The 72,089-nt window shown below is 40.6% G+C and overlaps 1 protein-coding gene across 5 annotated transcripts; it reads right to left on the bottom strand.

Annotated features, from left to right (window-relative positions):
- Positions 1-23,792: 23,792 nt before the first annotated feature.
- nt5c1aa (5'-nucleotidase, cytosolic IAa) lies at positions 23,793-67,339 on the bottom strand. 5 transcript variants are annotated; one of them, XM_047382976.1, is made up of 8 exons: positions 67,017-67,339; positions 66,719-66,915; positions 60,458-60,502; positions 52,645-52,812; positions 52,435-52,564; positions 32,907-33,029; positions 27,101-27,285; positions 23,793-26,409 (listed from the first exon to the last, which is right to left on the bottom strand). In XM_047382976.1, exons 2-8 carry the CDS (start codon positions 66,872-66,874, stop codon positions 26,053-26,055), a joined length of 1,164 nt encoding a protein of 387 aa, XP_047238932.1. In that variant the 5' UTR covers positions 66,875-66,915; positions 67,017-67,339; the 3' UTR covers positions 23,793-26,052. The 5 variants fall into 5 exon arrangements, with proteins under 5 accessions (XP_047238932.1, XP_047238933.1, XP_047238934.1 ...); XM_047382977.1 differs by having other exon boundaries at positions 66,719-66,918; positions 67,130-67,339; XM_047382978.1 differs by having other exon boundaries at positions 67,130-67,339.
- Between the last annotated feature and the right edge of the window lie 4,750 nt (positions 67,340-72,089).

The raw sequence follows: 72,089 nt of genomic DNA, 5'->3' as shown, positions 1-72,089 counted from the left end.
TTCTACAGCACGGTGATCCGTGAGCTCAGGATCAGAGACGTGTACGAGGCTGATTGCTAAACATAACTGATTACCGGTATTGTTTATAATATACAAATGACGCATTTTCTTATTAAACAGTTCACAGTCTAACGTTCCTGCAGCTTTACGCTTAGAACCTCCTGCTGGGTCATTAACAACCTGAAGAACAAATTCCATGTTATTATCTACAGGTATATTTGCATTCAATTGTACTAAATCGTCGAGGAAGTTTTCGAAAGCAGGCAGGATCATATTTCCATCATCTATAACAGTAAATGTGATGTGACGATTGAGATTTTCACCCACTAATTCCAGCTGCACAACGTCGTTACGTCTGGTTAACGATCTCGCAGCGTCGGCTAATTCAATTATAATACGCATGATGTCTGTATAGAATGCTGCTAAATCTGGAACGTTACTTGGACAGGGCGGCGGTATGGTAAAAGGTCTCCTTATTTCATGGTTATTAAAATGTTCACGTTCAACCACAGCTGGAGGATCTCGCTCTATTTGATCAGAACTAACTGCTACGTCCGTATTGAAATGACCCCCGTGCTGATCTGCGGCGTGTGACGTAGAAGGATTCTGATGACTGTCAGGTGGATAATTTTGCTCAATGCTGTGTGGAGATGGTGCGCTATTTAAATCGGAAAGAGCCTGATTGATTACGTTTAAAACGTCACCGTGCTGATGTTCATTTATTACATTTTCACTGTTAGCAGGAGATGCATTTAAAACGATGTTATCTGCTACTTCTGCATTAACGGGAATTTCGTTAAGTTCATTAACTAAATTTCTTATTTCATCCAGGGCAAGTCTGATTCGGTTATCCATTTCTATGAACATAAGAAACAAAATAAAATAAAACTAACCTACAGAAAAAAAAAAAAAAAAAACACAGTGATCAGTTCAGTTTAAAATCACCTTGATGTCACCAAAATGCTTCTTTAACAGAATCTGACATGCTGCCAAAAGCGTTAACGATGAGGCCTTATTACGAAGATTCCGTGAGGCTGTAGAGACTGTCTTCCTGCGCTGTCCGTTTCTGTGGCCAATCTGTCCTACCATCAACGTTACCTCTGTAAGGAGAATGAACAAAAAATAAATAAACAGATAATAAATATATATATATATATTGAAATAATCACATTAAAGCTGGAAAAAAAACAAAGGAATTCAAATTAATTCAGTATGTATGTATGAATTAAAACGTACCGTTCATTAATCCACTCACTAGCGTTGCTCTGCTTTGTAGCGCAGAGAGTCACTGTCTTTTGGCCGGGGTTAAATATTCTGTAAAAACAGAAGACAATAAAAGTTATCTTACGCTGCGCAGCACAGCGTTCATAAATAAAACGAAAAATAGTTTTTAAAATACACAAGTTTTTTTTTTTTTTTATCTTACTCCGATTCTTTGCGGTAAAACCTCCAGATTTCACTTCTTGTTGAACTGAAACGGTGCCTCTCTGCTGAAAGCTGTCTTGATCTTTGAAAAGCGACCTTCTGGTGGGCGGATTCAATGTGGCATCTTTGGATGTATCTGTAAACAGGTTTATATGACATTTTATTGAACTATGCTTAAAATACATATATATTGTTTTTATTTAATTTTTATTTATTTTTTCTACCCTGCTGCTGCTCGACAACTGTGTCTTCCACAGAGCTCTCAGTCGAATCTGTAAACAGTTTTTTATCTAAGGTTTAAAATACATTCACTCTCAAAGAAAAATAGATAGTTCTTAGGACTTACTTACTTTCTGGTGGTGCTGGTAACTTATCCGGTGTGTCTTCAGGGGAAATGATGATAATTGACGGGGGGGGTATTCAAAGAATCAGTTTTAATTTCTGTGTTAAAAGAAAGTTCAGTTGTTGTTGCAGGTTTCTCTTGTTTGGAAATAATTCGCCTTCTCAATTTTGACTGTCGATTCCAGCCACTGAACCCTCCAACTTGATCATTCGGGTTTACCTCTCTCATCAAATCTATAAATTGAAACATTGTCAAGGGTTAACTATAATATATATATATATATATATATTATTGCATTTAACATTTACTTACCATAATCTGATTGTGTCAAGATGAAATCATCAAGGTCATCGGCGGTGGGTTCTATGACAAAGAAACAAATATATATATATATATAAACAATATATATAAACAAAATTTGAGAACATTCACATGCATTTAATGATTTCTTAAAAATGAATACTTACTTACTTACTTACGTTTAAAGATGTCATTGTGCTTTTGTGAATTATCAGAAGTAGAAGCCACAATTTCCGGGTTTCCTGAAATATTTACCGACATTTTTTCTTGTCAGTACTGGTATTTTCAATGTAACAAGTGTTATGGTTCAAAGACATTCAGCATTTGAAGACCCTGACACTGAGGTTAGCCAATGAAACAGAGCCCCCGCAACAACAACATTTTACTCACAGTATTTATACCAGAACATGACAGTGTTATCTCAACTGCAAAGACTATGTTTTTAAGACCAAAACCCTTCTTGAGTTCAAAGGTGATATGGTTATCTAAAAAACAGACGTAACTGCCCTTCCTGACATCGCCCCTAACAGTCCTGACATCGCCCCCCCACCCCCCACCCCCAACAGTTGGATATGGTATAACTGTAACTCCCCTGAATAACCTTTTACTCTAAGATGAAAAAGTAAATGTTTTAGAAAAGCTACAGGTAACTAAAATTATCATTCCTTTTTCCTAAAATGGAGTCTCTCATGATTCAAAAACAAACACATCATTGCTAGAGTCAATTTGTAACTTGGAAACAGTATACTGAAGTTCTTTTTTTTTTTCTGTTAATCTCATATTCGTCTTACCTATTTTAGCTGCTTTTCCAGTATGTTGACGCAGAAGCTGAAGGTTTTTCTCGTTCCATCGATGTAGTGAAGCACAATTTTTTTATTTACTTTTTTAGGTCTTTTCTATTTTGAACAGATTTAGACTGGCTCATATATTCAACAAATAGGTCCTGCTGTAAAGCAAAATTAACTTACAATTCTGTCAGGTTACACAGTTCCTTTATTAGGATTTCATGTGATAGGTCAACATTAAGTTGATTATACCTTTAAAATATAAAAGGATGCATGTCTTTTTTTTTTGTTTTTTAGATGTATTAACGCCTGAAAAAACATACAGATTATTAATAACACCTTTAAACACACCCCTGTGTGTTTTAATTGGCTCATTTAAGGCCTTCCCCGTAACACCCTTAAACACACCCCTGTGTTTTAATTGACTCATTTAAGGTATCGCCCCTAATGACGACAACCAATCAGCATCCACTGTTACGCCCCCTTGGACACACCCCCCTGCTTGACCACGTGACCTCCTGCCCACATGGCAACCACATGGCGCCCACATGGCCCCCACCGGAAGTCCCGCCCTCACCGGAAGTCCCGCACACCTGTCAAAATGTTTGATGAAAGGGTGCACTCAAATTCTCTAGTGTGCAATGAATCTAAAATTTTCATTGCTAGGTTGACTGCATCATCTAAAATCTTAAATTTTCATCATGACATTATGGAAAATAATGAACTTTATCACAATATGCTAATATTTTGAGAAGGACCTGTATTAATATTATATAACATATGGATTTAATTCTTAATTCTTATTAAAAAAATATTTTTGTAAAACATGTTTAACATGTGCAAAACATAATCCACAAGGAAATCTAAAACCACGAAGGGGACAATTTCCAAAACCAAAATTCCCTTTTCAAACAATTCATATGGATTTTATTGAGCTAAACCACAGTAAAGGGAAAAAGTTCTGTTTAGTCATTATAGATGCATTTTCTAAACGGATAGAACTATTTCCAACTAAACATTACAAGTACTTCAGGGCTAATACCCTATGAAACGTTATTTGGAAGACCATACAGATTACCACAGTTAAAAATAAGGGGGAGTTAGATGAAGAAGCTAACCTAGCTGATTATATGAGGAGTATGTTAGAAAAGCAACAGAAACAAATTCAAACTAATGAGGAATGTTCTATTTACCAACAGGATAACCAACTAGTGGAACCAGGAGACTGGGTGTTAATAAGGAGTGTAAAAAAGAAACATTGGTATTTCACCTAAGTGAGAGGGCCCATATCAGGTATTACTAACCACTCCTACAGCAGTAAAAATAGCTGAGAGATCAACCTGGATACACCTTACATATTGTAAAAAGGTAATTTCGGTTGAAAGCTCCGCCAGGGGAAGTGATTTACAGACTGATAATAGGGTGGAACCAGACATTTAGAGGCTGGAGAGACCCGAAAGTCAGTGAAGAAAATTAAGACACTGGAACCACTTAGAGGAGTCAAACTTTCAGCCAAAATGACTTTTAGATGGATGAACAATGCTTTTCATTGCTGGGTATTTGTATATATTTTTTCTCATATTTATTTTATTTTTCTGGTACTTCTGGGAACCAGTCAAGATGAATTAGAATGTAACAACACCTGCTATGAGTCATATGAAACAAGTAGCGCTAAATCAAGGAAGGCAAGATAACCTAACTATGTGCACTAAACAAACTTCTTATACTTATGGCATTCAAGTGTGCGTGAAATCTAAAACCATAGCTGTGGTGCTGATCCCACTCATTAGCTTGACCAAATGAGTAAGGAAAGGGCAGGATTATAGAAGTTATAAATGGCACTTAACTAATGACAGAAGAGACACCTCATGGTCCATGATGGTAGCTGATGAAGGAAACAATAGGACACCAGAGTGGGGCACCACTGCTTATGCTAGTCATCAAAAGAAGTTGTTTAAGTTCCATAAAGCTGATAATGCAATCCAGGTAACAAAGCGAAGAGAGTAAAAATTATGTTAGGAAAGTTAACCACAAATGATTAAGTTCCAGGTTATTACTGGAGTATCAGGAACAAATAATAATTGGTTATTGATGGTAGAGCAAGCGGCTAACATGACTAAAAGAGATTGTGTTGTGTGTATGGGTCCCAGGGTTTTTGTTACAAATAATTCCAGCTTTGATACCACAACCCTGTGTGATGGAAGTAATGAATCAAACTAATTTTAATGAAATGTGTCAGCACTGGGATTCTGTTTTTCCTGTAACCACAGCAGATAAGGATAAATCAGTATTCCATAAACGGGTCACCACTGGAAACTACACATGTATAAATATGACAGAGAGAGGCAATAAATTGGGAAATCTCATTGCAGTATGGTCTACTACAATTGTAATAGTAAATTAGTATTTTAAACCAGTCTCTAGAGGAGACATTTGGTGGTGGTGTGATGACGACAGGTTGTTTGATCAATTCCCTTCAAAAAGTAGCAGGACTCTGTGCTCTAATTACTTTATTGTTACCAGTTTCAGTATATCCTATGTTAGTAGATGAAGTAACAGATATACTATCTAGTGTAACTCCACATGACTGGCGTGATAGAAAGTGCAGAGCAGTAGCTTGGCAGACTGAGGGAGACTCTACATACATAGATGTTATAGATGAAGATAAATTAACTGATCAAGTAGCTGCAGGATTTGAATCAAGTATCTGTTAGTGGTGTACAACGAACAAAAACGTAGACAGGATCAATTATATCCACTACAATGGACAAAAACTAGGAAATTGGACACAAAGCGGGTTTGAAGCTGTCCATGACTAATTGGCTTCAACTTCCCTGATGGCATTCCAGAATAGAATTGCTTTGGACATCTTGTTAGCTGAAAAACGAGGAGTTTGTGCTAATTTTGGATAAAAATGTTGCACATTCATACCTAACAACACTGGTGCTGACTGATGGTTGCCCCACTAAAGCCATAGAAGGTTTGAGATCTCTAAATGGCAAAATGAAGGAGCATTCTGGAGTAGACACCTCGATGTGGGACTTCTGGCTGGATGTGTTTGGGAAGTATAACATTTTAGTATCATCAGTAATAATTTCCTTTGCAGTGTTTGCTGCAATTTTGACATTGTGTGTATGTTGTTGTATTCCCTGCCTTCGTTCTCTGCTTAACCATTTCATCACCACAGCTCTTTCTCCTATGGAAGACAGAGTTACCCAACTCTATCCGTTACTTAAACATCAGGACGATGAAGATGATGAGGATGCGACTGACCACTTTTCTGACCTATACCCAGATCCATCTCTATGTGAATCTGTGATTTGAATGTCAGTAAGTGCCTCTGGGTGTAATTATATTTGTGCTCATGAAAAATGATCTTGCAGTTAAAAATCTAAAAGAAGTGGCTGTTTAAGTAATATGAGAATATGAGCAAATATAAGACAAACAGTGGGAAAATGTTGGAATAATTCTTTAACTTGACTATTTGATTTTATAACTTTTCATGATTCATGATGTTTGTGTGAGTAAAGGATGTGATGAGTTTGTCTGCAGGCAAAGATCAGAGGTGGAGCTGAGCTTGCCGAGGAGGAAGCAGTCCACAGTTGAGGAGGTCATAAAAGATGAAGGCTGATTGTGTTGAACGGACAACACACTGATCTTAGGATTGGAGGAGACTGTGGAAGTGTGTTGTTAAAAGATAATGGTGTTTATGACCTGTTTACAATGCAACTGTTTTTCCCATCCTTAGAGAATAACGTTCTTTGTAACTAAGACCCCCGAAAGATAATAAAAAGAGAGGGTCGGACAGATGGTTTTCAGAGCGGTAGGAGATTTGTAACTGAAAACACATCTCTGTCCGTTCTCCTCGCTGCGAGTGAAATAACTAATTCTTTGTCTTTCTCTTCTTTTTGTGATGTTATATGTATTGTAGGTTGTTTAAACCTGACACAGTTAACCTTGAAGTCATGTTTTGGACTGTGGGAGACAGCCGGAATACCCAGAGAGAACCTATGGGGAGAACATTCAAACTCCATGCAGAAAGACCAAGGGCCCGGATTCAAACCCAGGACCCTCTTATAGGTGGTAGCATTGTTGTAGGCAACAGTGTTCCCAGCTGCTCGCAGCCCAGCTGTACACAATGCTATGGATTTTTTTGTTGTTGTTGTATCTTCTCCTGATACCTTTAAATGAATTCATTGTGAACCTCTGTGACCCACTGACTTCGAATTTTTCACAATACAAATACCTGGCATTTCAACGGGGGGTGCCTGTATGTTGCATTTGTTCACTGATATACATGGAAGGTAAAGGCATCAAAATCTCCATTTTTGATGTGTTTTGAGTCAGAAATAATGCATGTTTTTGTAGCTTCAAAAAAAACATAGCCAGTTGTTTTCTTCAAGCTTCTGACAACTCTTTGTGGTTTACTTAACAAGAAAAATTCAGTTTTTGAACTCATTGAAATTTTTTGTCCATTACCATCACCTAGCCAATACATTGGTCATCAGAATAAAGGGTTCCTTTCACAACAGATGAATGAATTTCCGTCGTGTCCAGATTTTTGACTTCTATCTATCTCCCACTCCACATGTTTTGTTAATATTAGTATTGTTAGGTTTGCGATGATTGAAACATTGGGAATTAGCTGTAATTTTGGGCTGATTCTGAGGTAACACCAAAGTGAAACTTCCCATTTGGAATGCAAAGAAATTTATAGATTGGAATAAATGGATTGTAGATACTGAAATTTGAGAATGTAGCTGTAAATCTGTTTTAATTCTTGACCCAATAAAAGTAAACATCCTTTCCAGTCATACATCAAACAGGCCCATTAATGGATTTCAGTTATAGTGAAACCCATTTGTATCTCTAAAACTGTAAGATGACACACACACACACACACACACACACACACAGGCAGACACACACACAGACAGACACACACACAGACAGACACACACACAGACAGACACACACACAGACACACATACACCCACAGTGGAATGTGTCTCTGAGCATCTGGTGAGCACACAGATGGTATACAGTCTAAAACAAGGTAAATGACTGCCTGCGGGGCATTTCCAGTAAATTCTGCAGAAAGAAAACCAGGTTTTATGAATTTCTACATATATCCAGTGCTCCACACCCTTAAATAATAATTTCTAAAATGTTTTCGTCATAATTGAAGTGACTTTAATTGAAGTGAAAAACAAAAAAATCACTTGAGAAAAGATTGAAAACCACCACAACCTGCCTTTTTTTCTTATCTTTCTGTAAAAGAAATAAAAATGGTTGTATATACTCATACATGTACATACTGTTCCTTTTATTCTTTATGTTTCCTCTAAAGTTTATATATCTGTATTCTATGTCTATAAAACTGAAGTCAAATTCCTTATTTGTGCACACTAATAAAGCTAATTCTGATTCTACCATAAAGTTCAGCTGTCCTAGTTGGAGTTTAATAATATTTGTTTATTTTGTCATCTTTAGCTAAAGCCATAATTTCCAGAGATATTATAAAGGATAAAAAAATCTTATTGTAGAAAGATATGATTAAAGAAAAGGTACCAAAAGAGAAATACACAGTATTAAAAAAAATACCATGTCTCCACCAAGAATTGGAAAATGTTGAGGAAACCATGACATTAAAAAACTGGATGTTTCTCCAAAACTGATGAAAAGACAACATTTACTCTGGTCAGGGAAGCTGCAAGAAGCCCAACAGCAACAGTGATGGAGCTGCAGGAACTTTCAACAAGGACTGAGAGGTGAACTAATGAGTGGGGTTGCAAAAATTGTTTTCTTCCATAGGAAACATCTAAGCCTGGCATAAATCATGCTGTGGTCACATTTTAACTGAGTTTTTTTGTCAAGGTTGAGAAGGTGTTGAATTCTTCCAAATATTGTTCAGTTTTGACTCACAACCTTCAGGTGTCGGCTGGAAAGCTGAAGAGGAGGGGTGGTTTTCCATTCATCCATCCATTTTCTATACCTGCCTGATTGTACACGGTCACGAGGGATCTGGTGCCTACCGCCAGCGGTCTACAGGCGAGAGGCGGAATACACCAGTTCGCCAGTCCATCGCAAGGTAACACAGAGACACCAGACACATAACCATGCCCACACTCATTCACACCTAAGGGCAATTTAGAGAGACAAATTAACTTAACAGTCATGTTTTTGGACTCTGGAAAGAAGCCAGAGTACCCAGAGAGAACCCACGCATGAACGGGGAGAACATGCAAACTCCATGCAGAGTTTGCATGTTCTCAGCAGAGATAGAGTCAAACTCAGGACCTTCTTGCTACAAGGCAACAGTGCTACCAACTGTGCCAGCATGCAGCCCAGGGGTGTTTTCATTTCCGAATATTACTGTGATTCCAGTTAGGCCAAATCTACCAAAGAATGGCTTCACGAGCAGAAAATTTAAGTGTTAGAATGACCTTATCAGAGTTTAGAACTAATTCTGACAGAAAATCATGTGAAGGGGGCTGGGGACAAGAGATGTCCTCACAATCTGAGAAATTTGGAGAACTTGAGCAAATAGATATATGTCAGGATGTGGCTTTTGAAGCCGGAAAAAAAGTTGAATGCTTAAATTGAATCAAAAGGTGCTTAAACATTAGCACAGAGTCTCCAAAAGGCTGCTCTGGGTTATTTTCTTGTTTCTTGAAATGTATAGGAAACATTTTTAGACGATTTATCATATTCTGGATTTTTTTAAATCACAGAAACTTGAAGTCATGTTTTGGACTCTGGGAGTTTTAACCAGGGACTTTGAGAACTACTGTAAGATGAAAATAAGGCATATATTTTTTCCTTTTATCCTAACTGATCAGATGTTGCAGCCAGCTGTCACTACAACAATGACCACTTCAATGAACATTCTTTTATTTCTCGTACACACACACACGCACACACACACACACACACACACACACACACACACACACACGCACATCATTAAGCACCCCTCGCTCCATCACTGCCATGCTCCTTCCCAGGGGGTCACCTGGAAATGAAGACGTACACCCTCAACAGACCAGGGATCCAATCATAACTGATGGTTATGATTGCACGCAGCATGCATAACAGTTCCTATATCACCAGCAGAGGTGATAAATAGCAGCTGAAGCTAACGCTAGTTGTCTGCCCAACCAGTGTCCTACCGGTAACTATGCCAGGAGGCAATCTTTGGAGAAGCAGAAGCTCAGGACAAAAATCTAGCGCTGTTGGCACTGTCGCCCCATTACCGTCACCATTATTAATTCCTGTTAGCCCAATGATCACAACCACAGAGTGTATCTCTGATATCTATTCGGAAGAAATTATCTTTGGTTAGAACTTATTACTTATGAATAATTTTTAATTATAAAGTATGTATAATTAATAATCATAAATCCTTATATTCATGGTGTCCCTGGGTGTAAGCATCACCAGCTACACCCAAGACCAGTTGTGCATCGTCAGCTGGGTGCAGCTGGACATCACAGGTCAAGACTCCATCTACATTAGCACATTAGACATAGATCCCCTCCTTGTTGGTCAGGATTGCTGGACAGGCTGGACCCGCTCATTGACTGCTACCAGGACCAACTCTGGATTCAAGTTGATGTACCAAAATCCCTGGGTGCAAGTAATAAACCATCTTTTGTGACAAATCAGGTTGCTCATGCCCTCGTCAGAGGCAGTCTTGGGCACCTCTGGTGCACAACTGCGCCCAGAAAACTCCTCTTTCTTTGCTCTTTAAAGAACACAGATTTAAAACCTTACAACCACAATGGGATGGAAGGTGTGCACCTGGAAACCACTTTCATGTCAGAACTACTCCTAGCACTCTGGATGGAAGTTATTAAGAATAATTTAACGGACACACATGTTGTCAGAGATTTAATGCAAAATCTTATTAGAGGGGTTGGTTTATCTGTAGCAGCCTCACCAAGGGATGAATTCATTACTTACCTAGTTTCCCTACATTCAGTAGAGAAAATTCTAAATTCAACTACATCACACACCTTGCAACCTCCACAAATGGACCTGGCTTATAGCCTAAGTAGTGCAATTCCAATTTTTTTTTCTCAATCGAGATAATTTAGAGACAGGATTAATGCTAAATCCCACCATCATTAAAAGAGCTAATGTGTATAAACTTAAACCCATGTTAAATGTCTGTTTTTGGAAAGATAACATACTGCATACAGTCATTTCAGTCAGTTACTGTCCAGGATTGACTCCATCACATTTATTTTCCCATGGTTCGTAGCGCCACCTATACCAATGATACAGGCTGGTTCCAGTGCCTGACTGGAATTGGATAGCTAAGCTATGACCCCATTATCTTGTTATCCTATTTTTTTTTAATTTTTGTTTTCTTTTTTGTCTCAGGGTTACCGAAGCTGATGACAATGTGATGATGATGTGGATTGTTTTTTTGTCCTTCTTTATTGAACTATGTAGAAAGTTATGAGATAGTCAAAGTTTAGTCCTGCTCGGGCTAACCTTTCACCCTGTCAAGTCATAGGCCCTTTACAGAGTGAACTTAACTTTGAATTTCCATTTCTGCCAAACAGGAATACAGAGACAGTATTGTTCTTGTTTTGTTTCCCTTCTTCACTTATCAGTGTTTTTCAGTTCTTATGACAAATGGACCGGTAGTTTCAAAGACTGTGATCATTATTCTACTCTTCGAACCTAGGGCGGGATGTTGAGCCATCGTCCATTTCGTCAGGTAAATGGGGTGTAAGTATTTATAATCAATAATCATAAATGCTTACACTTCATTCAGACCTTCAACAAGTCTTTAAAGCTGCGTGATGTTCCCTCATACTTCAAACACCCCACCATCATCCCGGTTCCCAAGAAATACACAGTCACAGGAATAAATGACTATAGGCCTGTCGCCTTGACATTTCTGGTTATAAAATTCTTTGAACTGATGTTGAAGTATCTGAAGGCCATCACAGGCACTTCTAGTAGTCATTAGTACGTCTTGCTTGTTTTGTAGAAAATTATCTCAATGCTAAATTAGATTAGTTATTTGCACTGTTCAGGTAAGAAACTACAGTGCAATGATCATAAGCAGAGATTACCTAAAACCTGCTGTTCCTGAAAGGGGAGAGACGTGGCCTGTTCAACGGTAGCTTTCAGCTCACAGAGCACTGGATTAGACCTGAACTGAAGTCAGCTGAACGCTGAAGTACAGCATAGTGCAGCAGCAATGTTACACTTCAAAGCTGCATTAACCTGGAGAAAACTGTATTTTTCTGAAAGAAACTTAATTTACACAAGGCGTGGTGGTGAGTGTCTTAGAAGCAAGATGTGATGCTTTATTTGACAAAATAATCTTTCTGGGAAAACAATATCTTTCTGGATGAAAACAAGCTAGCCTAATGCTAAAGTTAGCCCAAAATTAAAATGATAATTCTGTCGGTTTCAGCATTAACACGTGTGTTAGCCTGTATTGAGGCAATTAGATAATGTCTGCTCAATATAGTAATTTACAGATTCAAAACGGTTCTTTTTAATTTTGCATGGGTGACTAGCTACACTTACGGCACTATCTCAGCAAACATTTCAAAGGATATTATTGGTTAGCAGGTTCTACATCTTTCTGTGCACATTCAGCTTCATCAATGTAGTTAAGGTCCACTCATCTAAGATTCACCACAAATCTTATGATTCGCAATTATGCAAAGTGATCTTTAATTGCCAGTCTAACATTTTTCTGACTACAGAGCCAACTAATATTCTGACCCTGGTGCTCAGAGGGCTTTCTGTTATCTTTGGTGAAAACGCCAGACCTCTAGAAAGCAAGCTTTGTTTGTAACCTGTTATTTCTCAATTTGTTGATGTTTTCACAATGATATCAAATAGATGTTGAGGAAGGACATATGACCTATTTAACTGTATAACATGAGCTCCAAGTATTTTATAATACATGATTAAACACTGAAAAAACAGCTTGCAATATAAAGAACTTCCATTTCAAGTGTATTGTGCAAGTGTATTTTTAGATTTTTAGAGATGAATGCCGATCTGAATATATGCAATGGTTTATAATTAGGCCTCACACACTCGTACACTACTAATGTCTTAGGGACTGCCATATAAAAATCTTTGAGCTGTATCTCTGTGACGACTGATCCTTTGAGTATATCAGCATGTGAGCTATACATATTGTTAAAACATAAATGCACACACAGACACTTCTAACTCCTGTTCAGTTGCTACACGTTGCTACACCCTCAACTGGTGTTTTCATTGCCATGATGAACTCTCACCATCCCCATCAGTGAGGCAGGGAAGATTTTACTGGGGCACTATTAACTGTTTAAAAAAGGTTGCCATTAAAATACATGTTTAAAGCCTGTTTTTACTTGTCTTTTTATTAATGCAAAAAATATGAAACATTTCATGTGTACTTTGCAATATGTTTTAAATAAAGTACAATGGAATTTTCAAATGTATTGTTTAAATTTTTTTCATTATATTTTTTAACAATATATATATAACAATACATCATATTAAAATTATAAAATCCAACATTGTAATTATTAATTGAATTAGAAAGCATTACGTACATTAACAAATTATTATAAGTAGTAATAAATGTTATTTTTGTTATTTGCTATATACGTTTGTATTCTTCTGTAAAGTCAATTGTGTATACATATATGTACATTTTAAAAAGGATAGTCTTTATTTCCACTCTTATATATACCAAAAATATCCTCACTGAGAGCAAAGTGGACCGCAGTCAAATTCCTTGTTTGGATGCTGGATCCTTGTTTGGAGCTGATTCTGATTCTGAACACGTAGCAGAAAATCATCATTTCTGTAAACTAATACCTATAAGTTAAGTCTACTGATGTAGACTTATCTGTGTCTACTGCATCATGTTAACATTATTAGTTATTATAACTTAAACTGTTTTATCTTTTGTAAAAACTAGAATGGTTTAAGGCAGTCCTCAAATAGTCGGGCAATGCCAGGTGGGGGGCGTGTCTGACCCCGGGGACCATACTTCTTTTGCCATACTAGAAAAAAGTGTAATTGCACATCCACGACGCTGGATATGCAATTACGTAGGTGGCAGTGGTGCTCTCATTGTCAGAGTGTGCGAGGGAGTATTAGCGCTATGGTGCAGGTTTTTTTTTTTGGGTACACACAGCATAGAGCAGGAGATATGAAGTGCAGTGAACAAACCCTCAAGAGATGCCATGGAAAATATTTAACAGAGATGGAAAAAGAAGCCAGAGAGAGGGCGATAATGAGACAAACAACAGTCTCCCGAAAGCTAAGACAAAGCTTATGTAGCACTTGGGTTCACTGTGACTATGGTGGGAAACGAGGAAAGACCACTGTGTTTACTGTGACTAAAAATATTGGCAGCAGACAGCATGAAGCCAAATAAATTAATGCGTCACCTAAAGACATTACACCCAGTCACGCAGATGAACCATTTGAGTTTTTTCAGCGAAAACATGCGGAATATTGCCAACAATCATCTTACTTTGTGAATGCTACTTCAGAAAACCACCAAGCACTGTTAGCATCATATAAGGTGGCGTACCAAATTGCTCGGGGCCAAGAAACCCACACCACACCAGAGCAGAGGAGCTGATACTAGCTGCAGCCATAGACATGGTTTCTGTTATGCTGGATGAACCAAGTGTTGCAAAATTAAACCCTATCTCTCTGTGCAATGACACTGTCGCCAGATGTATAAATGACATTGATCTTCAAGAACAGCTGGTAGATAAACTCAAAGAAAAATGTTTGCCTTACAATTCGATGAAGCCACTGACAACAACAAAGACTATGTTTACAGGCTGAAGACCTTTTCAAAAGGCTGGACTGCTTCCAGAGAGAATGAGCTATAGTGCATTGGTGCTCTACACCATTGGTACAATTGCATTGGTGTTTGCAGTGATGGTGCACAGACATTGGCAGGGATGAGAAAAGGACTTTGGGCACTCATCAAGAAGGCCTCACCTAATGCTGAGTGGACACACTGTGTTATACACAGAGAAGCACTGGCATCAAGGCACCTTTCCTTTGAATTAAGTGAGGTCATGACTGACATTTTAGGTGTAGTCAATGTTAGAAAGACCTGGGGCCTCATGTACGGAGGGTACTTACGCGCAGAAATCTTGTGGCGCAATGTTTTACGCACAACTTGGCATGTACAAAAATTAACTTTGTGTGAAAGTGTGCGTAAATCCACGCAAACTTTTGACCTGCTATGAAAATTTGCGTTTTTTGTTTTTTTTTCGACGATGATAAACTAAAGAAAACTAAAAATCACCTAAATCAACTGAAATATGACTCCATTCAGCTTTATTTAATTCATGGAGCATCAAACTTGATGCCTTTTTAATGAGTTTAACCTTTTATGGTTTAAACCCGAGCAATCAAACGGAATTACATTTAGCCTCATACAAAACACACCTCGGAAAATTAAACATGTTCATAAATAGCTGCGGAAAGTTGCACGTAACTGTGGAATGATGCTATGGCATAGCTGGAGGATGGAAGACGTTGGAGGGAGTGTTTTATTCAGAGATAGTACTGATCTGCTGGCACATGATGATGCATGGCTTATCAGTCGGTTTAAATTGCCCAGGGGAATTATTTTGGAGCTCTGCATGGGATACCGGGAGGAACCGTGCCTCTCAAGTACCAGTTCCAGTTCTCACTATGCTGCAGTCCTTTCAACTAGAGCTTTCCAGAGGGAGCTGACTGACAGGTCGGGTATTTAACAGTCATCCCTGAGCCGGGCCATGCCAGCCAAATGGGACGGTCTCATCCGTATGTTGCTCATTTATAAAAAGCTCCTCTAATTTGCTCTCATTTGCAGCGTGAAGCCGATTTCTGAATGTAATCAGAGCTATGGACTGCACCCATACTGCTATAAGGGCACCAGCTATAAGTGAATATGAATTGATGAATAGGAGGCATTTTCATTCAATGTATGTGCAACCTATTTATAACACGCAAATGTGACTAACTAATGCAATGGCATCATGGCCTGAACTGATGATTCCTTTATACAATAATAATTATTAGTGTTGGGAGAAAAACTTCAGCATACTTTGCGCGATGACTGGCTTCTAGGTGATTTTCTATTTTTTCATGTGGCGACAGAATGGTTGTAAAGATTTAAACCACTTCTTCACATAGTGTGTGTGGTGACAGTCTTCCTAATAGAAATATGTAAGAAATATTCACGTCATTATAATGATCAGCATTGAACTTAGTGCAGCATTGATGCAGACGTTGAACGGGTTCAAGCCAACAACCTTAATACTTCAGGTCAGGTTCGAGTTGCTGATGTCATTCAAGTAGTTGTTGGTTGGCTGTCAGTTACTACAAACATCCCTCATGATGTCCAGACACAGTCTCTCTTAGCAATTTTCTGCCGACAGGAACCGTTTTTGTTTTTACTGTCACAGCACCGTTGCCATGATTATTTGAACACGTAATGGGTGACTTCTGGCTACTTATACTACTTTGCATATTGATTAAGGGGTAGGGACCTGGCAGTCCTAACACCACATCCAGCTGCACCAAGTTCACTGCAATTTGGGATGTGTAAGTCTACGTGTGTGGTGACATGTTTACATACAGTTTCGTATATCTGAATTTTTTGTGCGCCACATGAGGCCCCAGACCACTAAGATAAGAATGTTTTTGGAGCAGAAGCACAAGTATGAAGTCGCAGAAAAATTTGGTAATGAGAACTTCCTGGTTAGACTGGCCTGCTCAGAGGCTAACGTGTCTGGGAGGCCACCCTGCATGGTGTTGCGGCCTGACTGGGGGTGGAGGGGTGCGTTCTCGGAAGCTGTGTTAGTGGGGGTGAGGGCGAGCTATCAGATGCTGTGGGCTGCTGCATGGAAAGCTGAATTGCTCAATATGTTATGGCCTATGTTAGTGGTTTTGGTTGGCAGCTTTCGCAGTCTTTGGATGGCCCTATTAATTGAAAGAGGGTTTTATTACGTATAACATATACATTTTTCTTCTCATTGAGAATTCAGTGTCATTTGGCTGTTAGTGTAAAGATAACAGAACACATGCTACTGACTAAGATAAATTATGCCCATTAAACACACAATGAGTTTATGCCATAAAAAGTGTAATTATCTAAGGGACTTTTAAGCTTTTTGTAAGGTTTTTTGCAAGTTTTTAACTTTTGCAGCTCTAATTGCATTGTTTTCCTTTTCAGAAGGCAGCTGATTTCCACACACTGCCTACCCACCATCTAACCGCACACAGACAACAGAGATCAGCTGGTGCAGAAAGTGGAAACATAATTTAGCATTTAGCAGTTAATTGGCTGTTAATTACTGCCAGGAGATTGTTGTTGTGCTTCGTTTCAGTGAGAATCTGGCCAACAAACCAGAAACCACAAGCTGGACTTCAATGCAAAGGTAGTCCAAATGGACTCAACTAATAAAACTAGTGGTTGCTGTCAAGACTGTTACAACTCCTGTGCAACCTGATTAACAACATGTTAACTACTGGAATTAGAGATTGGAGATCAGCTCCAATCTACACCAATCTATTGTGGAAGGAAACAAGCAGACACACTTTAAAATGGGATAAATTTCAGTTTAGAAGGTGCACAAAAGCAGCAATTTAACAGTGACTTCTCTAACCTTGCCTTTAGAGACATCAAACAAGAGAGAACTGAGCATCATTATTTAAGTGTAGTGTGCCCTGAGACTTTACTATCAAACTCCTCCTATGGCAAGAAAGGAATTCATGTTTATGTTTGAACTCTCTATCCAATTGGCTGAACACTTCAGTAATCACTGCTACACGCTCAGGGCAAATACAGTAAACACACTGATCTGCAAGGGTTTTCTCTAGTTGGTCACTTCTGAAAAGTGACCATGCTTGAAGAGTCCGACGTGAACACATGACACAGTTTGCCTCTAATAAACAAGACTTTAAGTGAGCGGTCCTTATTTTATTTGAAACCTTGACACCTGTACATGATGTGGCAGAGTATACTGTCATTGCTCAGCCATGAGCTCCTCGTCAAGTGGATTTTGGCAAAAGAAGTCTCATGGGTGTTGGTAAAACTGATAAAAGTGTATTTTAAGCAGTGTGATCAGACTAAGGTGCAGTGTTAGATTTTTAGTGCTTTAGCACATAGGCCCAAATGTTACATTTTCTCATCTGACCACAGCATCTTTTTTTGCATGTTTATTACTCTCCTAAATGGATTGTGGCGCACTGGAAATCGGGCTTCTTGTGACTTTCTTTAGGCCACTGTTCCCTTAAGGCCAGATTTGTTAGATGAATGATCAGTCGTTGTCCTGCCAACAAATTCTTCTAACCAAGCTGTGGATCTTTGCAGCTCCTCCAGAGTTTCCTAATCCCCTGGCTGCTTCTCTGATTACTGCTCTCCTTTCTCTGCCTCTCAGTTTAGGTGGATTGCCATGTCATTGATTGTTTGAAAGTATGTGATACTCTGTGAGATGTTCAAAACTTGAGATATTGTTTCATACGTCTTTAGAACTTTATACCAGACTTGTCTCCTTTGTTCCTTGATCTTCATGATGTTCTTTGTTCCTTAATGTTCTCTAACAAACCTCTTGAGGCCTTAACAGAACAGCCAGCATTGTTCTGAGACTCACTTACACGTGTGGGTTCTTTGTACTAATTAGCTGACTTTTGGATGAGTTTGGATAAGTTGGTCCATCATATAAAATTCAAATAAAATATATTTTGGTCTGAGGTGGTAACTTGACAAATTGCTGAAAATTAAAAAGCGTGAATAAATTCATAATGCACTGGGTGTGCTTAGTACTGTGCGTCATGGCTTCATGAAAAGTGCTTGTTATCATTATTTCTCTTTCACAGTGCGTAGGAGGGGACCCAAATACAGACACCCTTTATGGATAGGCAGGTCAGAAAAGAAATCTTAAATTAACTGAAAAACAGAATTACAAAACAATCCAAATGTGCTCTAGGCAGGACCTGGCAGGCAGTCCTAGAAATACGCGAGTCCTATTGGCTGGCAACATGACAATCTGGAATGAGACAATAATCTGGCAAGGTAGACAGACAACAAGGCGGTAGTCAAACACATGGAGACAATGACTAACAGAGAACAGCTGAAAGGCAACAAGAAAAGGAATAAGATAAGACTGTTCTGGAAGAACAAATAAAAACTGCAACAAAAGCTACCATCAGGACGAAAGATCAAGACAATATCAGTTTAAGAGTGGAAAAAACATGTGATGGAAATCAGTATTGAGACTATATACTGTTAAATAATTCAGTTATGCAAATATACAAAGTAACTAAACAGCAGAGATTCTGCAGGGCATTTTTTGACCTGCTTCATTTATTTAATTTTATTTTGAGAAATACCTCTGTCACATTCATTCATTCATGGGGAATCATTGTACTTTAATAAAACTACAAAGCCCATGATCCAGGGCAGTAGGCAGCCCTGTTGGAAGCAATTAAAAGTCAGACAATAAATCTTGAAAAAGTCCTCCTCCTAAAACTGACTCACTGTACATTATTTAAAGCAGTTAAAATCTGTGATGCTGTTTTAATCTTCTATGTTATTCACTGCTCATTTATTATGATACATGTAGATATGAGTTGGCTAAAATGTATGGGCAATAACCCTTATAAAGCTTGTGTATGAACCCCACAAATCTGGCCTTTATGGAAGAATGGCAAGGAGGGGCCCTGAACAGTTCCTGATTCCTTAAACCTAATTACTGTAGTTCTCAAAACTTATGATTTGTTTTGAGATTTATAAAGAATTATTCTAATTTTAAATTCTATCTGAAAGTTTCTAAGTATCCCATATAAATTGTTACGATCTATAGGTGTTTTGGGGATTCTTTTGTGTCTCTGATGTTAGAATTTTCTCTAAGTGTTGCTCTATTATGTGCATTGTTTTGTGTTTAGTTTCTTACTTTATTCGTCTATTCTGTCCTTTGTACATTTGGAATTATTTCTGTTAGATCTCTTTTGTGAGCTTTCAACCCTGCCTCAGTATTTTAACAACAGACATCTCATTGTTCCTTGCCGGATTCTTCCGCTCACAACTGCCATGTTCTCCGTTTCTCCAATCAACGTTTCTCCGATCAACTCTGCCTTGTTTCTGTGGCCATTTGTAAGTTGTAATCAAAGAACTCTTTGCTAGTCTATATCTGCACTTGGGTCCTTCTGAAAACCAACAGCCACAACAAAAATGTATTGTGTTTTGAATGTTTTGAATACAAATTTATTTAGGATTCCAAAAATAGATAAACATGTTATTCTCCTAGGAAATGGGCCTAACTGGAAGTGGGCCCCATGCACTCTTGCTCCAGCTCTGGGTATTTGCCAGCTTCCAGCCTGTAAATACGTAACACTGCTGATAGTCATATATTTGATAGCAGTGCTATGAATACCTACAAATGTTGGAAGAAAAACTTCAGACCTGCTGTGAGCTCTACTGCCTTCCGACTCTGCTTCACTGTCTGGGGTCTATATGTTGAGAACTTTAAGGACAAAATAGTGTACTGGAACATATCAGTCTTGCTGTCTGTTGTGGGCTGGTCTCTAACCGCTCAGTCCTTGTCAGACTGACCATCCGCTGCTAGGCTAGTGTGAGTCACCCATCTTTTCCCTCCATGGGTGTCACTCTGCTTAGTTAGCGAGCAGAAGGAAAACAACACTCTTTGTATCTGCTTTTCCATCCAACTGTCTCTCTTCTCTCTGATATTTTTTTTGTCTCTCTCACATTTGTTGTTTATTGTGTTGTTTTTAGCCCTGATAAAGGCTCCCCACCAAAGGTCACATCTGGCTGCAAGACAGCTTACATTTGGGCTTATGGTCCATAATGTATCACATCTCACAACCCAGTACACTCAGTGGAACATCATAAAAAAAATACAACAGCCTTATTTATTTTGATAATTTCTCTCTCCAACATAGTCTTGCACAGGCATTAACATTATTCCTTTCGTGACTTGAAGCTCTCCAATTTCAGTACTGCTGAGCAGCTGAGATTGAAATGTACTCCCAGCAATTTCTTCTCTGTCTTCACATAGAAACTGTTCAGCAGTTATGAACTAACTGGGGTTTGGATGGCAGGTTGTAATTTCTGTCCCCAGCCATGATCAAACTGACACAGCATAGCAATAAGCTTTCCATTTCCCCACTTTTTCCATTCATAATGATAGTTATTGCCTGTTTATGGGCGATTCTGGCTGAACATACAGTATGTGCCACTCTGAACTGTGCATAGGCTCTGCAGCAAGTCATATCTTATCTGTCTGCTGCTGTTCTCTGCGGTAGGTTAGCAGCAACGTCATGAGGCTGCTATTTCAGTCCATGAAAACATCCACATCAGTGTCAGTCCATTATCCCCCGGTGACGGTTGCTGGGGCACAGTTGGTAAAAGAAGCCCGGTACACCAACACTGGATGTTGGGTTTAAATATTAGGTATTTATCATATACATGTGAGTTTAAGCAGTGACATATCTAAGGAAGGGTATATAGAAAAAGATTCAAACTAGGACTGAGGGTGTATATTGATAAAAAACAGATAAAAACATCAAAAATCCATCTCCAGTTTAAAACATATACATTTTCTCAATGTGAAGTGTGAATTTATCTCCACCCATTTTTTTTATTATCCAGCGTGTTTTAGTTGGTGTAGCGTTTAGTTCTTTGTTGTTCCAATGCTGCCACTCCATGGTGAACTTAAGAAATACAAACAGACCTCTAAAAACATCTTTTGCACATCTCTCATATTTCCTAATGGAAACTGTTAGGCCTTTTCAGTAACATTGGTTTTAAACTTTTTACGGTGCCCTGCATTCACGTCACTTGAATAAGTTTCACATTTCAAATGTTACAACCACAAACATGTACAATGTATTTTATCAGGGTTTTATGTGAAAGATAAAAACAAAAGAATTATACATAAAAAGTAAATAAATATCTGAAAGGTGTGGTGTGCATACAGTTGAGAACAGATTTTTAAACATACTGAATAAGAACTTTTCTCTCTCACTATGTGACATTCTATCAGACAAAAGCTTTCCTGTTGCAGGTCAGTCAAGATTATCTAATTTATTTTTATTTGCTACATATCAGCATAATGAGAGGATTTTTCATATGGAGCAGGCACTCATCTAAAGCCTGAGCTTCTAAGGCAGGGGGGCAAGTCCAGTCCCCGGGAGCTACTATCCTGCAACCTTTAGGTGCGCCCCTACTCCACAACACCTGCATCAAATGACCAGGCCATTGCAGAGCTGGACGACTGAATGCTGATGAGGGAATACAACCATTTGATTCAAGAGTCTTGGAAAAGGGAAGAGGCTAAACATTGCAGGATAGCAGCTCTCGAGGACTGTACTTGGGCACCTCTAAGGGGTGCACACACACTAGTTTCACATCTGACCATGTAAAGGGTATTAATGAAAGACGGAACATTGCTTCTATCATGGCAATAAAATATTGTATCGTCAGTATTTATTGAAATGCAACAAAACACATTAAGATTTTTTGCACATTTGAAAAACAACATTTAAGTGCTTTTTTTGTCTTCCTTGTATAATGCTCCAGGAAGTTTTATAACTTCAGCTTTTACACTGACCTACAGGGGCTGGACAATGAAACTGAAACACCTGGTTTTAGACCACAATAATTTATTAGTATGGTGTAGGGCCTCCTTTTGCAGCCAATACAGCATCACTTGGTCTTGGGAATTACATATACAAGACCTGCACAGTGGTCAGAGGGATTTTAAGCCTTTCTTCTTGCAGGATAGTGGCCAGGTCACTACGTGATACTGGTGGAGGAAAACGTTTCCTGACTCGCTCCTCCAAAACATCCCAAAGTGGCTCAATAATATTTAGATCTGGTGACTGTGCAGGCCATGGGAGATGTTCAACTTCACTTTCATGTACATCAAACCAATCTTTCACCAGTCTTGCTGTGTGTATTGGTGCATTGTCATCCTGATACATGGCACCGGCTTCAGGATACAATGTTTGAACCATTGGATCCATTGGGGCTTCTCCACACAGTAACTCTCCCGGATGTGGGGAAAACATTAAAGGTGGACTCATCAAAGAACAATACATGTTTCACATTGTCCACAGCCCAAGATTTGCGTTCCTTGCACCACTGAAACCAACATTTGGCATTGGCATGAGTGACCAAAGGTTTGGCTATAGCAGCCCGGCCGTGTATATTGACCCTGTGGAGCTCCCGACGGACAGTTCTGGTGGAAACAGGAGAGATGAGGTGCACATTTAATTCTGCCGTGATTTGGGCAGCCGTGGTTTTATGTTTTTTGGATACAATCCGGGTTAGCACCCGAACATCCCTTTCAGACGGCTTCCTCTTGCATCCACAGTTAATCCTGTTGGATGTGATTCGTCCTTCTTGGTGGTATGCTGACATTATCCTGGATACCGTGGCTCTTGATACATCACAAAGACTTGGTGTCTTGGTCACAGATGCACCAGCCAGACGTGCACCAACAATTTGTCCTCTTTTGAACTCTGGTATGTCACCCATAATGTTGTGTGCTTTTCAATATTTTGAGCAAAACTGTGCTCTTACCCTGCTAATTGAACCTTCACACTCTGCTCTTACTGGTGCAATGTGCAATCAATGAAGACTGGCTACCAGGCTGGTCCAATTTAGGCATGAAACCTCCCACACTAAAATGACAGGTGTTTCAGTTTCATTGTCCAACAACTGTATGTTCAGGAGCAAAACTAGCATGGTAGGTTCTATTTACCATGGAAATCAGAGCTCAGATCTCGGAATGCCACCACACGCACTTTACATGTATTCTAGTTGGAAGTTGGAAAGCCAGTGAGAAATGCAAGTTGTGTTGCTCCTGTTTTGACAGTAATCATCAGACCTACAAATAAGTGGTAAAACTTTATGAAAAACATCAGACAAACAGATTTGTTTATTGAAAAACTTTCACCTTTCTACCTCCTAGTTTTAAATTCAGGAAGGATTCAAGTTGATTTTCTGATTATGGAGCTACAATTCTGACTTCCAGGAGCAAATGAAACAAGCCTGTCTGTTCTGTGCCAGTAGCAGTTACTCACAAAATTCTATCTGGGCCCCAGTTTGGCTTTTAAAAAATATGAAAACGGATGCTACCACGGTAAGCATTAGCATGTTAATGATTGGAGTGTCTTTACTTTCTTAGAAATGATACATAAGGAATTTAATTCTGGGTGGAAAACCAGATGCATTGATTGAAGTTAACGGCACTCAGAAAGGAAAGTTTTAAATAGAAAACTCTTTTAGGAAATCTTGACATTCTTAAAGGTGTTACATTTCTGTAGCTGAAGCTAAAGCTATTCAAACAATTTTTGCAAAAGGACCTTTGAAAAACCAGGAACATCACTGCAGTACATGTCAGAGCAGTGCATCATACCACAGTGTCTTCCAACAGTAATCACAGTCTTCGAACATCTTCACATTTTGTGACATTACAACCAACAGAGGAAGAAAAAGGATCTAAGGGATTTGATGTATTTTACAAAACAAATGTAGCAGAAATATGTACCCCTGCGAGTCAATACTTTTAGACCAATCTTTCATTTTAATTACAGCTGCAGGTCTATCAGGGTATGTCTTTACCAGCTTTGCACACCTACAAAGTTTTTGCCTGCTTAACAAAGCTAAATAATAAAACCTATGTGAGATTGGATGGAGAGCTTGTTTAACAACAGTTCTTGCCAAATACTCTCAGTTGTTTCTAATTCTGGTCTTTGACTAGGCCATTCCAACACATAAATATTTGCTAATGTAATCTATTCTATTGTAGCCCTGGCTGAATGTTTAGGGCAGTTGTTCTGTTGGTAGGCCAACCTCCACCCCAGTCTTCTACAGCCTGTAAGTGATTGTCTACAATGATTGACACAGCACCATCTTCTCTTTAACACTGACCAGCATCCCTGTGCCTGCTAAAAAGTATTCCTACTGCAGAATTATGTGCAATGTTAGTTTTCCTTAACACATTTCCTGTCAGCCAAAAGGTTCACATTTGGTTCATCTGAGCAGAGCACATTCTTTCACAGTTATTGTATCTACATTGCTTTTGGGAAATTTTAAAACAGGCTTTTTTAATGGATTTCTTTCATCAATGTCTGTCTTCTTGTCACTCATCTGTAAATCCCAGATGTGTGGAGCATATGACTTGTACTTGTCAGCCTCTCCAAATTGAACAGTGAATCTTTGCTGCTCCTCCAGAGTTCCTATGGGCCTCATGGCTGCTTCCCTGATTAATTCTCTCCTTGCCTCTCCCATTAGATTAAGTGGATATCATGACTTTGCATGACCACAATTATACCATACTCTTTCCACTTTGGGATTAAAGGTTGAGCATTGCTACATGAGATATCCAAAGCATGGAATATTGTTTTATTACCCCATTCTGCTTCAAAGTTCTTAGACTTTGTGTTGGTTTATAACATAAACTTCCATTAAAATACATTGTAGATTTTGGCTGTAATGTGACAAAATGTGAAAAGGCTTAAGGGTTAAGAATAGTTTTACAAGAAACTGTATTGTTTGGTAATATAATGAAATAATACTGAATGAAAAAACACTGTACGTTTCATCAGAAACACTCTTAAGGCAACATCTGGAACAAATAGCTTTCTATGATTGTTTCAGACTTACACAAGAAAAGTTGCATTCGGTTTAGAGCTTTTTTTGTTACATTTTTTCTAAAATCAAAATTATAAATTGATTTACAGAATTCTTTTATTATAACTTTTGCCACAATATTTCCGAATATATGATTACCCTGTACATAATATCTCTGCTTTGTGCTTATAGCTCAACAACATTCAATGTAGGGTTTTTCTTGAACAGAAATAAGTGAAGCATTGCATCTCTGTAGAGTAGAGTAGCGTTTTTTTTAGGAAGATGATAAGGAGTGTGAAAAATAGTGCATTTATAGTGGTAATGAAACACTCGCTGTCATATGCAGGGTAACACTTCCTAAAGCTCACCAGCAAACTAATAAGGCTTTTAATATTATAGGGGACAGTCATGTTGGCGTTCAGGTTACCTCAGGTTCCAGACCTCTCCTTGACCTTAGTGCTTTTGCGAACATTTAAGAGAACAAGTTAAGCTTTTCTTCCACTCGAAGATGTTTTATCTGAAGTCCTGTTGTTTTTTTTGTTTTTTTACTTCCCTGTGCTCATCTTGTGCTGGCTATTATATTTTTGTGCAATCCCATAAGGAACATGGGCAGCGATGGTGCCCATCTCTGCTGCTCCCTCCACGTGAAACATCTGATCGTCGAAGTAGATGTGTGGCCGAATCTTCTCCAGCATGGGGCCCTTTGGGGCGCCTGCGAGGAACAGGGCCTCATCAATCTCCAACCCCCAGGCCCTGAGCGTCTTCAGTGCTCGAATCCCCGAGCTCGCCGCGCTCCGAGCTGTGACCAAGTATGTGCGGATGGGACAATCCAGGCGTTGGCCTTTGGCATAAAATTTCTTCTGGAGCTTCCCAAGAGCCTCCAGGAAACCCTTCAGGGGACCCTGCAGAGTAGTAGAGGAGATGATAACTTGTTGTTATGCATTTTTTATGCATTCATTTATGTACATGGAGCTCAAACACAGCATGCTATCTGAATAATGAATAGCTAATTTCTATAATAACTGCCTGTCTTTTAAACTGGCAGAACTGATGGCCTGAATCTCATTATGTCCTGAAACTATGTATTATATTGTTCTATTTAAATAAAGCATTAATAGATTATTGTGTTGATCTAATGGATTTTAGATGGAAGGTCATGTACAGCTAATCAGACATGTTCTAGATAGATAGATAGATAGATAGATAGATAGATAGATAGATAGATAGATAGATAGATAGATAGATAGATAGATAGATAGATAGATAGATAGATAGATAGATAGATAGATAGATAGATAGATAGATAGATAGATAGATAGATAGATAGATAGATAGATAGATAGATAGATAGATAGATAGATAGATAGATAGATAGATAGATAGATAGATAGATAGATAGATAGATAGATAGATAGATAGATAGATAGATAGATAGATAGATAGCCTGCGTTGAGGACTAAGGCCTCTGAACATGGGTTGTGTGTCTTCCCCTAACACCACCGCCCCAGTAAATGAATCTTTTTTTTTTTTTAAGATTAACAGAAGGCTTACTTGCAATGTCATGGATAGAAATGTAGACAAAGTTATACAAACGTGATCCAGGAGTCTGTCCTCATTTTCCTTCTCATGCTCGAAGAATTTGTCCAGCCCATGGGTTTTGAAAATGCGTTCTGACTCATCAGAAAAGAGGACCGCATCCCCATCAAATGCTACTCTCAGCTGAGACTCTGACACCTCTGTCATCTTCTCCAGCATGAACATTGTTGCTGCTGCAATTCCTGAGCAGAGATACAGAAAGAGACATTAGACATAACAGGCCTGGCTCTCCCTTGGTTCATGGAAACATAAAAATAATCTGCAGCTCTGCCAAATAGGAATATTTGTTTGCCCTCTTTTTATTCCACAATACACCATTATATGGAATCAGATCCTTTATGAATTGACAAATAAAGTAATTCTAATAAACAGTTAAAGAGGCTATTTTACAATGTTACTGAACCTGTATTTTTCCTAGTTAGAACAGGTCTTGAAATAAAAATAAACCAGAGGAATGGGGTAACAATGAAGCACAGGAATGATCATGTAGTCCTGCAAAGAAGGAAGTACAACAGATGTTTGGCTATTGTACTTTTCTGATCAGGCCACTAGCTTACTTCACGTTGTCTGTCTATGTCTGTCACACCCCCAGCAAGCCATTAGGTTGCAACTTTAACAGGTAATGTTTTACTGTTTTTTTGTGTTTATGGCCTGTAAACTGTATTTGGTTGATCTACCAAATCTGGGTTTTCCCTAACAAAATGTAACTGAAACTGTATTGGCTACTGCAGCTTCCTGACTATCTATGCCATGTGGCCTTGTCTGCGAGCTGCGCTTGACAGCTGTATGTAAAGAAGAGGACTGCTAAGAGAGCAGCTGAAACACTAGTCTATAAATTTTATGATGTTAAAAGCAAAGAGCTAAATCCACGACAGAGGGCAACATTTTCTCTATGTTTTGTTTGCACAGAGTTAACTGTAACTAAAGGGAAATGTGTTAGGAGCTGTATTATCAACAGCTTGTATTAAAACCAAGAGGAGACATGCTTGCTTTAACCAGGCATTGAGCAAACTTCTGCAGATGCAAAATTGATTGTATACAGAACGTTTGCATTGTCGATGCGTGCCACCGTGCTGGATATGTTGAGTCAAATGTATCTTTAGAATCAAAAACCTGTTCTGCAAAACTGTTGGTATAAAGTATGTGTCACTGTAAACAAAATTAGATATTGCCATATCTGGATGATCACTGGTGAGGTAAATAACACACAGTAGTAATGTAGACCATAATACTGCCGAATAATGACATTGATCTTAATGAAGAGCCAGACTTAGGAAGTGCTTAGGAAGAAAAGCAAAGAGTCAAGAACTGTTTTATTTGTCTGGAGTGTGCTAGCATTCTCTTTTGCTCAGTATTTACAGTTCAGTATATCCTGTACATGTACAGTTAAACCAAAACATTTTCATATTCCTGGTGGATTTAGATCTGCTTTTATTTCCATTGAACCAAAACTTTGTTTCTTTTAGGAAATGAGACAGGCATCTCCCTAAAGATAATAAAGCCACGTAAGAAGAGTATCAATTTAAAAAAAATCAGTTTTTTTATTTTCAATTTATGAAAAAAGATGCTGGTGAAAAATTATTTAAAGCTTTCAAAACAATCAATGGAAAAATCTTCATTGGTTTTACAGAAATCAAACCCTTCTTACAATTGCTGAGCAGCTTTATGCACCTTTTCACTTGTATGTTTACAAATTATCTTTGGTGATGAGCTTCAAGTCTTTCAGGTTGGAAGGCCTCCTTGCCGTCACCCTAATCTTTAGCTCGAATCACAGACTGTCCATCAGATTCAAGTCAGGACTTTGCCCACTCCAAAACGTTAATAATACTTCCAGTCAGAAGAAAGATGTTGGTATTTTTTTGGAATGATTACTTTAAACCTAAATCTGCCAGCGTTATGAATAATTAAAGTTTTAACTGTATGTAATAACAAGCATTAAAGATTACTGTAATAATTTGGGTCCAAATTTAGGTTTGGCTTCTAGTTCAAAATTTTATTTTTAAAGGAGCCACCTCCCACAGAAGAAATGGGTGAAGTAGCATGTTTCTCTCCACCTCTGAAAACTTACTGGTATGAGCAGAGTTCTAGAGAAACGGTTAAAAGCAGTATGGTTGCTGTGTTTTAACCATAAGTCTTGTGAGTTTGTGAATAACCAGCAATAGTCCATTATGTACAGGGGTTGGACAATGAAACTGAAACACCTGGTTTTAGACCACAATAATTTATTAGTATGGTGTAGGACCTCCTTTTGCAGCCAATACAGCGTCAATTCATCTTGGGAATGACATACAATTTCAGCTATGAGGTACAAAGTGGCTGTGCCTCCCAGCAGTCAGCCTAAGTGCAATTTGGAGGTGTGTGCACTATCTTCCTACCTGGTAGCCATACTGCTCAAGCATTGCCGAGCCCTTTGTGTACAGGGCCTGATCACAGAGGGCACTGTATTTATTGATGTGGAGATACAGGGGTTGGACAATGAAACTGAAACACCTGGTTTTAGACCACAATAATTTATTAGTAGGGCCTCCTTTTGCGGCAAATACAGCATGAATTCATCTTGGGAATGATATATACAAGTCCTGCACAGTGGTCAGAGGGATTTTAAGCCACTCTTCTTGCAGGACAGTGGCCAGGTCACTACGTGATACTGGTGGAGGAAAACGTTTCCTGACTCGCTCCTCCAAAACACCCCAAAGTGGCTCAATAATATTTAGATCTGGTGACTGTGCAGGCCATGGGAGATGTTCAACTTCACTTTCATGTTCATCAAACCAATCTTTCACCAGTCTTGCTGTGTGTATTGGTATATTGTCATCCTGATACACGGCACCACCTTCAGGATACAATGTTTGAACCATTGGATGCACATGGTCCTCAAGAATGGTTCGGTAGTCCTTGGCAGTGACGCGCCCATCTAGTACAAGTATTGGGCCAAGGGAATGCCATGATATGGCAGCCCAAATCATCACTGATCCATGCCCATGCTTCACTCTGGGCATGCAACAGTCTGGTTGGTACGCTTCTTTGGGGCTTCTCCACACTCCACACTCTCCCGGATGTGGGGAAAACAGTAAAGGTGGGTTCATCAGAGAACAATACATGTTTCACATTGTCCACAGCCCAAGATTTGCGCTCCTTGCACCTTTGAAACCGACGTTTGGCATTGGCATGAGTGACCAAAGGTTTGGCTATATCAGCCCAGCTGTGTACAGGTCCTTCTCAAAATATTAGCATATTGTGATAAAGTTTATTATTTTCCATAATGTCATGATGAAAATTTAACATTCATATATTTTAGATTCATTGCACACTAACTGAAATATTTCAGGTCTTTTATTATCTTAATATGGATGATTTTGGCATACAGCTCATGAAAACCCAAAATTCCTATCTCACAAAATTAGCATATTTCATCCGACCAATAAAAGAAAAGTGTTTTTAATACAAAAAACGTCAACCTTCAAATAATCATGTACAGTTATGCACTCAATACTTGGTCGGGAATCCTTTTGCAGAAATGACTGCTTCAATGCGGCGTGGCATGGAGGCAATCAGCCTGTGGCACTGCTGAGGTCTTATGGAGGCCCAGGATGCTTCGATAGCGGCCTTTAGCTCATCCAGAGTGTTGGGTCTTGAGTCTCTCAACGTTCTCTTCACAATATCCCACAGATTCTCTATGGGGTTCAGGTCAGGAGAGTTGGCAGGCCAATTGAGCACAGTGATACCATGGTCAGTAAACCATTTACCAGTGGTTTTGGCACTGTGAGCAGGTGCCAGGTCGTGCTGAAAAATGAAATATTCATCTCCATAAAGCTTTTCAGCAGATGGAAGCATGAAGTGCTCCAAAATCTCCTGATAGCTAGCTGCATTGACCCTGCCCTTGATAAAACACAGTGGACCAACACCAGCAGCTGACACGGCACCCCAGACCATCACTGACTGTGGGTACTTGACACTGGACTTCTGGCATTTTGGCATTTCCTTCTCCCCAGTCTTCCTCCAGACTCTGGCACCTTGATTTCCAAATGACATGCAGAATTTTCTTTCATCCAAAAAAAGTACTTTGGACCACTGAGCAACAGTCCAGTGCTGCTTCTCTGTAGCCCAGGTCAGGCGCTTCTGCCGCTGTTTCTGGTTCAAAAGTGGCTTGACCTGGGGAATGCGGCACCTGTAGCCCATTTCCTGCACACGCCTGTGCACGGTGGCTCTGGATGTTTCTACTCCAGACTCAGTCCACTGCTTCCGCAGGTCCCCCAAGGTCTGGAATCGGCCCTTCTCCACAATCTTCCTCAGGGTCCGGTCACCTCTTCTCGTTGTGCAGCGTTTTCTGCCACACTTTTTCCTTCCCACAGACTTCCCACTGAGGTGCCTTGATACAGCACTCTGGGAACAGCCTATTCGTTCAGAAATTTCTTTCTGTGTCTTACCTTCTTGCTTGAGGGTGTCAATAGTGGCCTTCTGGACAGCAGTCAGGTCGGCAGTCTTACCCATGATTGGGGTTTTTAGTGATGAACCAGGCTGGGAGTTTTAAAGGCCTCAGGAATCTTTTGCAGGTGTTTAGAGTTAACTCGTTGATTCAGATGATTAGGTTCATAGCTCGTTTAGAGACCCTTTTAATGATATGCTAATTTTGTGAGATAGGAATTTTGGGTTTTCATGAGCTGTATGCCAAAATCATCCGTATTAAGACAATAAAAGACTTGAAATATTTCAGTTAGTGTGCAATGAATCTAAAATATATGAATGTTAAATTTTCATCATGACTTTATGGAAAATAATGAACTTTATCACAATATGCTAATATTTTGAGAAGGACCTGTATATTGACCCCGTGGAGCTCCCGACGGACAGTTCTGGTGGAAACAGGAGAGTTGAGGTGCACATTTAATTCTGCCGTGATTTGGGCAGCCGTAGTTTTATGTTTTTTGGATACAATCCAGGTTGACACCCGAACATCCCTTTCAGACAGCTTTCTCTTGCATCCACAGTTAATCCTGTTGGATGTGATTTGTCCTTCTTGGTGGTATGCTGACATTACCCTGGATACCGTGGCTCTTGATACAAGACTTGCTGTCTTGGTCACAGATGCGCCAGCAAGACGTGCACCAACAATTTGTCCTCTTTTGAACTCTGGTATGTCACCCATAATGTTGTGTGCATTTCAATATTTTGAGCAAAACTGTGCTCTTACCCTGCTAATTGAACCTTCACACTCTGCTCTTACTGGTGCAATGTGCAATTAATGAAGACTGGCTACCAGGCTGGTCCAATTTAGCCATGAAACCTCCCACACTAAAATGACAGGTGTTTCAGTTTCATTGTCCAACCCCTGTAAGTTGCCCATTGACCACAACACACAATCCTCAGCAAACCACAGATTCGAAGTTAAGTTAAGATGTGGGGACTTTGCTGACCACTGGTTTCTATCACTTTGGCCCTGTGACCCAGCACTCTCACATGCTGGGAAATACTCAGATCATCACCAAATTATGCCTGGATTGTTGAAAGAAGTTGTTCTTGATGTAAATATCCCAACAGAATAGCTTGACGTTTGTGGCTGTAACATGACAAAATGTGAAAAGTATTAAGAGGTATGAAACCATTTCAAAGGCATTGAATTACATATGAAACACAAAGATTTCCTATAATCTCCTACTTAGAAAACATTGATAATTATTCTCCTCTGTCATGTTTTGTTATGGAATAAAATGTTCCACATGTTCCTTATAAACATCATACCATTAACTTATTAGACTAAACAGGCACTTATAACATTCCTGTATGTGCAGTGGTGCATGCTCACCTTCACCCAGCGCCTCCCTGACCTTCTCAGCATCTGCAGACAGGTAGAGGTTCGTATGCCAGGCCTTCAGGTAGCCAATCGGACTGCTTCCTCCGGTCATACAAAACCTCTCAATAAATAAGTCTGCAAACAAAACCAAGACACAACAAGGGCTTTAATTTCACTGCATCACATGGTGTTATATGTCAGCATTGCTTAAATTAGCAGCTTACCAACCTAAATACATTATGATTGCAATTCCATGGTTATCTTTTGTTAATATCTCTTGATGCGCAACTGAAAAACAAGACTGTAAAGCCTGAATAACAATCAGTGTTTGGGGTAGGAGCTGAGGCTTTGACTCTGTCATGGAAATAATCATAAATCATTTCAGGAGTCATTGAAGTTGAACAGATAAACTTACAAGTGCTTAAAGGATGGACAGGGTCCAAAAAGGGAATTAAGACAGGAGGGAAAGTGTCTGTTTACACTTTTTCTGTGGGGGCACTTAACTCACTTCTGTAGAGTGATCGAAGTAGCAGAGCAGATACGGCATGTGGAGAATGACTGACCACTGATAGGTAATTAAATCCATGATTACTGATCCTATGTGCTCTCCCAGGTGGAATGGGCTGATATTTATGAGAGAGCAGAGCATAAGGGAAGGCTAGAAAGGTCAGGAGTAATTTTTTAGAATAATGTTGAGTGAAATTAGGTAGAGCTGAAGGTTAACAAAGAATTATAGTGAACCTGAAATTCAAGAAATACCATGCAATGTAAAAGAAGGTTAATAGTTGTAAGAGATTACGTTAATAATCACTGTGCATTGCAAGTATATCTTTTGACCTAAAGCTCAAGCTCAGTCAGACCAGATGGAGAGCGTCAGTGAGCAGCAATTGCTGTTTGAATTGGGTTTAGGTCTGGACTTTGACTGGGCCAAACAAACATGAATATGCCTTTATCTAAACTAGTGGTGTCCAAACAACAACCCTTGGTAGGATTTTGTGCTGCCCCTGGACTACAATTCAAGAATAGCACTGGCTTTACCAGATGAAGATGGACTTAAAAGAATTAGGATTAAATTTCACTGAGGCCAGGTCCTTAAAAAACAGATGCAGACAAATCGAAACCTTTATAAAATGGAAAGCACAAACTGAAAAAACATTTCTGGTGTCAACTTAGTTTGATAGTAAATAGGACCACAAACATCCAGTGACCTTTACTGAAAAGCAGACACCCAATTATTAAACCAGGCTAAACAGAGCAAAAGAATGAAGACAAAGTGACCCATATCATTTTCTTGTTACCTCCACGCACAGCGTGGGGTCTGGAACCCATCTCCTTGAGAGGGGCTGGGCTCTCTTCTACTCTAGAGTGGCCCACGGGGAGAGGCGGCGGGCTGGGGCGGGCTTACTTGTTACCCCCCTGCTCAGCCGTCTTGGGTTGGGGTTTACCCCAGTTGATGAGAGGGTCGCATCACTGTGCCTTCGAGTTGGGGACAGGTCTCTGACTGTCGTTTCGGCCTACGGGCCGAGCGGCAGTGTGGAGTACCTGGGCTTCTTTGCCTCTGCCACTGCCCCCCTGTCAGGGGTGCTGGATAGTGTCCCTCCCGGGAACTCCATTATTCTGCTGGGGTACTTCAACGCCCACGTGGGAAACGACAGTGACACCTGGAGAGGCGTGATCAGGAGGAATGACCTCCCCGAGCTGAATCCGAGTGGTGTTTTGTTATTGGACTTCTATGCTAGTCACGGATTGTCCATAATAAACCCCATGTTCAAACATAAGGGTGTCCATCAGTGCACTTGGCACCAGGACAGCCTGGCAGGAGGTCAATGATCGCCTTTGTTGTCGTATCACCAGACCTTCGGCCGCAAGTTTTGGACACTCGGGTGAAGAGAGGGGCTGAGCTGTCGACTGATCACCACCTGGTGGTGAGTTGGATCCGCTGGAGGAGGAGAAAGCCAGACAGACTTGGCAGGCCCAAGCGCATAGTGAGGGTCTGCTGGGAACGTCTGGCGGAGCCCTTGGCCAGGGATTTATTCAACTCCCACCTCCGGGAGAGCTTTGACCAGATTCCGGGGGATGTTGGAGACATAAAGTCCAAGTGGACCATGTTCTCTGCATCTATTGTCGTTGCTGCTGCCCGTAGCTGCGGCCTCAAGGTCTGCGGTGCCTGTCGTGGTGGCAATCCCCGAACCCAGTGGTGGACACCGGCAGTAAGCTAAAGAAGGAGTCCTATCGGCTGTGGTTGGCTTGTGGGACTCCTGAGGTGGCTGACAGGTACTGTGAGGCCAAGCGTGTCGTGGCCCGGGCAGTGGCAGAAGCAAAAACTCGGGCCTGGGAGGAGTTCGGTGAGGGCATGGAGAAGGACTACTGGTAGGCCTCGAAGCGGTTCTGGCAAACCGTCCGGCGCCTCAGGAGGGGGAAGCAGTGATTTGCCAACACTGTTTTGTTATGATTTGGGGTTGTTTGGTTTTTGGTTTCGGGTTTTTTCTTATGTTTTTCACAGTTAAGGTTTTGAATCGTTCTTTTGTTTGTTATTATTATTTATTATTATTCTTCTTAGATTTTGAATCATGCTTCTGTTTATTATTTTTCTGGGCATGCTTTAGTCTTGTTCATGTTTTGTCAAGTTTGGTTTTGTTTGTATATTAGAGTCTCTGTTTTTGCTGCAGCCACGTTTTGTTCTGTCTGTCAATTAAGTTTATTCGGTTCACCTGCTCCAAGTTAATCTGTCTCCTTGCTCCACCTGGTTTTCACTCCATATATACACACCTGTTCAGTTAGTCATCGCGGAAACATTTCTCAGATCATGTCTTGTTGTTCAGTTCATGTCACCTGTTCATCATGCCAAGCCAGTCTTGCCAACCTGCCCATGCCTGTTTTTGCCGTCACCTCCTGTGAGTGAGTTTTTTGTTATTAAATATCTTTTGCACTTCGGAGGTGGATGAGATCCGCCCTGAGTACCTCAAGTCTCTGGATGTCGTGGGGCTGTCAAGGTTGACACGCCTCTTCAACATTGCGTGGCGGTCGGGGACAGTGCCTCTGGACTGGCACACTGAGGTAGTGGTCCCCCTTCATAAGAAGGGTGACCGGAGGATGTGTTCCAACTACAGGGGGATCACACTCCTCAGCCTCCCTGGTAAGGCCTACACCAGGGTATTGGAGAGGAGAGTATGGAATCGGGAGCCCTTTCCTAGGGGCCATCCGGTCTCTGCACAAGCGGAGCAGAAGTTTGGTTCGCATTGCCGGCACTAAGTCGGACCTGTTCCCGGTACATGTTGGACTCTGGCAGGGCTGCCCTTTGTCACCGGTCCTGTTCATAACTTTTATGGACAGGATTTCTAGGCGCAGCCAAGAGCCGGAGGCGCAGCCAAGAGCCGGAGGGGTCTGGTTTGGAGGCCAGAGGATTTTGTCTCTTTTTTTTGCAGATGACGTGGTCCTGCTGGCCCCCTCTAGCCAAGACCTACAACATGCGCTGGGGTGGTTCGCAGCCGAGTTTGAAACGGCTGGGATGAGGATCAGCTCCTCCAAGTCCGAGGCCATGGTTCTCGACCGGAAAAGGGTGGCTTGTCCTCTTCAGGTTGGAGGGGTTTAAGTATCTTGGGATCTTGTTCACGAATGAGGGAAGAATGGAGTGGGAGATCGACAGACGGATCGGTGTGGCTGCCACAGTAATGGTGGCGCTGCGCCGGTCCGTTGTGGTGAAGAGAGAGTTGAGCCAAAAAGCGAAGCTCTCGATTTACCGGTCGGTCTACGTTCCTACCCTCACCTATGGCCATGAACTTTGGGTCATGACCGAAAGAACGAGATCCTGGATACAAGCGGCTGAAATGAGCTTCCTCCGTGGGGTGGCCGGGCACTCCCTTAAAGATAGGGTGAGGAGTTCGGCCATCTGGGAGGGGCTCGGAGTTGAGCCGTTGCTCCTCCACATCGAGAGGAGCCAGTTGAGGTGGCTCGGGCATCTATACCGGATGCCTCCTGGACGCCTTCCTCGGGAGGTGTCCCAGGCACGTCCCACCAGGAGGAGGCACAGGGGACGGCCAAGGACACGCTGGAGGCACTATGTCTCTCGGCTGGCCTAGGAATGCCTTGGGCTCCCCCGGAGGAGCTGGAGGTGGTGTCTGGGGAGAGGGACGTCTGGGCTGCCCCCGCGACCCGGTCCTGGATAAGCGGAAGACGATGAGTACAAATACGAGTACAAGAATACACACATAAAAAGTGTGTATAAATGGTATGTATTTAGTTTGTTGTTGAACAGGGAAAAATGTAAAATGTTACAATAAATAGTGTTTGCATTTTTTATAAATTGAAAACATTCATGTATTTTTTATGGGCTACCTTTAACTTTGGACAAAAGTGTGGACACTTCTGATTGAAACCATTTAAATGTAGCTTGGGCAGTATGGTTGTCCTGCTGGAAGGTGAAGGGTCAGGGGTCAGAGCACAAAGTATTGTGATTCAGCAGGAATACAATACAAGGGTTTACAATGCTTTATATAAGTCTGAAAAGTATGGTGAGCATTTCTTTTTTTAAATTTTGTGGCGCTAGTGTCTTTATTGACAGTAACCAGAAAAAAGAGAAGAAGATATGCAGTAAAAGTCTCAAAAGTCAGAAATCAAACCTCGGTATATGTGGCACCAGCTGCACTACGCTCCACCCTGCGATTTGCATTTATATTCAGCCCTCCTGAGTCAATACGTTGTAATAACATCTTTTTGCTGAATTTACAGCGTGGGTTTAGCTTGGGTTTTGCACTTTGACTGGCCTATTCCCTTGTAGCTCTGGCTGTATGTTTAAGGTCATTGTCCTGCTAAAGCTGAACCCCAGTTACAAATCTTCTTTGGCCTCTAAGTGGTTTTCTTCCAGTATGGCCCAGCTTTTAGCTTCATCCACCTTTCCATCAACTCTGACAAGCTCCCCTGTCCCTGTTAGGATTAGTGTCCCCACAGCATGATCATGCCACCTCAATTCATGATGGGAATGGGTCAGGGTGATTTTCCTCCACATTGGATTTTGGTCTCATCCGACCAGAGCACATTCTTCCACATTTTTCCTGTGTCTTCTACTTGGCTTGTAGTAAATGTTAAAGTGGACTTCTTCTTTCTTTATTGAACCATTGTCTTTCTTCTTTCACTAATGATAATGGATTAGCCAGGGTTTAATGAGTTTTTCAGTTCTTAAAAGAAAACACACTATGAATCCTTTTTCTTTTTCTTTTTTACAGTTATGCACTACATTGTGTTGGTCTAACAATCAAATAAAATACATTAAGGTCTGTCACTGTGATGTTAAAATATAAAATGTTAAGGGTAGTAAATACACCCTTTGTATGTGTTGCAGTTGATTTTATCTGATTAAAGCTACCAGTTAAAGTTTACAGCTGTAATATTATTCCTATTTGTCATTGTTAGCTTCAGCAGCTTTTTAAAGTGTTGACTTTCAGTCATCTCAGAGGGCACAATTATACAATAACATTAAGCACAGTTTTATTCAGCTTTACACTTCATAGTCTCACCACTCAGTGGGTGAGTGTGGGATATGTGGCATCAGGTGAGATTGGAAAAGATCCATGTCTACAATAATAGTCTGACACATATTTACCTCACTGAATAGTGTGTTCTGTAACACCCTAGTATTGGCTGTTACTCTTATTAACTTATTACCGTTATGAGATTTATTTCCCTCATGGTAGCACAAAGTTTCTAGTTAAGTTGCATTCCTCTCAGTCTCTTTGGCAGAATGTTGTAGCTTTCCATTTTGGCTTCGGGTCTTTGAAAGAAATAAAACAGACTGAAAGTGTGTGCAGTGCCCTCCACTGTTGGCATTCCTGATCGTAATACTTTGTACCCCTCCTTTGGCTAATAGGACAGCTCTTAGTTTTTCACATAGCATTTCACAAGCTTGGAGCAAACGGGGAGAGGGACATATCTCTTCAGAGTCCTGGTCATCTCTTATGTTCTCCCCAGCTCCCCCTCCAGGTTTTTATAGCGTTAAGATCCGGTAACTGGAATGACCAAGGAGGAAGGTTAATATTGAGGTGGGTAAACCCTTTTTTTGTCCATTTGTTCATGTGTTTCAATACATTACTCAGGTAAGATACTTGTGATGATCCATTTCAAGGTAGTTTTAGTTTAAGTTAGTTTTATTTAGGATGGCTGGTATCTCAGAGGTCATAAGGAAGGCCATGCATTGTAACAAGGTTCTCCAGTTATTTACATGAGGAACAGGCCCACAGCATTACAGGTCCTCCACTTTGTTTAACAGAGTGCATAACGTGCTTTTAAAACATTCATCCTTTGTTTTACACCAAACCCATATTGAGTGGACTTTAATTGGAAAACACAGTGCAAGCAGTGTTTAGAAAACCATACAAATTCATTGTTTAAGGATTGCAGCAAAGTTCACCAAGTCTCCATAACAGCCACAAGATTGTGTCTACATACCAGTTGGGAGGCATGCCAGGAAAAAAGCCTCTTCTGTCCAGCCGTCACAAATGTAAATGTAAGTTTGGAGACACACTTACCTCCTTTATCCGTCCAACCTAAAGCATACCAATCTATGAATCTGTGTGTCGCCATATGTACTCATAGACCTAACCTCTTCAGTACTGTTACTTGAGATTGTCCTTTCAAATATCATGCCACTGTTACAATATCTTGGAAAAGATGACAGTCAGTCTCTACAGTGGTCTACTCTGCCATTCACTCACACCTCAGCACAGCTTTCATGGTTTCTGGACTGAGCAGTACCTTTTACCTCTCATCACTCTTATCTTTTCTTAACAGAACAGTGAGATCAGCTGAAAGGGCAAACATTTCTTTGATAACGGAGTATGGAAAAGGCTGCAGATTTACAAGGTGAAGACAATACCACCCACGCTGTGCTGCCTGCTATTAATTGCGTCCTGTCCTGTTGTTCATATAAACACTGGAACTCTAAATAAAAGTTTGAGGGTAAAGTAGATATCTGTGATGTGTCTGTAAAGGTTTTTCCATCCTGTCACCTTTTCACTGAGCTTTCACTTTGTGTTTCTGGTTCTGAGTTTGACTAATAGATTCAAAAGATCACCGAATAGTGTCGGATAATATTACCAAATTTACAGGGCCTTATTTTTTCATGTTCTGTAAGGTTAAAAACCACCAACTGTTTTTTTAACTGTAATAGACCAACGCAGAAGTTCACAATGTATTAAGAACATTTTGTAGAGCAGAGGTGTGGATTATGAACTTAGTCACACTCGAGTCACAGATTTCTAAACTTTGGACTTGACTGGATGAAATCACCAACAACTTTAAAACCAATGACCCGTGACTTTAATTAGATTTGAGCCATTTGACTGAAAACAACCGGATATAGTCAATGTTCCTGCTCACTGGTTACATCAGGGAGACTGGAAAATCATTTTAAACACATGGACAAATGTGTGGCCGAGTCTCAAATTTAAAATATTAATAGATGACAAATCAACTTTAAAATCAGATTGCTAACTCTGCAGTCCCCCAACCTTGCATTAGTGAAGTTGCACAGCAAGAACACATTGGTAGTATGCCTTGATTTAATGATTTCCTCTTATTATTATATGTGCCCGTTCAGTATATGTGCACTGGGCCTGGTCCAAAGCACAGTCAGGGAATCCAAGGCTGACACACAACTCTGGTACTGTATGTGGTGAACCAACGACCTAATGTTTGAGTCAAAATTCAAAGTTCAGAACTTGGGATTTTACACTGGGTTCAAGCGTTTTTTCTTTGGACTTATACCCTATACATTGAATCGGGACCTGGTCCCATCTCTGCTTCATGGTGATCCAATCCATTTTGTTCCATAGTTTTTACCACTGGCTGAAATAATTTACATTAGGGCCCCAAGCCTAAATAGAACAGACAGCAAGATTCAAGATTCCACTGTTTCCTTTTTTAGTAAACTAAGATAAACATAAAATAGCAAATTTGTGACAGACTGTACAACCCAAAAACCCCTATGATTAGAATCAGTTGTCTTTTCATCATGACCGTATTTACAGACTAAAAGAGTGGCAGACATGCTTGAAATCATTGTTGCCTTGTGTTTGAAATGGCTACTTCTAAAGAAATTGTGCAACCACTTTCACCTTAGCGACAGTATGAATATTTTGATATAATTTATCTCGGTATTTATTTGCTGCCTCGGATGATCTAAAACTTTGTCACCTCAAAGCAGGAAATCAGCAGGACAGCAAAGACACACTGCTGCCTTAATCAAGACAGACTTTTAGATGTTTTTGTTTATTTCTCACAGGAACTATTTCATGCATCCACATTTAAGTTTTCCATCAAATTGCTTGTTTAAGTCATATTTGTGTTCTCAAAAATGACATGCGGTCTATATTTTATACAGAACATGTTCCTTAGCCTGCAAATCCTTTTTTCCTCTCAGATGTTTTGAGGCATAATAATAAGGATGTTCTCACTGAAGAATGTTCTTGCATTCATTTCAGGATTAAGAGAACCAATATGTATGGTTTCTGTTCTCTTATGATTGTAATCAGTGGGTCCGTTTCTTCCCTTTAATTCTGAGAGAAAACCAGGGGTCAGCACACTATTTAGATCCATACCGTCCTTCACAAAGAGCACCACCAAAGAAGTCAAACATAAAAGCATCTGAAAGGCCGTGGTTTTTGGTGGCTTTGATTGTTTCTGTTTTTCTTTTGGGCCTCTTGGATTATTCTTCCATCCCACGGGACATAATCCTGAAGTCAGCATGGCCTGAAGGTCTGCGGATCTGAAAACATTAGAGGAGCTGAACAGGAAGCGGTCTGTGCGGAGAATGTCACCAGAGGGTTTGAGATTTTCCCAGGGAAGGATCCAGTCACTCAGCTGTTCATACACTCCGCTGTTTGTCTCTGAGCCGAGCTTGCGTCAGTTTCACTCCAAAATCTTTGGATCATCTCAATATGTTTACAGCTTAAATTTACCCAGTATTCATACCCTTGAAGTGTATACTTAAATGTATAACATTTGATAAAGTATTGCAGAATTGTGAAGTGGAATGAGGAAGATATATTAGTTTTTGACAAATGAAAACAGAAAAGTGTGGTGGTGTGGCAGCATCATGCTGTGAGGTCAGGTAAGGTAGGTAGGGTAAGTTTATTTATATAGCGCTTTTCAGCAACAAGACACTCAAAGCGCTGTACATACAATTACAATACAATCATAGAGCAAATAAACACAGATACAGACACAGAAAAACAAATCAAATGATAAAATCAAACAACAGAGGTAATTTAAAAAAGTAAAATAAAATAAAGAGAATAGAATGATGGACAAGAAAATTAAAGGAAAATTGGACTGAAAATGCAACTAATCATGCCTAGATGGCACAGTCAAAGGCCACTCTAAACAAATAATTTTTCAATCTTGACTTAAAGCAACTTAGGGTTTCAGCACTTTTACAGTTTTCTGGAAGTTTATTCCAGATTAGTGGAGCATAAGAACTAAAAGCTGCTTCTCCATGTTTGGTTCTGGTTCTGGGTATGCGAGATGACCTGAGAGGTCTGGCTGGTTGATACACTGACAACAAGTCTGTAATGTATTTTGGTGCTGAGCCATTCAGTGATTTATAGACTAACACAAATATTTTAAACTCTATTCTCTGAGCTACAGGGAGCCAGTGTAAGGACTTTAGAACCGGGGTGATGTGCTCCACTTTCTTAGTTCTAGTGAGGATGCGGGCAGCAGCATTCTGGATCAACTGCAGCTGTCTGAGGGATGCTTCATTTTAACAGGGACAGAATAGCTAGCTGGAGTTGATTGGAAAATGGATGGCGCTAAATACAGGGTACAAATAGGGTACCATGATGACTGCAGTGGTTAATACCGGGCAAGAAAGTCACCGGGATGAGAAAGTCTCATCTTGGCTGTGGTGTATGGGCTTTTCATGTTCTCCCTGTGTTCATGTTCTCCCCTTCAAGGTCCTCTGGTTTTCTCCCACAGTCCAGAAAAAACAAGTCCGATAAATAGTTGACTCTAATAATTAATATTGTGTGCAATGCTGGGTTTTAACATTTGAATCCAAGGCTGCACAGTAGTACAGTTAGTAGCACTGTTGCCTTGACACAAAAAGGTCGTAGGGCTCGAATCCTAGCCTTGGGGTCTTTCTGTATGGAGCTTGCATGTTATCCCTCTGCATGCGTGGGTTATCTAAGAGTTAGTCTGTGTGTACTTGGTTGTTTGGGGTGTGTGTCTCTGTGTTAACTGTTGGAAGAGCCACCTTTACCTTCATTCCTGGCAGTATCTGAGTCTTTTGGCAGAAAACAGAAACATCCAACACTGTGTTTGTTTTTCAGGCGGTGTGTCTGTATTACCTTTACTAACGGTAACATTTCTAGATACCTAAGGCAGCAAGAAATTACAATTGTATATTATGAGCAAAAAACCTTTGTTGGAAACATACTATGTGACTGTGGCAGGACTCATTTCCAACAGATACAAGAGGAAACCTTTGTTAGTATCTTGCTCCTACAGGTGATGAATTTATTGTTCTGCAGATTTATTTTCCTGCTTTCAGCTTTGTATTTCTTGGCTTCCTGCCGCTGCAGCATTTTTTCATTTTTGGCAAACAGAATGGGTTTGTTTTTCCTCTTTAATGGCCTCCTTTGTGCTAACCTGCTTTTGGGCCCTTTCCATACTCCCAATGTGACAGCATTTCCTGTTCACTAGTATGTGTCTGAAAGTGTAACACACTCCCCAGAGTTCACAAGAAGGACAGTTCCTTCATTTTCAGCTCCAAGATATCTAAACTCCACCTGGCTTGGAATCAATAAACTCTTTTGGCAATGACAGAAGCAGTTTGTGGGCTTGGGAAATTCATCTTTCTGTTGGAATTATGATTATTGATTAATTAATCTTTATCAATAATTATAATTAAAAATCATAATTTGACTAAATTAATTTCTTAACCAAAATCCTCATTTATGAATCGAGACCAGAGATGTCTTCTGGTGCTGTAATTGTGGCTCAATGCCTTTGATAATTACAACCGTTAAATACTCAGTAATAATTAATAACTATTACCAGAGACGTCACTGTTTAATAGACCGTTTCTGCCGAAATGTGTGGAACTTCAACATTGTCTTGACTGACAAATCACTCTTGCACAAAATAAACAAAAAACGTCTTCTGTTTATCTATGTGAACATTTATTAAATCACAGCCCTGATACAGTCCGCTCTTCCGATTTAATAAACTTCACCTACTCAAACATGCAAAGTTCTACACAAAAGGGGTAAAATATCTAACTAAACAAAATAAAGCAAACAGCAGTATGGGATCAAACCAACAGTTATGGCAAAAATGATAATATGACAAAAGGGGTGTGGTGGTGAGTGGAGGTGGGGAGCAGAGCTCAAACTGCAATTCAGTCATAAAACATCCCCCAACTCTGCACGGGGTGAGCACACAAAGCGTTATAAAACTTTTGGCGGCAAGCTAGTAGGCAGTAAAGTTTAAGACAAAGAAAATGGTGAATTTCAAAATGAGGTTATTATAACAGTCCAGTCTCACAGCGCACCTGCGCTTGCTCACAAAATGAACGATGACGTTGGAAAGGCATAGTAGCGTCCAACAACGTGCAAATTGTCCAATATTCAGCAAACAAATGGTCCAACATTCCCCCCTAGGTTCAAAGGGTGGGATGAATCGCAGTCTTTGAAGCTACTGGGACCATTCTGTCCTTTGCTGAACAATCAGTGATCCGTGGCGAAGCAGAACAAAACAAAACTGTCTCTCTTTTCCTCAAAACCTATGACTGGGTGGAATAGAGGTTAGCCTGGGCAGGACTAAACTCTGACTAACTCATACCTTTCCACGTTGTTCAATGAGAAAATACAGGACAATACATTCATATCATCATTACATTCTTTTGGTCATCAGCTTTGGTAATCCTGAGACAAAATGAAACAACAATAAAAGACACCGTATATATGTGTGTATATATATATAAAACAAAAAAAAATCATGGTTCATAGCTTATTCGTCCAACCAACTTCCATTAGGCACTGGGACCTGGCTGTGTCATTGGCAAAGTTGGTGCTATGAACCGTGGGAGAATGAATGTGAGGGAATCAATACTGGCCTGTAAACGCTTAACCTGCCTGTATGCGGTGTGTGCCATTACTGCCGTCACGACCCACCCGATTACAAGGAGAACTACCGTAACGGTCATAGTGAGGGTTTCTGTCCATTCTGTTCGCCGGGAGAACTGAGGGATAGGTGTGAAGCTTAACTCTGCAGTGGTGAGGCTGAACTTAATCTGTTTGGTACCTTCCACTCCAAGTTGTTCTTCAATACTAGCATCAATGCTGAAATTATATCCTTTGAAGGCATCCATAATTTCAATTTCTGTATCATATCGATCGAGATTAAGGTGATGAAGGATTATGTCTCCAAGATGGAGGAGTGCACCTTGGGGTACGGAGACGAAAATTGTTTGGTTGGGTAATTTTATTCAGGTAACTGTGTCGTGATGATCGTAGGATAGCAACGCTTCTGTTACTGGTGTACTTACAAGCCATCGATTACCCGCACGTTCGACCTTGGTTTCTATTCCTACGTCCTTCAGAGTTACTTTAGCCTGACAGTTTTGTTCAGGGGACCCCTCCCTTAAACCACACATGTAATCGGTGACGTCTCTAATAAAGGGATTACTTGGGCACACCCAATGGAGGTCCTTGGTTTTGATGCACAGGTCTAAATTGGGAATTAGGTAAAGTTTTGGGTCAGCCTCGTGGTAAGCTAAGAGTGATGGTGTTTTCAGATGTACGTGTGTATTCGCCTTCCAGAACCCGACATTTAACACTGTTTTAAGCCTGTATATATTTGCTCTTTCGATGATAGGAAGATTGAACATAAATCCTATCTCTAAGTTATCTGGATTGACAAAGATTGGAATTGTGCTGCCTAAGCTATAAGCTAGGTGTGTTTGTGGAGGTTGCAGGGTGTCTGTTGTGGTGGACTTTAGGATTTTCTCTACCAAATCCAGCGGAACCAGGTAAGTGGGTATCCGTCCTTCGGTTAGGCTGTCTACCGATGAACCAACCTCCCTAATCAGGTATGGCATAAAATCTCTTACAACCTGTGTATACATCAAATCATTCTTGACCACTTCTGTGAGGGTTTGCAGTGCATGCAGGGTATTGTTAATAAGAGTGGAGTTTAAGTTTAGAGTAACCACGGTGCCCTGGAGGGTACTTATACTTTTAACTGTTTCTGTTGAAGAAAGTTGTTACTGGTTAGTGCATGTTAGTGAGAGTTTATGAAACATGCACCTGTTTAACCTAGTCCTACGCACTGGTCTCTCCTTTCCTGGACATGGAGACAAGCTCTGTTCTTGGGGAGGAGAGTTCGATGTAGAACTTCATCTGGTTCAGCAAAACTGCAGCAGCTTGGATGACGGTGTCAATCTTTTCTGACAAGCATCCAACCCACTTAATGAAGCTGCATGTCACAGTTAGGAGGAGTTTGTAACCTCCTGCTAATTTTGGAGCTGGTTTGACCCAGTTGGTCTGGAGGTGGAACCAAGGTAATGTAACCCTCCCTCGCTGAAGCAGAGGTTGACTGATTGGCTGGGATGGCTGAAACAGGCAGCCGGTTAAACATCCTTTGTAGACCTGGGTGTCGTGAGACATTGGAGGCCAGTACACCATCTGTTAGAGGGTGTGGAGTGTGGATTTGTAGCTCCTATGGCACCCTACCGGAGAGTAATGGGCGTAGGATAATGTGACCCCCCTTTGGTCTGTTAGAAAAATGCTCAAAGCATGGGAGAGCTGTTTGATGCCAATCTGCACACTGGAGGTGCACACTCTGGCTGTCTTGAGGAGAGGGCGGAGCCTGTCTGCTAAGTGTGTGGCTGTGTTGTGCCTCAGTTAAAAGGGGGTCTTTTTGGCACAAGCGGTCATGCAGCTCTCTACTGGTTGATGAATTTTCCAGCCAGAATGCTAGAAGCATTTCTGGTATGAACATGGATTTCAGGTGTACACCTTCCACCACTTTGGGGTTGTAAGTGTTCACACCTGGGTTCTTTAAAGAGTCAAGCAATGCATGACTGCATCTGGGAGGAGTTTTCTGGATGGCTGGGTGCAGCTGTGTCTCAGAGGTGCCCATGACCGGCTCTGATGAGGGCCTGAGAGGTTCTTTGGGCTCCTCTAAGCTGGTGACCTGGTTGGTCAGAAAGAGTGGTTTGATGCTTACACCCAGTGGTTATTGCACCTCCGCCTGGACCCAGAGTTGGTCCTGGTGGCAGTCAATGAGTGGGGCCAGCCTGTCCAGCAGGTCCTGGCCACCAAGAAAAAGCCATTTGTTTAATGTGCACATATAGATGGGGTGCACCAGAGTCATGTCTCTGAGTGTGATGTCCAGCTCCACCCAACTAGTGATGCATGATCTGTCTTGGGTAGGGCTGGTGATGCTTACATCACAAGCTTCGGCCTGAAATGGTTCATTGAAGGAGAGCATGGCTCTACTCACCTCCTCAAACATGATTGAGCACATCAAGTTGATCTCTGATCCTATTTTAAAGTAGAAACTCAGTTGGAAACGTCCTCCTATCATGATCAGACTGTATAGATGACGTGCATGTCCATTTTGGTTCAGTTCACCTGAGAACCTTGGAAAGATGGTTTGTGGTGTTTCTCCTGGGGAGGTCCCAAGGGGTACTTGGAGTTTCCCAGGTTTGTCTCCCCATCCAATCAGACTTTGGTGGCTGAGGAGACTGGGTCCACGCCTAGTCATGCTGACGGGAAGTTTGGGTCCGGTTTAACTGGAGGGTCGGCTTCCTGTTTCAAGGGTTGTGGGGGCGTGGTGGCCTGACGCACCGCTTCTGTCACCATCTTACATAAGGCCTCCTCCATCTCTTTCCCCATAATCCTTTCTGCGTGTCAGTTCCACCCTTTTCCATTAGGTTTACCTTTAGGCTTCACATGATGGCCAGGTCGTCTGTTCGACCGGAAGAGGTCCGGCAACTTTGACTGTGGTTGGTATTCAGTACCACCCCCCCCCCGGTACAGCTGATCAAACCTACGTTGTTCCCTGAACCTGATTTTCACATGGGTTCTGGTTGAAGGCATTTCCTGATCTTCCAATGCAAGGCCGTTCCTTTCAGTCTGGACCTGTAAAACCCTAGCCTCGCTCTCTGATCCCTTGGTCGGGCGAGCACGTGTTTCCCACGCCATCTGAGCATATTTGCGGATTTCTTGCATGCTCATGGTCTTGGTTCTGCAATACATAGTAACATCGTATCGCACACTTTCATGAAGGTTGTGGAGGAACACGGATTTAAAAGCATGTTCCTCCTCAATGCTGGGCGCATTGCATCCTTGGAAGTAAACAGCTCTCAAGAGCTGGTAATACTCCCTGGGTGCTTCGCTTTTCTTTTGTTGGATAGTGAAAGCACCAAGTGTAGCGGAGGCCCGGTCCGTGTACACAGAATATTCTTCCCTTAAGTCTTCGCAAAGGGTTGAATAACGGTCTCGGACTGCGGGGGTCAGGCTCTCCATGAAAACATGGACGCTCCTGGATGTTGTCTTCCAGATGAGCTTCTGTTTTTCCCGTACTGATGGGCAATACAAATCTAGAAGACAGCGTTCAACTTCCCTAAAATAATCATCAATGTTCGATTCTGCATTACTAGGGTCGATACGCTCTATGTCTTTGGCCAGAGACTCAAGCTGGCGGGTACGCAATCCACTCTCAGGGATTGGTGCCGGCCCATCTGAGTCATCATCGGAGAGTTCACTCCAGCTGCACTCAGGGTGTATCAGTGCATCACGCCTCATCCTCGGAGGAGGCAGTGGAGGCTGCTCACGGTACAACGGTGGGCCCTGTGCTTCCCGGACTCTGGTCCTGGGCAGCGGTTGAGGGCGGTAGGAACGACCTGAATCCCAGGGCCGGCTTTCCTGTCGCCTTGGCGGAGGTGAGGGATCGTAGAGGACCATATTGCGAGTCAAGTTTGAAGGCTGCTCGCATCTGAGCCGTGAACTATTTACACCTGCAGGGTCCCCATCCAGGTACAGTTCATGGCTGCTGATTGGGGCACCGCACCACTGAACCTATTCTGACTACTTTCACTTGTTCTGGCCTCGGTGGATGTATGGGGAACCCCATGAGCCTGGAAAGGTAATCTCTGGAGAGCAGCTTGTACATTCTCCAGATCTGACCTGCAGGTTCTCTCAGGGTTTCGCAGGTATGGCTCACCTCCAAAGGTTTTAACCTGTGAGGTGGGTTTCGGTTCGCCCCCCCATGCCTCCAGGGATGGGAGGGTGGCATGGCTACCCTCTATTGTCTCCAACCTATTTCCAACTTCTGTTAGTTCACCTCTAAGGACATCCACCGTCTGCAAAGTATCATTCAGCTCGAACTGCAGTTTGACACGCTGGTCAACTTCCAACATTAACCTTCACTGATATAACAGAGTGAGCTGTCCTAACACATCTGAGACCCATCTGTCCTTTGGTGGGTTTTTAATGACTTGGAGCAATTCCTGAATCCTGGCTTCACATTGCTCAATGCCATAATCATTAAGACCTTTACGCTCCTCTGAGGATAACAGAATCAATGACCCAATCGCCTCTTGTACCTGCATTCCTATGGGGTCCTCCACCATACACACATCTCCAGCTGCAGTCTGGAATGTTCCCTCCTTTGGCCCAAAATGCACAATGCAAACACACAAAACTGTTTATCTATGAACCACCACTAAAGAAATTAGCAGCAATGCAACAGACTGAGTTGTTCAGTGATCAATAATTACTAAATTAATTAGCAGCAGTACACAACAGGCTAAGCTGTTCAGCTAGCTGTCTGATTCATTTATGTATCTTCCAGGTGTATGGGTTTGCTTAAATGGGCACACAGGTTTGACCGTTCAAACTGTGGCTTACCCAAGTATATGCTTTAGTGGGAGTAATCAAGCAAACACACACAAAAAGGGGAAGAAAGAAGAAGAGAAAGAATTCTGAAATAACCCAAAACCAAATTCAAAGTAAAATTTTAAAAATGGGAAAACGAAACTAAAACATTCAATGCTGTTCTTAGCTTCAAATAAATGTTAGTGTTCTCTAATATGAATCACCTACCTTCCTGTTAGACAACTAAGTTAGTTTTATGAGTCAGATCAAAACAGACTTCACACAATAAAACCCAGCAAAAACGCTTCAATTTTATCCAAAAGTGGTAATGAATGATCTGTAACTTCAACTTTCAATTTTAAGTTATGCCCTTTTGATCATAGGTGATGGAATTATCTGCCTGTGTTAATGAATTGAGTGATTAAAATCAAAGTAGGAAATGCAATTCTCACTAGTGACCACCAGATGGTACCGAGTGCAGGTCTGCGGTTTGGGAAATCCAGCAATTTTATTAAATGGCCACCAGATGTTGGTGTTGTTCTCTACCTGACTGGGAGAATGTTGGTCACAACTGTAATTACGCCCAGCGGACACTGGGGGCAGGTCTGCTGCTTATCAGCGCTGATTTTCTGCAGCTGATGCAGCAGGCTGGCCTGATGGAAATTAACTTAAAATTTTCCACAAGTTAAACCAACGTTCACCTTGCATCCACAACAAACACCTCTGACAGATTATTTTATCCTCTGCAGCAGAATTTAGCAAACTCTGGTCAAGATATCCCCTACTCACGAACCCTTTCTGCAAAACTCAAAACTCTCACAATGAAACGTCTAGTAAATGCAGATCACAATTGTTTATTCTGTGCAACAGTGATGTGATGTCTGTCTTTTTAAGGCCCGTCAAGGAACGCCATATGTTAGAATTATGATTATTGATTAATTAATCTTTATCAATAATTATAATTGAAAATCATAATTTGACAAAATTAATTTCTTAACCAAAATCCTCATTTATGAATCGAGACTAGAGATGTCTTCTGGTATTGTAATTGTGGCTCAACGCCTTTGATAATTACAACCGTTAAATACTCAGTAATAATTAATAACTATTACCAGAGATGTCACTGTTTAATCGACCGTTTCTGCCGAAACGTGTGGAACTTCAACCTTATTTTGACTGACAAATCACTCTTGCACACAATAAACACAAAACGCCTTCTCTTTATCTATGTGAACATTTATTAAATCACAGCCCTGATACAATCCGCTCTTCCGATTTAATAATCTTCACCTACTTAAACATGCAAAGTTCTACACAAAAAGGCGGTAAAATATCTAACTAAACAAAATAAAGCAAACAGCAGTGGGTGCGTATGGGATCAAACCAGCAGTTATGGCAAAAATGATAATATGACAAAAGGGGTGTGGTGGTGAGTGGAGGTGGGGAGCGGAGCTCAAACTGCAATTCAGTCATAAAACATCCCCCAACTCTGCACGGGGTGAGCACACAAAGCGTTATAAAACTTTTGTCGGCAAGCTAGTAGGCAGTAAAGTTTAAGACCAAGAAAATGGTGAATTTCACCATGAGGTTATTATAACAGTCCAGTCTCACAGCGCACCTGCGCTTGCTCTCAGGTGGTAAATAACCCCGCAAAGCACACACAAAGCTGGGCAGCACAGCAGCTTCCAGACATCCAACACGGCACATCAAAGTTTCAATAAAAAGGTTGCATGCAAATATAATTCAGGACACATTAGATTAAATGGCGAATCTAATCGCACTAAAAATCTCCTCTACCCTGCCCAGCTATCCCTAATAAAGAAATTTTAAAAAATTATAAAAGGATGTGTTTTACTTTGTTGAAGCCTTCCTTCTGAGCAGAGTTGAGAGAGAGTGGGATGGAAGTTGAAAGTTAATGTGCGTCCACAGTTAACTTCAGGAAAAGCGGTCAATCTTCGTCCTCTGGCCTCCTTGGCGAAAGGGAAAAATATGATCTGACCGTCACAGTCGACTAGGACAAAAACAAGGTGGCGATTCATCTCCTTGAAACTCCGTGTTTTTTTTTGTTACGTGTCAAACTCACGTCTTCGATCGGTAAAAGTTTAATTTCTGGCCTTCTCATTCCAGAAACCTCAGTTATGAATTTTTCGTTGGCCAACAAAAGAGAATAAATAAAATCCACTCGGGACTCTTCTCCAGATGATGCTTCAGTTACGTGGTCACCGCGTCACGGTCTACAGCTGAAGGCCAATGGTGGGTCGTCTCATCCTCTGTTATATAGTTGACGGTGGCCTCAGGGCTGCGACGCCCCTGTCTTATCAGCCGCAGGGGCCACTGGGTTTTGTAGGACAGACTATCCTGCGGTACAAAATGGCCGATGACGTTGGAAAGGCATAGTGGCGTCCAACAACATGCAAATGGTCCAATATTCAGCAAACAAGTGGTCCAACATTTCATTCTCAAGACAGAAGTAAATGCATGATGGAAGATTTCATAGGTAACTGCTATTTTGATGACTGAAAGCTCAGCAAATTAGACTACTTTGTATCACTGCATTAACTAGCAAAATTTTGGATGATACTGCATTAATTGTTGTGGTTGCACCAAAGTGGTTTGTCAAAGCAAGGAATGTTCAAATCCTTGTTCATCTTTATGGCGCTTACTGTGGTGATTGATGGTGTTGATGAGACGGATCCCAACATGAGCGTGATTGTACGTCACCAAGACGATGTCAAACAGTTCTTCGCTCTGGGGGTACAGCTCCCTCAGACGAGAGTTAACCGTCTCCAGTGCCTGTTGGGTGTTAGAAACAGTCATTTTGGAAGAAGTTTAACACAATCACACTCAAAATCTGTTCAGATCTGTGCTTTAACCTTGACAAAGGCAAAAGCGGGTCCCGGAGCAAAGGGCTCATTCTCGTGCTCAATCTGGTATCGCAGATATTCCTCCACGCCTTTCTGCTCGAACACCTTCTGCTCCCGCTCAGTCCGAAACAAGACTCGGGAAGAAACAGCTACCGTTACTGCGTTCTCTGGCTTCGGCTGAAGGAAAACAGAGATCGGGTTGAGCTTGGAGTGAATGTTAGAATCAACTCATGATAGAAGAAACAAGGGCATGAGAAAAAAATAGGTAAGCTCTATTTTTATATCCCAGTAAACCCTATGTATACCAAAGTCTACTTTTAATTTTCCGAAAGCTTCCTGCTGAAGCAGAACAATTCACAGCAGATGCAGGGCCAAAAGCTTTACAGTGTAACTTCAAGTGTTTTAATGTGATTACATCTTAAACATGCAGCATGAATGGAGATGTACCAGCAGAATGGTTTCATTCATGTTTCATTCATGTTATGTATAAGCTTTAACCTCCCCTTTTAGGTTGGCCATTGGCCCAGGGGTCATCAACCTGAGCCACAAGGAGCTGCAAGTGGCTGGACCTTCCACAAGGGCTCTTAATGACTTGATGATGATAACCAATGATACCAATGATAACCAATTAATATTTTTAAATATAGATATGATCCTGTAAAAGAAAATGCATTCATCCTCTTTTTGCAAACGTTTTTTGTTTTTATTTGTTTTAAAATCCTAAATATAGAAATAAAATGTTGGTTCTTTAAAAATGACAACAAATTTTCTATAGTGGATATTTATCAAAAAAAATTACACGTCTTTTTTAAAAAGGTCATGTAACATTTGCAGCTCTAAACAAGTTATTTTTAGCTGGAATCTGGGCAAAAATTGCTCTTTTGACTTGTAGAGGTTGCAGACTCCTGCATCAGACACTTTTCTCCACTCATTCTACGTTGTGTGCACTTTTTTCTTCCTCTCTCTGAGGCATTGCCTGTTGCTTTGGATAGTTGACCCCAGCTGCTCAAACTCATTCACTGTAAATACCTCCACTCCCTGTCCCACTTGTCTGACAATTGGGACATGTGTGTTCAGCCCTGTCCACTGATTTTCTGTTGTTTTCAAGTCAATTAATGGTGAGTGTGGAGCTCCTAAGGTCATGTTTCTTGAGGTGTTACTTCATAGAATCTGATCATGTGCCTTGGATCGATTATCTCCTTTTGACCTTTTCGTTTTATGCTGAAATAATTAGAAATTGTTTGTCTTTAAGAAGCATTTTTCCCCTCTGCCTTGTATGATTTAATTGCAGAGCCCCATATCATAATCTAGACACCCCTATGATTAGTACTGTATTATACTAAGAGCACCCATCAAGTTCCACAGTTCAACTGTGCTTAGACTGAAAAAAGGCAACATTCTGAGAATGAATTTAGTTTCCAAATAATTTCATGTCTTAAAGGGGTAAGTAGTATGTTCAATCTTATGTGGTACATGGCATTATGAAGGTTCTATGTATAACTGGTTTGATTGCATATTTTTGTGTTCATCCGTCTTGGATTATTCATATTTTATATCGGATGATGCATTTATCCTCTTTGATGACAACAGAAAGAAAGGGGGAAGAATTACATAAATTAGAAGCTTGCAGGAAATATCTGACTTTGTTGCGGCTGGTTGGCATCATAGGGGATTTACAGCAACCTCTGGATTACTACTTATATAAGTGAAAACCACACTTACATGCTTTGTTTATCATGATAACAAAGGAGGAACCTCTTGTTTAGGCATGTGATATAATTTGTATGGGTGTCGTAAAGGCAACAGACAAAAATCAAGAGGGCACACTCTGCACAGATGAAAGGCCACAGGTCCTTCTCAAAATATTAGCATATTGTGATAAAGTTTATTATTTTCCATAATGTCATGATGAAAATTTAACATTCATATATTTTAGATTCGTTGCACACTAACTGAAATATTTCAGGTCTTTTATTGTCTTAATACGGATGATTTTGGCATACAGCTCATGAAAATCCAAAATTCCTATCTCACAAAATTAGCATATTTCATCCGACCAATAAAAGAAAAGTGTTTTTAATACAAAAAACGTCAACCTTCAAATAATCATGTACAGTTATGCACTCAATACTTGGTCGGGAATCCTTTTGCAGAAATGACTGCTTCAATGCGGCGTGGCATGGAGGCAATCAGCCTGTGGCACTGCTGAGGTCTTATGGAGGCCCAGGATGCTTCGATAGCGGCCTTTAGCTCATCCAGAGTGTTGGGTCTTGAGTCTCTCAACGTTCTCTTCACAATATCCCACAGATTCTCTATGGGGTTCAGGTCAGGAGAGTTGGCAGGCCAATTGAGCACAGTGATACCATGGTCAGTAAACCATTTACCAGTGGTTTTGGCACTGTGAGCAGGTGCCAGGTCGTGCTGAAAAATGAAATCTTCATCTCCATAAAGCTTTTCAGCAGATGGAAGCATGAAGTGCTCCAAAATCTCCTGATAGCTAGCTGCATTGACCCTGCCCTTGATAAAACACAGTGGACCAACACCAGCAGCTGACACGGCACCCCAGACCATCACTGACTGTGGGTACTTGACACTGGACTTCTGGCATTTTGGCATTTCCTTCTCCCCAGTCTTCCTCCAGACTCTGGCACCTTGATTTCCGAATGACATGCAGAATTTGCTTTCATCCGAAAAAAGTACTTTGGACCACTGAGCAACAGTCCAGTGCTGCTTCTCTGTAGCCCAGGTCAGGCGCTTCTGCTGCTGTTTCTGGTTCAAAAATGGCTTGACCTGGGGAATGCGGCACCTGTAACCCATTTCCTGCACACGCCTGTGCACGGTGGCTCTGGATGTTTCTACTCCAGGCTCAGTCCACTGCTTCCGCAGGTCCCCCAAGTTCTGGAATCGGCCCTTCTCCACAATCTTCCTCAGGGTCCGGTCACCTCTTCTCGTTGTGCAGCGTTTTCTGCCACACTTTTTCCTTCCCACAGACTTCCCACTGAGGTGCCTTGATACAGCACTCTGGGAACAGCCTATTCGTTCAGAAATGTCTTTCTGTGTCTTACCTTCTTGCTTGAGGGTGTCAATAGTGGCCTTCTGGACAGCAGTCAGGTCGGCAGTCTTACCCATGATTGGGGTTTTGAGTGATGAACCAGCCTGGGAGTTTTAAAGGCCTCAGGAATCTTTTGCAGGTGTTTAGAGTTAACTTGTTGATTCAGATGATTAGGTTCATAGCTCATTTAGAGACCCTTTTAATGATATGCTAATTTTGTGAGATAGGAATTTTGGGTTTTCATGAGCTGTATGCGACAATCATCCGTATTAAGACAATAAAAGACCTGAAATATTTCAGTTAGTGTGCAATGAATCTAAAATATATGAATGTTAAATTTTCATCATGACATTATGGAAAATAATGAACTTTATCACAATATGCTAATATTTTGAGAAGGACCTGTATATGGTTTCAGTACATTTTGTCCAATCACTATAGAACAATACTGTACCGTATGTGTACAATAATGTAAACATAGCGTATATACTGTACATGCAGTACTCATATATTCATAATTGGATCAGCAACTCGTCTTTTTTTTTAACTAAATTATTAATTACACAGAACGATATCATGTCGATAAAATATGAAAACATTTGTAATCTCATATTTGACCTTGACATGACATTTAAATCCTATATTGAAGAGGTTTCTAGGACTTCTTCCTTTCATCTACTCAATCTTGCCTAATATTGGAAATGTCCTGTCTGAGAATAATGCAAAAAAAAAAAAAAAAAACGGTCAAGTCATTTGTTTGCAAAGCTAGAATATTGTAATTCTTTACTATCAGTAAAATGTCATCAGTAAAATGACTTTGGCTTTCCCAAACTGCTGCAGCAAGAGTTCCACGGAAAATTAAATAGATTATATTTCTCCCCTTTTATCTTTTCTTTGTTGTCTGTTAAATCCACAATATAATTTAAAATTCCCATTCTTAAAGCCCTGAATAATGAAACTCCATCATATAATCAGATATTGTTCCACAGGTTCCTAACAGAGCATTTTGCTCTCAGACTATAGAGACTGCAGGTTTACTGGTGGTTCCTAGAGATTTTAAACTGACAGTGGGACTTCTTTAAAGATTAGGCTTAAAACATGATAAAGCTTATAATTGGAGAGGCTTAGCTTATCCTGAGCTATCTCTGTAGTTATACTACTATAGGTTTAGATTGCTGGAGGACAGAGCACCCTAAAGTGGGGACTTTTTCTCACTCTGCCACTTTCACCTACTACTCTCCAATTATGCTTTATCTGTAATTATCACTGTCATTAAATTCTTGTTCTCTCTCTGTATTTTTTTTCTTCATAGAAATTTGCTTAGGCCCAGCTTTTTTTTTTCTTTAAGCTGTGAGACCTTTCTGGAAGGAGACATCGGCTATTGCTGCCAATAACTTAATTTTCTCTATACTTTATTCACTTGGCCCTGTATTTCTGTGTTTAACCCTGTCTCTCTCCTAAACATCCTATAGATTTTACTGCAGACTCATAGCTAATCAGTGAAGCTGTGTTTTTCGCCTAAATGATGCCAATGAAGAGCTACTGCTGCCAGTAACTCTTTAGTTTTTCTTTAACGTAGCAAGTACTCCTGAACCTGTGTTTTTTTATCATGGGGTGTTTGCTTTATCTTCTTACATCTCCCAGTGGATTGCAGTTTCTTTGTTTTAACAGGGGTTTTTTTGTTTCAATTTTTGCTGCATGCATGCTCAGTATGAGGGATTGCTGCAAAGTTAACTTGATGCAGTCAACTGTCCTCTGTCGGCACATGGTCATTAAGGGGGAGGGAATGCTGCTAAGTCAATAGCCCCCTATTAGATCATCCTTTCCTTCTGTGATCTTCTTTAAGCTTTATGATCAACTGCAAGGTCTTGGCATGGAATGGGGTTTAAAATCCCCCCATCGGTAATAGGCCTCTGATCCACCTGGAGAGACCATCCCAAACCTGTAACCACTGTGAACTATAAGGACAAATGTGGGACTGTGGAACAAGTGATTTTGTCATGTGATACAAGGTGAAAACAGCATTGCTCAGCTGAATGGTGCGAGTAGTAAGCCAACCTCTTTGGTTCTACAGTCTCAACTCTGAAATATGGTTGACTTGTATGATGGGAAAGGACATGGTGATCAATAATAGGGCATTTGTGGTTTCCTGTTTATTGTTGTACTGATCTGAAAGGGGCTAGGGAATTGTTACAGTCAAATGGGTTTTTGCCAATGGTGTAATGCATTGAACTTGATTGCACTGATTTATAAATAGTCTATATGATTAGAATGTTAGACTTTATGTTTCCTTTCATATATGGGATCTGTTTGTTTTTTCATAGTATCTGACACGACATTGGTTGTGAGTCAGCACTATATCCAGTTCCACATCAAAAGAATAAGAAAGAATTGCCCCACCTAATCTTCATGGAATCGCAGGTATTCTTTTCTGGATCTCAGGCTCTCAGCCAGCAAGGAAGATAATAAACCAGGTTTTTGAAGGCCCATACATAGAAGAGAGAAATTTGTTCTCTTCCACAGGACTGTAAGAACAAAATGACACTTTGTTCTTGTAACCCAGCTTTGGGAGTTCTTGCAACTTGTTCTTAACTGATCAACTGGGCAGACCTTTTCTCTTGTATGGTGTCCAACAAATATTGTTGGAATGCTATGTTCAATTAGCTATGTTCAAATGCTGCTGTAGGAGGGATGTGTTAGGACTTCCAACCTGTTTTGCACTTGAGTTCCTGTAACATGGGCTAGCGAGAAGGAACATTGTTCTTGTTCATGCCACCTTGAGTAAGATAACTTATCCGTTCTTGTGAAGTATGTAGAGTCCTATACTCTTTCTCCCTCTTCCCCTCGCCCTCTCTCTCACCCAGGCATTTCTCAAATGAGCACCCTATAGTTCCATAGTTGGATCGCAGGAGGGTCAAACAGTCCCTTAGAAATCGCTCAGAAATCTAGCCTGTCTCAGAAAGGCTAAAAGCGAAAAAGCTTTTACCAGTGTAGCAGACAAGCACATGGGCCATGTTCACTAAAACAAAACAGACAAGCCATTGGATGGTTCTTCTTTCTCCTATCCTGATATGTCATGGAGGTGACAAGCCTTTAAAATTACTCTCATCTGGATCTTTCAACCACATCTGGAATGTTGCACGGGAGGTATTTCCACACCAAATGTCCGGAAAATACTCAAAGTTTATTTTACTCATCAAAACACTGCAAAGTACAATTGAGACCATATCAACATTCCAAATCTTTCTATGAATAACATTCACGACCATTCAAGGACAGCGTATTTGTATTTGTAACTAGAGCAACAAAATAAGACTTGGTATCTAGTGCAGGTATCTCTAGCAAAATCCAGCTGCATATTTCTGTATGTTTTTTAGCTATGTTTGAATTTAATGTTTTTCTTTTTATCACTCTTGCTCTGTGGAATAAGGAGGAAAGATTTGGACTGCATGCTGTCCTCATGTCACTTGATGTGTATGTTTATATCGCAGTTTGGAGGGTGAGGGCAACATTCCTGCCAGGGCAGCAGGTATTAGTGCCCAGAGCGGGCAGCTGCACTCAGTTGGTGAATACTAGGAGGCTGTGCTTGTTTGATTTTGCCTAAATGTGTGTGAACCTGCTGTCCATGGCTCACATAATATCTGAATCATCAGAAGAAATGTGTTCTGTCTTCTCTTTCACTAGCAAAAGGTGCTAGACTTCAGGTGGACAACCACGTGAGCTACCACCAGGTATAAAGTACATTTTAAAAAAAAGTAGTGCTATTATAACTGAAGTGCTGTGAAATAGATACTGACAGTAAATGCAAACTGCAGTTTTTAAATGATGATTTCATTTATTAAGGTAAAAAGCTATTAGAACCAACCTGGTCCTATGGGAACAAGTGATCACCTTCCACCCCGTTTTAATATCATAATTTACCTGATATTAACCAACTTTTTCTGGATTACTGAGGTCACTTTTGCAAGTTAAACCCAGGCCTGATAAATGACTGATCTGTAAAATCAAGAGATCCCTTAAAGAGAACCTGCCTGACGACATGAAGGAGGCTAAAAGATCTCAAAAACCAAGATTATTCCCTGATCTAAAAAAATTCAAGAACAGGTGAGATTGACATTTACAGAAAAACGATGCAAAATACACCAGAAAAGGCTGGAGAAAAACAAAACAAAATGAAGTTTTTTGAGTGGCCAAGTCTGAACTAAAATTCAATTGAGTTTCCGTGGCATAACTTTAAATATGCTCCAATGGAGCTGAAATTGAAGCAAACTACAAATGGGACTTCTCATTGATTTCTTTCAACAGTGGCTTTCTTCTGGCCACTTTTTAATGAAGTGCAGATTTGTAGAGTTGGTGTTTTTCTTGATGCTCTTTGTTTACTAATACTCTCAGTGATGGCCACCTACTGTGGCCATCACAGAACAGCTGTGATTTTACAAACAACGATCTACACACAGGTAGACCATATGTGCATATCCTCCGCTGGTGTCACTTTGATGCACGTCCACTCATAATGATACATTGGTACACATATTAAAGGTCTCAGCTGTTTGGCCATTACCCCAGTGACATCCAGAAGATTGTGAATAAGCACAACACACATGATTATGGATTGGGTCAAGCGGCTGGTTAGTAGCGTGGGTTTGTGTGTGATCATGCAGGAGCAACATCAGCCGTCACAGAGATGGTTAAACACGCAGGGTGAAAGGTCAGCACTGATGCTCGCTCAAACACAATGTTCAACCTTACATGACAGTGGGACATACTTACGAAGAACATGGCTCCCTCCACCTTCCGGGCCCGTCTGCCTGTCACCTTAGCAGAATGAATAATTTTTTTTTATTAAGCAGAAGGAAGATTACTTATTTATTATTATTATTATTATATGTTTTAATTATTCCTGTATCATTTTGTTATTTTTCACAAATAATGAGTATTTTAGAGTCAAGAAATAAAACAGATAATATATAAGGTATGTTTGCAGTGGACACTGTGCTCAATGACACGTTTGCCGATGTATGAAACCTTTGGTGCAGTTTATCCATTAGAGTCAGTTTACTCTATGAATAACATGTTACACAGTCTGGGCAGGATCCCAGAGCCAGAGGCCAGTTCTTTACTGTGATTTGATACTGGAAGTGTTAACTGCCTGCCCTCTCCCCCAGCAGGGCTCCTACCCGGTGGGAATATGGCAATCCTGGGACTCTTATTCACAGAAACCCACTTAAATGCTAACCTACCATAGCTGTATGATGATGAAAAGCAGGACAATATGTGTGCGTTTTCAAAAGTTAAAGTCAACCCTCTTCTCTTTATATTAATCCTCTCAGAACTGTGCCAGATCTGTGCTGCTGGCATCCATATATAACCCTGGACAACAAGTACCAGTACCTTATCTTTTTTTTACATACCAAAGATCTGCAGATATGAAAAACAAGAGAGATGGAAGGGATTTGTGGATAGATTTTAGAGTAGAAAAAGAATGACCAGAAGAAATAAAGAGGTGAGCGTGTGAGCAGAAAGTAGCTGGGTGAGCGCAGACTGTGGTTATTTATAGATAAGGTAAAGGCCAGTGATGATGCAGTCTGTCCGAGTGAGACTGTACACACTGCCACTAACAGCAATGTTGTTCTGTAATCTGACCCATGTTGCTCTTCGAAAAAGCATTGTTAACCACGGAATGATAGAAATCACATGTGTGATTACAGTAAACATTGTCAAACCACTGGTAAATATTGGATATAAACTGGGACGTCTGGGACTGATCCTTATACTTATCAAATAGTTAGTTATATTGAATGCGTTTTATTCAAAGCAGTACCATGACTGTTTCCAAAAGTAAAGTTGTTATAATAGAGGAAAACTATCCTCAAAGATAACAGCAACAAGCAGTCCTGCCCCCAGCGATGTAGCTTGCACTGAGGTCTAATCACAGGGACCGTTTAAGATCAAAGACATTAGCCAAACCAAAAGCTAGCAGGCATCGTTTTGCCTCCTAAACAGACCTCAGCAGTGCAAAGGTTGTGGAGCTATGCTTACAGGTCCTTCTCAAAATATTAGCATATTGTGATAAAGTTCATTATTTTCCATAATGTCATGATGAAAATTTAACATTCATATATTTTAGATTCATTGCACACTAACTGAAATATTTCAGGTCTTTTATTGTCTTAATACAGGTGATTTTGGCATACAGCTCATGAAAACCCAAAATTCCTATCTCACAAAATTAGCATATCATTAAAAGGGTCTCTAAACGAGCTATGAACCTAATCATCTGAATCAACGAGTTAACTTTAAACACCTGCAAAAGATTCCTGAGGCCTTTAAAACTCCCAGCCTGGTTCATCACTCAAAACCCCAATCATGGGTAAGACTGCCGACCTGACTGCTGTCCAGAAGGCCGCTATTGACACCCTCAAGCAAGAGGATAAGACACAGAAAGAAATTTCTGAACGAATAGGCTGTTCCCAGAGTGCTGTATCAAGGCACCTCAGTGGGAAGTCTGTGGGAAGGAAAAAGTGTGGCAGAAAACGCTGCACAACGAGAAGAGGTGACCGGACCCTGAGGAAGATTGTGGAGAAGGGCCGATTCCAGACCTCGGGGGACCTGCGGAAGCAGTGGACTGAGTCTGGAGTAGAAACATCCAGAGCCACCGTGCACAGGCGTGTGCAGGAAATGGGCTACAGGTGCCGCATTCCCCAGGTCAAGCCACTTTTGAACCAGAAACAGCAGCAGAAGCGCCTCACCTGGGCTACAGAGAAGCAGCACTGGACTGTTGCTCAGTGGTCCAAAGTACTTTTTTCGAATGAAAGCAAATTCTGCATGTCATTCGGAAATCAAGGTGCCAGAGTCTGGAGGAAGACTGGGGAGAAGGAAATGCCAAAATGCCAGAAGTCCAGTGTCAAGTACCCACAGTCAGTGATGGTCTGGGGTGCCGTGTCAGCTGCTGGTGTTGGTCCACTGTGTTTTATCAAGGGCAGGGTCAATGCAGCTAGCTATCAGGAGATTTTGGAGCACTTCATGCTTCCATCTGCTGAAAAGCTTTATGGAGATGAAGATTTCATTTTTCAGCACGACCTGCCACCTGCTCACAGTGCCAAAACCACTGGTAAATGGTTTACTGACCATGGTATCACTGTGCTCAATTGGCCTGCCAACTCTCCTGACCTGAACCCCATAGAGAATCTGTGGGATATTGTGAAGAGAACGTTGAGAGACTCAAGACCCAACACTCTGGATGAGCTAAAGGCCGCTATCGAAGCATCCTGGCCCTCCATAAGACCTCAGCAGTGCCACAGGCTGATTGCCTCCATGCCACGCCGCATTGAAGCAGTCATTTCTGCAAAAGGATTCCTGACCAAGTATTGAGTGCATAACTGTACATAATTATTTGAAGGTTGACGTTTTTTGTAGCAAAAACACTTTTCTTTTATTGGTTGGATGAAATATGCAAATTTTGTGAGATAGGAATTTTGGGTTTTCATGAGCTGTATGCCAAAATCATCCGTATTAAGACAATAAAAGACCTGAAATATTTCAGTTAGTGTGCAATGAATCTAAAATATATGAATGTGAACTTTTCATCATGACATTATGGAAAACAATGAACTTTATCACAATATGCTAATATTTTGAGAAGGACCTGTAGTTTAGAGGTGCTTCTTTATATTTGAAGCTTTCCCAGATAAATTATATTTTGCATTTCACTGCCATGATGCTCCCCCTTTTGTCGCCTACAAATTCAGTTTTCTGAGCATTCTGCTCAGCAAAAGCTGCAGTTTTGACCCATTTGCTGATACAAAGACAGGCTAACTCATTTAAATTCATTTTTATAGCTAACTACCAATTAGCTCTGACCCTGTCTCAAATTTATTTAAAAAAACAGCACCTTGTGTTTATTTATTTCTAGGACTGTTATATCAGAAGAGAAAAACAAAAAACTAGCTTAAACTGAATCTCAGTCTATTGGTTCTACTGCCCCCTTATTTTCAAGCTAGCAGTTAACTACAGCTGGTTGTAAAAGTAAGTTAAACTATCTAGTAAAAATTTCCATTAACTATTATTTTAAGGTTTTGTTGGATTTAAGGCTTTTTGTGTTCTGGGAAGTTGATGGGTTGTTCAATGTACTAAACTTTAGACATAGATATTGGAGCTGGTCGGCAGCATTGGGGTGGCATTTAGGTCATTATCTCTGAATGTACCCACAGTATTATTTGCTCACACACATTTTACTGTGGCGCCTTTAAAGTAGCTATAACAAGATAATATAACATCTATGTGAAGCAGTTGGACTGTTAAACTATTAGTTTAATTGTATGAATATTTTTTGTTGTGTTTTGACCTGCAAGTAGAACTGATTTTTGGCATACAAGACAGTTTAAAGGAGTATATATAAACTTTTTGAAGATTTAAGATATTTTATTTTAGTAATTTAAATGTTTTAAAAACTTTTTTCCACTATTCCTGGTTTACCAGATTTGCTTCATGCATTTAAAAAGGCACCACTAAAAGGAAAGTTTTTACTTTAAACGAAACAACCTGGAAATATTGTATGTCTCTTGAAGAAAAAATGTCTGTTGGGTGTTTTTTGTCATAACTTGTTTTATTTATTGTACCTTTCAAAAAAAGAGAGATATTATTTTGTATTTTGTTGATGTCTAATCCTGTTTTCCCCTCTAATGTTGTAATGTATACACTGTATCATATGGGCGGAAATATATCTGTGCTGCTAAGCATTTGAAAGTGATATGATATGACAATATTTGGTTTGATATTTAAACACAACAATCAGTGCGTGTTCTCAATATGAAATGCACCACTGGACTCCTTACCCAGCAGAGATTACTCAGCTTTTAGCTAATTTTAGCATCATGGCACTTTGCAGTTTGTTGTCTACACTTATTTTTCATTAATCTGCTTCTATGATCTGCTTATAAAACTAGCAAATAGCTACAGTAAATACTTGTCAGAGTCACAGCAGACTACTTAGAGGCTTATTCCCCAGGTCTTCAAAAGGCTTATAGTACATCCTGTTCAGTATGTTAAAGTCTTTCAAATCCAAAAACAGTTCTAAGCTGTTGGCTCTGAGGGTTCAGCTCACACCCATGCTAACCTGTGGGGCAGTTTCGCTTCCTTGAAGGTTCTCAGAACTGTGACTGATGGAGTCAAAATTCAACCTGTAATGCTGAGGAAGAGGGTTTGTCTATACGTAGCCTCTACCAAAGCAAAGAGAACAAAATGCTTCTTACATTTTTTTCCCAAATAGCATTAAAATTTAAATTGCTGATGCATTTGTGTTGTGAAAAACATGGCATCATATTCCTTACTATCATTTAAGGTTGCTGAAAATAACAGCATAAAAATAAATGTCCTTTAACCATAGCCCAGTCAGAAAACTGAGTGATAACCATTTAGAAAGTTTGGCTGTTAGTATAGCCCAGCGGCTTTTAAAGTCCAGTCTCCAATTCAGACCCAGTCCTCACATTATTTTGTTAAGGACACTCTCAGCGGAGGGTTAACTGACAGACGTGAGACCTGGGCATAGTCCATCTGCTTAAACTAATAACAATTACAAGGTTGAAAACAAAGTGCTGGGTATATGGAATAGGTGAACAAACCTTTCTGTTTCCACCAAAGAAATATGTTACAGGCCAAAGAAGCAAGCCATGTCAAAACAGAGAGGAAATGAGCTAGCATTAGCCTAGCATCTGAGAAAACATCTTTCTATCCAAAGATCTTCAGCAGAGCAAGATGCATGTTTATTGAAGACTTATTGTAGCCTTATATGTGCACATCAGACAATCATTCAGAAATTAAGAAAAGACTATGCTTTTTCTTGGGAAAATGTTGTTAGGACATTTTACCAGCTTTACAAAAACCCTTTTTCGAATGGTTCATTGGCTGGACAGTCTTATTTGTGGAAATAAGCCTGTCCAGAAACACTGGGGGGAACAGCATAGCATCAGTTAACAATTGTTGGTGAGAGAGTTAGGTGGAACCATCACAGCACTACTGCAGACCATTAATACTGATTAAATAAAAAGTCAATTTTAAGTTTATACCTAAAGAGCAGTTTTCATCAAAAATGATTGCTTTTTCATTTTCATGAAAAACCTTTTGGAATTACAAAAACACTGATAGACACCTTACAAGTAGCTGTTTAGGAAATTTGACAAAACAATAAATTAATGTAAAAAGATTTAAATATTTAACAGTTTAAATTTACATTGCATTAATTAACTAATTGATTAGATCATAAGTGTATAAATTGTGTTTATTTTGTTAAAAATAAAAATTTAAAAACCAAAAATAAAATAAAAAATTTAGAAAAAATACAACAAATATAAGGCTTTAGATTTATTCAGTTCACTGAAGGCAGAGGGTGTCATTCTCCACCCTAGATTGTATTGTATTATATCTCCTTATGGGTATCTGAAAGTTGTACATCAGTTATAATTCACATTGATTTATTTAAGTCTTTAGAGAAGGCACTGTTGAAGCATAAAAAGCAATCAAGTCATCAAATGGAAGTTCAACTTTCTTATTACTCTTTAATGTCAAAACATTGATCTGCTTAGGATCACTGAAAAAATATTTAAGGCTTAAAGTGTTATAAATTGGAAGCATGTGCAATAAAAGTCATGTGCTCATCACTATTTTTCCTGGATTATTAGCCTTTGAAGGCAACGTTTGAAGAGCCCTGGTATAGTCACTAACACTTCAATGACCGGTCATGTGTTAATGTAAATCTTTGGATGTGCCTGTCTGAAAATCCAATGGGAGCAAGTTTGTAATACAGTATGAGGCCATCACTAAAGTCTGTGGAGTCAGTGATACACAACCTGACCTTGCCTGATTCCCGGCCTCGACATTTAACAGCTATGATTTAAGATGGACATGGGTGACCACTTTCTGCAGATAGCAGTTCAGAGCAGCAGAGGAGCACATAATCATGATTTAGGGACTGCCCAGACCAACAGGTGTCCAAAAAATGCAATTTGAAATGCAATGACAGTTTATGACACTTACCGTCTTTGGTTTAACAGTCAGGTCCAACTGGTTTGGGTCAAACTCCTCTTTCTCTTCCCAGGATCCTCTGGTGTCTCCGTTGGATGAAGGGGAACGTTTGAGCTCCTTGACCTGTCCACTCATCACCTGCATGGGGTCCAGACTCATCTTCACCATATAGAGTCCCTCTGTCCGTTTCCAGAGCTGTCAACCCCACTCTACTTCGGAAAAGGACAGTGTGTTCCACTCAGACAAAAAAAAAAGACAAACAGGAAGAAGGTGCAACTAAATAAACAAAATGTCCCTCTTCTGTCACTACCATTTGTTACGATGAAAAGTTTATGTATATATGATACTGCTTCCACCTGCCCTCAAATCACACACAAAGTCTGAACAGCAGAAGAGTTCACTCTTCTTCCTCGTGCTCTCTACCATGTATCAGGCTGTTTTTCCCTCCCAAGAGGATTACTGCTCGCAGCATCCAATCCAGAGGACATGAAAGACGTTCTCTGCTTCACAGCTATTATCCCACACTTAGTCCCTCCTGTATTTCAGTTTGACTGCGTGCGTGCACGCAGTCACACATTCTGCCTGTCCTTGGTAAAAGTGTTTCAGGCTGTGCAGCAGTCCATCTGCTGCCACCTCTCCTCCTCTCTCTTTCCCCTCAGTGCCCCCCAGCCCCCTAACCCATTCACTCCAACCCCTTCCCATCTTGTAACTCTGTCCCATTCAATCACTTTCCCTGAGCTCCCTGGTTTGATGTGTTCCCCTTGCCATTGACCAATCAGAGGCCATCTTCCTTATTCAGTCCAACCCCGCCTCCACTGTCCTCATGTTGACGGTGCAGTTTAGCAAAGAGGCTCATGGGAAGTTCAGGCGCAATAAAAATAGCCGTGAGGATGATCAAGAGGTAAATAAATTATTTGTTTTACTATTTTTACACCTTCTGGAATTTTTTCAGTTTGCACCCAATTCTTTCCGATTGTACTCATTTTATTTTGGAATATAGGACTTAAGGTAGGTTTTGCCTATTATTATATGATGTAAATGCCTGCAGTTCTGGCCAAAGATAAACATTTACTCATTATGTAAGATTACAAACTTTCTCTTTAAAACTAAAAGGTTTGAATTTATTGTGTATATTTCACTATAATCCACAGAGTCGAAATAATACATACAGGTTCACATACACTCAATACCCAGTTTATTCGGAACGTCTGTTCAATTCAATTGCTTGTTAACACAAATCATGAATCAGCCAATCACATGTCAGCATCTCCATGCATTTAGGCATCCAGACATGGTAAAAAATGACTTGCTGAATTATCGAACATCAGAATGAGGAAGACAGGAGATTTAAATGACTTTGAATGTGGAATAGTTATTGATAGAAGTAGGGCTAGGCTGGCATTTCATATTTCAGAAAATGCTGATATTCTGTTGGTTTTGAAGCACAACCATCACCAGGGTTTACAGTTCCACCTTGGACCTGTAAAACTGGACCAACATTTTTTATGAATGTTTTAACACCTTGTTGAGTTGATGCCACAAAGAATTTCTCAAGGTTCTGTAACCTGGCACTACCACGATGTACCAAATAAATTGAGTGGTTAATGTATATAAATACTTGCCTACTAATAATTGGTTTAATGTCTCTTGGCAAGTTGCCCGTCAACTACATGTTTTTTGTAGCCACTGACAAGCTTCTGGGTAGATTCTAGCTGGAATTTTGATACCTTTTCTCACAAAAATCGCAAGATCTGCCATGGACCTAAAGGTCTCCCAAGCCGGGACTGAGGGACGTTACAGAATCACGACTCAAGCAAAGGGGCGCTGGTGGGTACAGTGGCACAAGGGAGAGCTGGCCTGGGTAATGGCACTAAAATAAGATACAGGGGAAGGACAGGAGATTTCTGATCCCAGAGGAGGTGCTAGCAGGAGTTAAGGGGAAGCAAGTTAGCCAGATAGTGGGTATGCCACAGCAGGGAAACATGACAGATGGGAGCAAACGGTAGAGTGTATGGTCTTATGGCCTTTGCTTTGGAAAGATGAACTCCATCAAATCAAATTCTTGGTCTAGGTAGTTTATTATGTGTTTCCAAGTCCTTCCAGTCTCTTCACTTGGGAAAAGGTGGAGTCACTAGCATGCCCTTTGCCAGAGCATGTCCTCAGCAAGAGACCCGAGCGAAGTGCGCTACCGCTAACATGATGACCAGATGCTCAAGGTAGTAGCCGATACCATCTTATTAGCCCAGTGAAGAATACCATCATGTTTATCAGAGCAGGGAAGACGTCTACAACATCTGCCCGGAATACCCCCTCTGGTCTTTTGGCAATGGCTAATGACTGGGAGTTGAAAGAGCTCTGGGGAGGCTGTTAAAATGTTGGCAAAATCATCTTTAAGGCCATATATAGCACTCACCTCAGGAGCAGAGGGGCAATTTATTCTCTTGAAGCTCACTGTGCCTTGGTAGGATCAAATTGAGGAGGCTGATGAGAGAAGGAGGGCAAAGTACTCCAGGCTGCCAAAGCAATGGATGGCAGGAGGGATGTGAACCCATTGAGGTGGGATGTAGAGGGCTCGTGGGCCACTTGCTCTGCAGCATCTACAGGATGCTGGGCATCAGAGGGGCCAGCCAGCAAAGGGCCAATAAGATGACCACTGATGCAACAAAAGTAGCATCGAGGTGGCTGTGGATAAGGAGGGGACAGGTAGGGTATGGTAAAACTTCCTGGACACGAGCTGGGGCATAACCAACCCTGGCTAGGTCTGATTGTTGAAAGACCCAAATCCCCCTATGAGCCCAGGATCCAGTACTGATAATGTGTGTAGGAGCACCGCTAAATTGTCGGTTTCTTGGCCCAGACCTGACTTTTGTGCAAAGTTCACAAATTCTCCAGGGGATTGAATATGCTGCTTTAGAAAGCATTATGTTAGACTGCTTGGTTCTTTCCAAAACCCATTTTGATGTGGGCTTCAGATCATGTTATTTTTTGGAACCATCCAAATATCAACCATCTGACCCAAACTACAATCCCAAGGCCCCCAGCCCCGAGATGGAAGGAAATTAGTTGTGTCGTTTGGCAACTGGATTTTGGAGCTGGAAGATGCAGGGGCCTAGTTTCAAACAAGTTTAAAATGTTTTTGCTCGATTAGAATTTGCAGCTGCCTGCATAGACAAGTCACATGTTTTCTGGAGAAAAGTTTTGTTAACAGATAAAACAAACATTGTACTGTTTGACCTTAACCATATAACAAGAATGTCTGGGGTCAACGCATGGCTCAGTGGTAGAGCAGGCGCACCATATCCAGAGGCTACAGTCCTCAGCGCAATTGTCCCCCCGTTCGATTCCCAACCCTAGGCTGTATGCTGCATGTCTTCACCTTCTCTCTCTGCTCTTCTTCCTGTCCAGCTATCAATGAATATAAGTCAGTGGTGCCACAAAAAGCTTGTCTGGCGGAGTCAAGGTGAGATTTCAGAACTGAGAAGATCGTACAAACTGTCAAGAACCGTGATGGCTGCATCATGCTCAGGGTCTGTTTCACTACCAGTGAAACCTTACTGCACAAAGTGGGTGGAGTAACGATGAATGAGAGCTACCCCCAAATTCTTTCACTTTAATTCAGATCAAAACACGGCTAAAACCTAAACATACTTGAGTTTTCCAACAAGACAATAATCTAAAAACAACATTAAAACACATTTTTTGAAAGTTGATAGAGCATGCTAACACTAAGCTTCTGGAACATCCCCAACCTCAACCCTGTAGAAAATTCATGGAGCATATAAATAGCTGAAAGGCCAGAAGATAGTTGGCTTTAAAAAGTGTGTGGTTTATTTGCATGTATGACCCTGTAGGTTAGGTCAAATCCACAATAATTTCAAACTCATGCATCCAGTTGTTGTTTTCAAAAAATTTGAAGTTGATTGTGGTGTGTTATAGTCCACAATGCCAAAAAAAAGTTCTTTATTAACTAATTGATAATTAATTAATAATTAATTAATGAGACATCAATGCCCATAATGATAATGGGTGTGTGTAAACTTCTGACCAGAACTATATAAGGAAAACCTTACAATAACACAAAGGAAAACTTGGTTAAAAATGAGAAAAAGATGCTCGCATAGTGACCTTTGGGAATGATTTTGAGAATGAGAGACAGTAAGGGAGGGGTAGATCAGGGACTGAGAATAAATTAGCCTAAAGGTGGCAGATAATGGATGTACCCTTCATTAAAAAACGCTGTACTAAGAGCCATTAGTGTCTTTACCCATCCATGCTGAATACTGCTACAGATGTGTGCCTCAATGGTTTGTACTCCTGTTTAATATAAATGTGACTTTGCATTTTTCTCAGTGATTTGGTGAGACATTTCCAATCAGTTAGATCTCATCTATGTTTTACATACAGGGGAAGATCAATTGTAGTGTAATCAGAAAACAAAAATTCTTAACAAAAACATTTTTTGTTGTATCTCTTAGTGTGTAGACAGCATCTGTGTCAGAAAAACTAGGATTTACAGTGTATGGCTTAGATTGGCATGTTTTTGTCTGGTCTGTAAATACAACCCTCTTTATTTGGCTGCCTTTGAATAAAGTGATACAAACAAAAATTTCAAAATGCACCACGTATTCAGCCCCTTTTACTCGTTTACCCCTAAATAAAGTGCAAACACTTGTCCTCAAAAGTCTGCTAACGAGTAAATAGAGTCCCCCTGTGTGTGGCTAAACTTTATAAATCTAGGTGTACTGTGCAGGCCTCATAGGTTTGACAGAGGACATTAGGGAACAAACAGCATCGTGAAGATCAAGGAACACAGTAGACATGTCAGATAAAAGACTGTGGAGACATTTAAAGCTGGCTAAGGTTATAAAACATCCCAAACTTTAAACATCTCAAGGAGTACTGTTAACGTTTCATCTGAAAACTGAAAGAGTATGGCATAACCAAGCAAACAACCAAGACATGGCCCACCCCCTAAACTAACAGGCTGGGCCAGGAGATCATTAATCTCCAGAGAAGCTGCCCAGAGCCCATGGTAACTCTGGTGGAGCTGCATAGATCCTTAGTTCAAATGGTAACGTACTCTTTATCAAAGAGTGACAAGATTGTTGGGAAGTTCATAAGAGCTGATGGGCAGATTGAGCTAAATACAAGATATTCCTGGAAGAAAACCTTTTAGAGGCTACAAAAGACTTGTACCTGGGTGGTCAACAACCCTTAGCATACAGACACAGATGCTATGGAATGGTTTAGATAAAAGCATAATCATATGCTAGAATGACCCAGTCAAAATCTGGACTTACATTCAATTGAGAATCTGTTGCAAGACCTTAAAATGACATTTTCACAGAAAATCTCCATCCAACCTGACTGAGCTAGAGCTATT

Source organism: Girardinichthys multiradiatus, chromosome 13, assembly GCF_021462225.1.
Source record: "Girardinichthys multiradiatus isolate DD_20200921_A chromosome 13, DD_fGirMul_XY1, whole genome shotgun sequence".
NCBI lineage: Eukaryota > Metazoa > Chordata > Actinopteri > Cyprinodontiformes > Goodeidae > Girardinichthys > Girardinichthys multiradiatus.
Note: the sequence above shows the minus strand (reverse complement) of the source record. Positions and strands in the feature narration are given on the sequence as shown.

Bases quoted from the DNA above. Each gene is read 5' to 3' on its own strand.
- nt5c1aa (XM_047382975.1), bottom strand. From the start codon at position 66,874: ATGGTGAAGATGAGTCTGGACCCCATGCAGGTGATGAGTGGACAGGTC. The intron at 52,813-60,457 runs GTAAGTATGTCC...GTTTTCCTTCAG, and splicing joins TGGAGGGAGCCATGTTCTTC to CCGAAGCCAGAGAACGCAGT. The intron at 26,410-27,100 runs GTTTGTATAACT...ACTACTCTGCAG, and splicing joins AGGACAGACTCCTGGATCAC to GGTCCCCTGAAGGGTTTCCT.